Here is a 56193-nt window from a genome sequence, read left to right as displayed (position 1 = left end):
TGTTACGTGACCAAGACGCGATGCCGTGCTCACTGTACAGAGTGCTGAACATGCTTCTTTCCCACAGTTCCTCCCTCCCTCTGCAATGCCATTCACTTAGCCCTGACTGTCCCAGGGCTAACTTCCCCAGGCATTCACCCCTGGCAAACACCACCTGTCAGTCCTCCAGACTCTGACCTGTGGGGCGTCCCCGGAGGCTTCCTTCTTGGCCTCTCACTTCCTGTTCTCTTGGGGCTTCTCTGTCCTCTTGGTGTGTACCCTGATGCCTGCACCCCAAGCTCCCCTTTTTACTGGTTTACTTGTTTTGGTGGGGGCAAGTCCTTCAGGGTCTCCAGAGAAATCGTCAAGTCACCTAGAAATAGCGGAAGGTTGATTACGTTAAAGCTAACAGTCTCAGAAAGACAAATATCACATGTTCTCTTGTGTGTGGGTTCTAGACTTCAAAGGTTCACAAACTCATCTATGTACAGACGACAGGAAGGCAGAATTGAAACTGTCCAGGGTGGGTGAGGGACTATGGGGGGAGGAAAAAGGAAGAGAGGGCTGTGGGGCAAGTGGGTATGTTACAGACCGGTGTATACTTGCGTGAAAACGGCCTTGGGGGCGTATGATAGGAGAACCAGTTATCTACCACTTTGCACTTGGAAAGGAATCCGTCTGGCCATACAAATTTAAGTTGAAAACAGTTTCTCACCAGGACTCCAAAGGCCTTGCCCCCCCCTGCCCCTGCTGCTGTCCTTGTGAAGTCTAACACCAATCTGCTGCTCCAGCCCCTGTCTGTGCTGTCCCAGCCCCCACTGCCAGCACGCGCCATTTCCTCCTGATGTGCCCTGAGCGGCTTAGATTCTTTCTCTTCCCATCTCTCAGTTGCTAACTTCCTAGTATTATTTCTCTACAGATGTCTGTCCACCTCTCTCTTCTCTGTTCTTGCCTTCCACAATTCCAGCTAGTAGGACTTCAGCCAGCTGACCCTGCATTTGCCCTGTGTCTCTTATTGACAGTTCCTGTCTTTTTCCTGGGCCTGTTCATGCCCCTGCCTCTGTCTACAGGTGTCTCCTTGCTCTGCCTTGATGGCTCCTTCCTCCCCTTTCCTCACGCCTCTGGAGTGTCCGTGGGATCATGGCGTCACTCTGAGCTGGCTGTGGCTCCCTTCTGACTTCCGTGAGCCTTTGCGGCCTGCTGCTCCTCCCGGGCAGCTCTGGTGCCTGCCCCGACACCTCCACACCCTGTGCACGTCCCAGGACATAGCGCTCCAGGGCTCCCTGGACACTTGGCAGAGCAGTGGCTTTAGACTGGCATCCAAAACAGAGTCACTTGTTGGGTGACCTTTATATGTAAATGTTTTCAAGTCTTACACCTGGACACAAGGCTGCTGATTTCCTGGGGGTTCAGTGAGGGAAAGGTTTGGGGGACTCTTCCTGGTGTGGGGGAAGTCTTTCTCCCCACGTCTCAATCTACTTTTTTGCTCAGACTCCTCTCACACCGATCTTCTGTTGTTCCTGAAGTCCTTGGGCACAGACTCACTCTTCCTCTCTGTGGGGGAGCAGTGGGGAGAGCTGGGTCCATGGTTCTCTCCACAGGGTGTGGTCAGCCCTGCGGCTCCTCTCCACTCCCCTGCCACACGCCTTCTGTAAGGCCAACTGCTCACACTACCCAGGCTTCTAATTCAGATGAGGGAATGGACCCTCAGTCTCTCCCTGCCGACTGCTCTACCCTCTACCACCTCGCTCACACCTCTGTCCATCCGTCATAGTCCTCATGTCCTGGGGCCGCTGTGAGGACTAGTGAGTTCCTCGCCGTGCTGCATTCTCACGGTGGACCGATTGAGGCGGCCCTCTCACAAGCTCTGGCCCCCCAAGTTCAGGCCCTACTTTGCCAACATAGGCCCAGGGAGAGGGGCAGTGCCTGGTGAAGCTGTGCCAGACCAAGGCTGTACGCATAGCCACAGAAATCCCCACACCCTGAGCCGCTGCCAATCGCCTGTGATCCAGCTACCAGCCAAGCATGGCGCCAGGGAATGGAACATGGCCTCCCCATGCTTTGCTCCGCTGTCCCTTCACAGCCACAGTGAGAGATGCCTTCAGCTTCGAAACAGCAACAACGATGGCATGAGACAGCAGCAGAGAGCTGTGTGGCTGCTGATAGGCTCTCTGCCTGCCCCTTGCGGCCTGCCCAACAGCTGTCCCAGCTACTGCTATCTACCTTTGAAACAGTGTCTGTCGTTCATAAGACTGAGTACTGGTGTGGTGCTGATACAGATGTGCATTGCTGCAGAGCAGTCGGGGCGGGGGGCGGGGGCGGGCGCAGTTTCTAGGGTTGACCTTCACTTCTGCTGCTGCAGGTTCCCAGGGAGGCAGCACAGGTGATCACGGCATGTATCACCATGGAGACTAAGCCCGTTGCTGTGATCCAGGTTCAGCTACCTTCTGCTTCTGCCAGGGGCTCTCTGAGCATGACGCTTTGCCCTGGAGCCTCAGGTGCCTGGAAACCTGGCCAACATCAGACAATGTGATTGGATGCCAGACCCAGCCACTTCCCATGTCCTTGTCCTTGGCAGATTACACAGCACGGTATCGTGGTCACCCAGCTGGGTATCAGGGAAGCCAGTAAGCTTGGGCATCTTGCTTGCTAATCAGGACATTATCCAGTGCTTACTTAGAAAAATATACAGTTAGCTCTAAGTCAGATGGTGGGAAAATATGTTAGACCCAAGCTCCTCTTGCTCCTGGAGTATGGAAGACTTCAGCTCCTTTGTTTCCCAAGGGAGAGAGGAGAGAGGTGTGGGATGCTGAAGGGCTGAGAGGACCTGACATTACTGAGACCCTGCCAGGGATGAAGGGACGGACAGATAATGGGTGACACATGAGCTCCACCCACATTCAGGAGTGTCCTCGGAACAGTTTGAACTGACATCTCTTGGGTGTATCACTAGCCCCCTGCTCTGCTGACCACTGGCCCCGGGGTTTACCATCACCTGGGGACACCAGCAAGGCCTGGGTAGTTGCTCACTGTTAGAGAACATGAAAGAATGGCAGTCCATCGCCAAAGTGGTAGGAATTCCTGCTGCACGGCCTGGCTGTCTCACAGACCTCAGCTCAGGATGGCCTGGGACTGGTGGGGCACTGGCTGTGCTAGGATTGGCTTCCCAGGGCCAGCAGTGTAGACCCAAGATGAGGAGGAGTTGGCCGACCTTCAGTCCCTGTGGCTTCTCAAAGGCCCCAAGTTGACTGTTTAAAGAACTGAAAGTACACTTTGTGCTTAGGCTGAACCATTGCAACAGAACAAGAGAAGAGGCAAGGGGAGTGTTCTCCTCTAGGCGCCTCCCACCCCTTCCTCTGAAGCCTCAGTCAGCGAGGGCTTGTAACAATGGGCACAGACTTCTTATGGTTCTGTCGCGCTTTGGTTTGTATGTAGAATGTCTCTCATAGGCTTGTGTGTTCAACCACTTGGTCCCAACCTGGTGTGATGTTCTGGAAGGTTGTGGACCTTTGGTAGCAGGAATGGAATGCCGGAGTGGGCCTTGAAGCGTTGGTTTCTGGTTCCGGTTTGGAGCTCTCTGCTCATCCGCTAACCTGTGAGGAGCTGCTCCACCCCACACTCCTGCTACCATGGCGACAGAAGAAGCTGCTCATCTCAGGGCAGCCAGGAAGCAACACAGAAAGAACCGATCTCAGGTCCGTATGTCCCACTCCAGGGCATGCCCCCAGATGATCTACCACTCCCACATCAGTCCGCATCTGGGAGGTTTCAGCACCTTCCCACAGTGCTCAAGGTTAGGGACCAGATGCTGCCTGCCCTTCCACAGCAGCTACCAACTCGGTGGCTGGAAGGTAGGATCTCACTGATGTCTTATTTCGCATTTTTATTATTATTATTATTTTTATTGTAATTAGAGTGAGCATATTTTTGAAAGTGCAGAGGTATTTTCCTTTCAGGCAAGGGTTTTTATCCACTGCCTATTTTCCAGTTCCACTTTTCGGATTTCTGTCCTATCGATTTGCAGTGATGACATCAGCCACAGACATTTTTATGCCGAGGACACTATTGTCAGTCACGGGCACACATGTGTCTTGCCCTTCCTAACGCTGCATGGTGACTCCATCCTAGTGCTGTGTTGTCTGTTTGCTTGTTTTTCTTGTTCGCAACTTGTCTTTTAACCTTAATCAGGACACTTTTGGTCCTGCACTAATATCTGGCTTTTACCTGATAGAATCAATCCATGATGCTATTTATGGCTTTGAGATAACATAATCAAAAACTTCAAGCTCCAATATTATACAGTAAAAAAATTGCTTTCATTATTTTATGGCTTCTGTCTTTTTCCATTTAAATCTTTGATCCATTGGGATCTCTCTGGGATTTGTTTTGGCTCACAAGAGGTATCTACTCCCTTGCGGTTTTCCCCAGTGGTGGGCTGGTTGTTCAGCACTGTGTTGACTAACCTGCCTTTCTGTGCAGGGTGAGATCTCATCCTCCTCTCCTTTTACTGCCCCCCATTTCCACCACCGTACCCCCCCCCACCCCCGGCATCTGTTGTGACTGCCTATCTGACCATCCACTGACTGGGCCAGCAAGAAGGCATTCTGCCTAGCTACAGCAGCCCTCTCCCAGCTGTGAACAGAACACTTCATTTTCTCACTTACAAATGGGATAACGCTGTAGCAGCCCCTGACATTCACAGAGTCCTTGAGACCCACACCAGTCTTCAAATCAGTGCTCACCATTTACCACCAGGGACAGCCATTCACACCCATCTCCTGTTTTCTAAGTATAGCCAGCCTCCAGTTCCCCATGCACAGGTCTAGCGGGGAACTGTACCTGTATTGAACGGCCCTCCAGGGTAAACAGAGCTGTTTATGTGGCCAACATATCTTTGTGGGTATTGTGTCATCTTGAGCTTTTAAAGTGTACAGTAGGCCGTGTCTAGGTTCTATGAGAATGTGATGTTGTTTTCCAGAAGAAACTCGAGTCTCTGTGGGTTCGGGTATCTGGGGGCCTGGATATTGTGCCCTGTGGATACGGAGGGACTGCTGGTTTATGAACTTAGTCTCCCCCAATACTTTTTATGTCATTTCCTGTCACAGATCTGAGCACATCCTGTGCCTCTAAGATGTGGGGCAAAGTGCACAGCTAAGCCCTGAAAGGTGAGTCCCACGAGGGGATGACTGGTAGATGTAAGGTCCTCTACCAACGCGAGCTCTCCCCTAAGCCCTAAGGCCTGCCCATCTGTGCAGCCACATCAGGTCTCCAGCACAGTGACAATCCTGTCCACGGGGCCAAGGAGGGCCCTGGAGGGCAGGGCCCAGGCTGCGCCTCAGGTGTCTGAGCATTCCCTCTGTGGCCCCAGCCAGGGCTCTCATCTCAGAAGGTCAGGAAGTGGTTGTCTCTTGCAGGGCTGTCTTAAATTATTTCAGCTGCACCGAGGTATTTCAAAGTCAGACCAAATAAACATTTGCATCTAAAAAAGGAGAGACAGGGTCATTTGAAATGGAGAAGAAAGCCTTTCCCATGTCCCATGTCCGGAGGGTGTGGCCACACTTTCCAGAGAAGTGGGTTTGCTCTTTAAACTCGTGCCAGGGCAAGTAGCTCAGCGGCTGTTTCTGGAGGAAAGAGTTTGCTTTTAAGTAAAATGTGAGGAGACCTGTGCTTCCTTACCCCGTCTGCTCCAGAGTCACCCTAGGGCCCCTCTGCTGTCTCGATACCATCTTTTGAGTCTTGTCTGCTTTTCATGTGAAAACAACTGTGATATTATCAGGTCAAGGAGGGAGGGCAGCGGTCCCCAAGCAGAAAGAACCCCCTGCAGCATCCTCCACGTGGTCTCTGCTGTTGTGTGAACGAGGGCTTCTCCCATAGGTTCTTGTGTGAACAATTGGTCCTCAGCTGTGGGCACTCTCTTAGAACAGAACCTGTAGGGGGACACGCCTTCAGGTTTCACGGCCTGGCCCTACTTCCTGTCTGCAAAAACAACGTGACCAGTTCCTCACACTCCATCTGTCACGACTTCCTGAGGGCCGTGTCCCCTCCAACTTCGAGCCAAAATGAACTCTGCCTGTAAGCAGCCTTTTGCAATTGATCGTAACAACAAGGACAGTGACTAGCACAGTCCCTACGCCCCCACCTCCTACTAGCGACCTACGTGAAGATGTCTGGCCGGCGTCTGAGAAGCATGAGCTGTGTGTCTTTCTGAAACGTCAGGGCGGGCATGCAGGGAGGGAATGCATTCTTTCCTTCTAGAATTATACTCCGCAGCCTTAACTTCCCAAAATGAAATTAAGCCCAAAGAGAGGAACGTCGGATGCACCGCACAATGTGTTTGTGTTTATACTCAGTGCTGAAGTCCTCTGTGGTAACTACGGTGACAGTCCTCACACAGATGTCACCCAACTTAAGATGAGCGCACACAGGCAGGTGTCGGGGTCTTTTTTTCCCCCAATTTTTAAAAATCAAGCATTTATTTATTTATTTATTTATTTATTTATTTATTTATCTCTCTCTTTCTCTCTCTCTCTCTCTCTCTCTCTCTCTCTCTCTCTGTGGTGATGGGGGCAGAGGGAGACATGGACACGCTGTGGCATATGTGTGGAGGTCAGAGGACAACTTGCAGGAGTTGGTTCTGTCCCTCCATCCTGTGGATCCCGGGCATTGAACTCAGATCATCAGACTTAGTGACAAGTGCCGCTACCCACTGATCCACCTTGCTGTCTATGTGACCTTCCCCTTTTGAGACATGTCTGACTTCAAACTCAGGTGTATTTCCTTCCCAACCAACCCCTCCCTCACCTTTCTAGTCAGTGGATGAATAAATTAAAAATTAAATCCTCAGGCACCTTTGAGATTTAGGAGACTTGTCCCTTAAAGGGACAATGGAGGATTTCATGAAGGAGCCGGGCAGGTGAGGGAGGCCGGATAATTGTTTACCATTATCTGACCTCACCATCTAGGCAGTCTAGAGCCCAGTGCTCATCTCTTAAAGCTCCTGAAGTTAGGACCTGGGGGGATTCCAGAGGAGAGGGCCATGGGCCATGGAACACAGATAGGACCTTCTAGTGGCCCAGAGGGTATCCTGTTTGCTCTCGATGGATGTAGAGTTAGTGTTCACACTGAGAGACCTCCAGAGCCGACACTGGCTCCACCCATTCCATTGTCAGGTCACTATCGGCCAAAATGAGAGGCAAGGTGCTGAAGACCAGAGACTCAGTGAAACTACTCTTTCTCTCACCTACTCCTCCTTGTCCCATAAGCACCCCGGGGTGCAGAGGTCTTCAAACAGCACAGGCCACAAGGGAGGCTTACCGGTTCCCCAGAACTGCCACAGGTAGCAGAAGCGATCGGTCAAAATCAGCAGTTCCCAAGCCCACTGTACTCGGGAACCCTTTGCCCGCTTTGAACATTAAATTTCTTCCGAAGGTCTGTTTGGCAAAGGTTGTCCCTGGGGTGGCACTGATGGGAGATGGTAGGGCATAGTGGGATATCTCCAGGTTGTTGGATATCTTCACCCAGACCCTTCCTTTCCATTTAGTTGTACCTTGGCTGTAAGGTGAGTGTTTTTGGTCTGCTCTGTGCTCCCTGAAGGGATGTGCTTCTCACCATAGCTGTGCTGGGTAGTTATGACAACTTGACATGAGCCAGAGAGTCATCTGGGAAGGGAGACCCTCAACTGAGAAAAGACCCCCAATCAGATTGCCTGGGGCAAGTTTGTGTGGCATTTTCTTGATGGGTTATTGATGTGGGAGGGTCCAGATCACTGTGGGTGGTGCCATCCCTGGGCTGGCGGTCCTGGGTGCTATAAGAAAGCAGGCTGAGCAAGCCATGGGGAGCAAGCCTGGAAGCATTCTTCTTCCACACCCTCTGCATCAACTGTGGTCTCCAGGTCTCTGCCCAGCTCGAGTTCCTCCTGCCTTAGCTTCCCTTCCTGATGGACTATATAGGCTGAAATAAACCCTTTCTTTCCAAGATGCTCTGGGTCCTGGTGTTTGTCGCAGCAACAGAAAGCTAATTAGGATAAAAGTCCAAAGGCAACCGGGCTAACTAGAGACGGAAAACTCTGAAGCCGTGAGCTGATGTCAACCTTTTCTTCTCTCTCAAAACAAAACACCCCACAAAACTGTATATAAAAACCTTGAAAACAAATAAAAATAATCACACACCAAAATTAACCAGACCCAGAGTCTAAAGAACTCCGTCAACTTCTGCACAGTTAGAGTTGGCATTCGGAACGGAAACTGTGAAGCTTCACATTAAAATGTACACTTTCAGTATCGAATATATTGTATGCACACATGTACACCTAAACAAAAAAAAATCCATGACGTAATTTCGTCTAGAGAAACAATTCGCTTTATATGCACTTTTTCTCCTGTGTGTGCATGGGTGCATGTGTGCGTGAGCACCTCTGCATGGATGCTGGGAATCCAAATTCAAGTCTGAGAAGCATTTTACCAACAAGACCATCTCCCTGAGCCCAGCCTTTTCTCTTCATAGGTTGTTATCTTAGAACTTTGATATAGCTATGGAAACTGACTGACACAGAAAACTGGGAAAACTGACGAGCCCACTTTTTTAGAAATGATGCATGGTTCCAGAGTGCTTTATTTAAACCTTTTAACATTCACAAATGAAGAAGAAAAAAACCCAATATCCATCTATTTTTAAATAGTAGTAACAATGACATTAATTAGAATATTATTTATGAAAAATAGCCATTTTAATAAAAAGAGTGACAATGTTTTATATTTTTGAAGAACTTCCCAGTGTCTGGCTTAGCAGACAGCTGGATTTCCATATCTGAATTCGCCGGCAAGCTGTTGTGATATTACACATCGTGCAGGCTTTGGAAAACTCCTCTCAACACCCATGAGAACAAGTCTTTGTGCTCACACTGAATCTTCTTGACTTTGCAGATGCCCTTGAAAGAGTCTCAGGAACCCATCGGGTGGACTTGGGATCCACTGTTTGGGAACTCAAAAATGGGATGAGACAATCCAGATGCACAAGGAAGGAACTCAACACAGCGAAGAAACAGAATCCAGGAGAACACAGGCTAATGCAAGAGCTAGAAGATGACATCAATATTAGTGTAATTAATCCACAAGAGGCCCAATGGGCTCTCAGAGTCCGTGGTAATCAGACACAACAAACAGAAATCAATACTGCCCTTGCATACCAAGGAGGAGAGGAAATGTGCAATGGGAACACAAATCAGAAACAATCAAACAATCCAAGATCTAATCAAAACTTTCAGAGACTTAGGCAAGGAAAAAATTTAATTTCATTTAAGGACATCAGCTGAAAGATGTATTGCTTCATAATACATATACATATGTGAATATGATCCTAGTCACATGAGTTTCTTGGTAAAGCCCTCTGCATTATATTGTACTGAGCCTGATTTCTGTCACAGGCATTAAGATTGTAACTAGGAGCCGGTGACAGTGCTCAGAGAGTGAAGGCCCTTGCTGCCAAGCCCTAACTGGAACTTACATGGTGGAGGGAGAGAATCAAATCCCACGAGCTGTCCTGTGACCTACACAGATGCGACGGCACTGTTCCTCTCATACAGGCATGAGGTAAACAAGCAAACATAAAAAAAAAAAGTATTCTAGGACGGAAGCTACCTCCAAACAAAACAGAAACACATGGTCTCCAGCAAGAAAATACAGCACACGGAATAGACAAAGGTTAACAACGCCCTTGTCCAGAAAAATTCTGGAGGGTCGTGTGAAGAAGGCAAGGATCCTTCACATACAGAAGTGTCCCGGATGCCACAGCTAGAAGTGGCTGCTTGCATGGAAAACCACCAGCCTCCAGTTCTGTCATGGAGAGGTCCTGTTCTCATATCAAAGAAACCCAGCAGTCTAGAGGTTAGAACCTATAGGGCTTTGTCTCTTAGGTTCTCTGGAGCAGAGCCAATAAGCTACACTACACTACACACACACACACACACACACACACACACACACACACACACACACACACAGGTCCCAGTTTCATGGTGCCTGGACCTACAGTTGCCCAACTCTATCATGGTGCCAAAGGGACCCTTGTTCGGTCAAAGCCATCCTTTGGCATTTCAGTTTTGATCTCTTCCAGGGCTGGTGATATTCAGCAGGATTCTCAGTGACACTGATGTGCCAACGAACCACTGCTCCAGTCGGTTCTGGCAGGAGGAGAAAGGGATGCACCTCTGTGTCGTTCTGGATGCTGTGAGAGTCACCGCTGTCTTAGTTACGTTCCTTGTTGCTGTAATGGAATGCTGGACCAAAGAGGCACAAGGAGGGGTCTATTCCGCCTCACAGTCCACGGGAGAGTCTAAGATGGAGTCTGAGACACCGTAACAGAAACACAAGGCGACTGGTCACGTTGTACTCCGTCGGGCAGCAGAGAGAGGAATGCTGATGCCAGGCTTGCCTTCTCATTTTTATTCAGTCCAGGACTCCACCTCACGCAATGGACTGTCTGCAGTGATGGTGGGTCTTCCCTCCACTGTGACCATAATCTGGAAACTCCCTCAGGGCTTTGCCCAGAGATTTGTCTCTAGGTGATTTTAGACCCCTTAAGTTGACAATAAAAAACCACACTGGTTAGATGAGCCCAGGTCACTTTCTCTTTAAACTGTTTTCAATTTGTGGTGGGTTTACTGAAGTACAACTTTATTGTAAACCAAGAAGCATCCTCTTTAAAAGATAAAGAATTCTCCTCCTTAATCGTTTTTTATGCCTTTTGCTGACTGTTGTGTGTGACGTGTGTGTGTGTGTGTGTGTGTGTGTGTGTGTGTGTGTGTGTGTTGCCAGTGTCATACTGTACACGTGAAAGTTTAGAGGTCAACATTGTTAAATGGTTCTCTCATTATCCCTGCTGTGGGTTCCGGGGATTGAACTCAGGTGAGGAGGCTTGCTCAGCAAGTGCTTGACCTACTGGACCGTCTCGCTGACCCCTGTCGTTTGTAATACTCTGTGAAATGTTTGATGATCAAAACCACAAACCAAGACGAGATCTTTGAGGATGAGCATAATAAACAAGTCTGGAATCTTCAGCCCACCCATAGGGTCCTAGACAGTGTGGAACCACACACCGACTCTAGGTCCCTGTCACTACCGGGCAGGATACCACATCTGGACAAAGCCACACTCAGGCCACACTTTGTTCTGCTTCCCATTGGGACATCCAGCACATATGGGAGTGGGTGTGTCTCAGCCCAAAGTTCAGCTAGCCCATTTCCCAGGTCTGTGTGGGTGTCTGCCCTTGGCTCTTCCCCACCTGACCCAAGGGGTTTGTGGGGAGGGTCAAGTATGGAGCAGGCTGGCCACAGGACACTCCCCCCCCACCCCCCTCTTCTTAAAAACCTATAAACCCTTCGGATGTACTAGGCTGCTGCGTCTTCTCTAGGTGTCTTAGGAAGGTGGCGGAAAGCAGCACTCTTAGTGTGAAAACAATTCGTATCACATACGCACAGAAAGGCCGGGTCTTTGTCTTACGGACTCTGGAGACAGATTCCAATCCTGGCTGTCTTACCTGTGTGAGCCAGGCAGGCGATTCACTCTCTCCGTGCCTCAGGCTCCTCCTATGAAAAATTCGGAGGACCGGAATGAACCTTTATGAAGTATATGAGGCTAAAGCCGGGGGTGCCAAGACTCAGACCATGGCTTGGCATTTGGTGAATACTTTATTGCCCTCAGCTCTAGAACATTCTGCTTCAGTTTCTGTGGAGAGTGTACTAACATACGTCCCTGCCTGTGGTGGTCTTTTTAGGAGAGTAGATTTGTAAACTCACATCCTTGGACGTGCGTTAACACTCATAGAGCCCTCGAAACCAGACAGAGAACTTTCTTGGGTGTCACGTCAGGCAGCTAGGCCCCGCAAAGTGCCTTCCAGCATCCTCTGAGGACAGAGAAGGAGGCCTCAGGACCAGTGCTTCCCAGTGCCAGGCTGATGTCATCTTCTGCACATGGGCCCATCTCTCCCCAAGTTTACAGTCAATGAATAAGTGGTCTTGTCTATAAATGTCCAAGCCCGGGGAAGACTGACCCAGAAGATGAGTGTGCAGAAAGAATCTGGAGCTTCTTAGGGCATGAGCTTGAGGGTTGGGGTTCTGGAATCCTTAGCTTGGGGCTGTCACGCACTTCAGGTTTCAAGGTTTCCTCAGTAGCTGTCAGCCTGCACAGGCAGCAGGCGACCTCCCTCCCCCTCCCTCCCCTCCTCTCCTTCCTCCTTCTGGCTTCCCTCCCCCCTCCCTCTTCCCTCAGCCTCCTTTCACTCCCTTCTCCAGCTTCTCACGCGAGGGGGGGGGCGTGGGGGCAGGGAGGGCGGTGGGTACCCACCCTGCTGTGTGGCTGCGTTTATTCTAGGCTCGGGCTGGGGAGGTAGGAGGGAAAGTGGGTCAGCGCCGGCCGCGACAGGACTGTGGCTCGGGCGACAGGGCTCCTGTTCGCTGATGCCTCCCAAGCAGACAGTAGGTGGCATCCGCGCGTGACACGCAGGCACGGGTGGGCGGGGACGCCCACAGCGGGAAGGGGGGCTTGAGCAGCGAGCGGGAGGACCCCCGAGGCTTCGGCACACGGGTGGCTGGGCCCCGCAGGTTGACTTCGGAGATGTCACATGTCTGGCGGCACTGCTCTGGGAACTTAGAGCAGAGGCCGGGTGTGCAGGATGCCCGAGTGACGCCCCCATGATCCCTCAGTCGCCGGCCGGTTCTCCTGGCTTCCTCTGGGCAGCTCTCATTCAGGGTGCCATCATCCGCCCTGCCCCCTGGTGTCAGCCACACGCCTCCGCACCCTGAGCCGGCTTCCTGGGGTGGGGTGGGGTAGGTTGCAGGGAGTCCCATCCCCCACCTCCAGGGACTGACGATGTCTAGATGGCTCTGACTCCAGAGGCCCTGGCAGCGGCCACTCCTAAGGCCACCTTGCACCCGTGACTACGTTTTGCCCTAGCAGTACTGAGATGTCTGCCTCTGTAGGATGGCTTGGAGCAAGAACTGGCCACCAAAGCAGTATGGGTGCTGAGGCTTTTGGTAGTCCAGCGACCTATGGGACTGGGGGTCTGGGCTAGTCCTTGTACTTACTACTCAACTAGTCGGTGTACCCGTGATGGCGGACAATGTCCCAAGCGCTCTGAACTCTCCCGCTTGGGGCCTCCGTAGAATAAGTGAGTCTCTCACTGAATATTTCCCTGCCCCCCTGGTTCCCTCAAACAGTCTGTAGCCTTTGGTAACTATGCCTGCCATGGTGAGCCTTGCTAGTTGTGGGAGGCTGGCCTCAGCCAACGCTTTGGCTGGCTGAGCCTCTCTGAAAATGGAGACCAGGGGGGCTCGGGGTTGGCCCAGTCTCCCTGCAGGACTGCCAGGTTGGAGAAGGTATTTCCTGGCCAAGTGAAGTCTGAGTTTACAGCACCATGGCACACACACCCTTTTGTGTATTCAGCTCGGAGCCCCCCCCCCCCATTAGTACGGTTGCACTGGCAACCCCCCGCCCCCCACCCCCTTTTGCCTGTATCTAGGTTGGCCCCACCGCTTGGCAAACATTAGTAGTCCCCAGGACTGCCATTAGCTTTTGAGCTTTCCTCTTGTGTGTGCAAGCAGCAGCATCAGGACAGTGGAATGCCCCAAGGGGCAGGACAGGGAAGTGGAACAGGAAGAAGAGGAGAGAGAGGAAATGGGTGAAAAGTGACATTTGTCAGTGCCGGGGGCTGCAGAGGCTCTGGGAAAGTAACAGGCTGAGCTCTCTTGGGCAGCAGGCTGCAGTGGGACAGAAATGCTGAGGAGGGAGATACCCTGTCTCTCTTCAGGCCTCCCCCCCCCTCCGTGTGGGAGGGAGGAAGGTTCCCCACCTGCCGTTCCTGGGGGCACCCAGTCGCCTAAGCCGAGGTGTCACAGAGTCAAAGAAACCTTAACCCCACCCTGAGCCTTGAACTCTCAACTTCCCCATTATCTCCACCCAGTGGTCCCTTTATGGCGAAACTTTTCTCTTGCTAAGAAAATGGCGAATGGGACAAGGTAATATGACTTTTGAGTGTGACCCACAGATAATCAGAACCTTCTAAGGTTCAGGTTCGGGTTCTGCAGGCCTCGGAGGAGGGAGAACTGGGGCCCAGCTCTGCCCACCCAGGATTTCTTCGCCTATTACAGTGACCTGTAGAACTGGGTTGAGCACTGGCCAGCACTGCTGACTCTGCCCTTGGCCACACATGGGTCACACCAGGCTCTGCCAGCTGGCTCCAAGGCTCTAGGATTTCAGACCAGTCATCAAACATAAAAACAGAGCCCTGTGGGCCTCTTGAATACCACTCCCAAGAAAAGCAAGGCAGGGGCCCTGCCAATTCAGTTATGAGAAACACAGCAATTTGGTTTAACCTTGTTGGATTTGGCTTTTTAGTCTAGTTATCACCTTCTAGAATCTTCCTTCCTCTCCCTAAACTCCAGCCGAGTTCTAAGGTTCAGAAGTTCTCAGGGAAACCAACCCTGGGTATAAAGACCTGGAAGTATCTTTTTTTTTTTTGTTTTTATTTTATTTTTTATGAAGTAACTCTCTTTAATGTCTGTTTATGGTCAGAAGCAGTCTGCAGCCTCTCATAGCAACGCCTGATTAAACGGTGCCCAAGCTATCCCGGGGCAATAGACAGATAATTGCACTGCTTAATTTCCCCATTTGATGAATAATGAAAGCCTTGCTCATTTTGAATGTGTGGGAAAGAGACAACTTCAATATATTTGGACTTGCAGATGAATTTTTAGTACTGCTATCCTGGCACAAGGCACTGTAGCCCTGCTTATCTCTGTCATAGTTATTACACACGTTTGAAAACAGAACACGCTGTTGGTGCCAAACAGCGGCGGAGCAGGGTGTGGAAGGGAGCATCTTTGATGATCTTTTATGAAATACAACGCGTACACACATGGCAGACCATGTCTTTCCTCAAAGAATAGGGGGAAAGAAACCATTTGTCATCGACAGTCTCGCCATTTCCTGTTGTCTTTGAGCGGTTACACGTTTTTCTCAAGCAATAAGTGATTATCCCTATGTGTACCTCTTCTGTGTACTTGCTGGTAAGAGAGCCAGCAACCAGCTCTGGTTGGACTTGGCTGTGGTACTGTAAAATTTTTCTTGGCTTCTTTGTGTCTTGATTTTATCTGTTAATAGATTGAAGGCTCATTTTCCTCTCCTTCCCCTCCAATCTTTCATTTTTTTTTTTGTATGTGTGTGTGAAAGCCTGCATGTGTATAGCATTCGTGTGGAGGTCAGAGGATAACCTCGAGGGTTGGCACTTGTCTCCCACTTGTACATACGCCAGACCTGCTGGCTTATGAGCTTCTGGGAATTCTGTGTGTTCCTCCCATTTCTCTGTAGGAGTGCTGGAGTTACAGGTGTGTGTGTGTGTGTGTGTGTGTGTGTGTGTGTGTGTGTGTGTGTGACCACACCCAGATTTACTTTGGTTCTGGGGATCTGAACTCAGAGGCTCACCCTTGCACAGTAAGCACCTTACTCACTGAACCATCTCCCCAACCCCTTCCTCTTTTAATTTTTCCTTCTTTCTCTTTTCCCAGGAATTGCAATTTCAAATATTACCAAAGGTGTAACAAGAAGAAACCCTCACCAGCTTCACTGCCAGCACAGAACAAGCCTCCTTTCACCCACATCTGTATTTACCCACCCTCAGGAGCAAATCCCCGGACATCTGTAAGTTCATCCACGCATTGGGACTGTGGAACTATTGAATCATGACAGTGGAGTCAGATGACTTGAGCTATCTAATGGATGGTTCCTCTGTCGCTTTTGTGTAAGCTCTTAGACATGGATTGCAGAGCCTTTGATAGTCTCCCTCACTGGTCTGGCCATCAGGCAGGGTGGCTCAGTTCTCCACATAGCCTCAGCAGCAGGCTAGCTTGGGCTTGCTCCAGAAGTGGCGGCATTCCAAGAGTTGCCCGCGGCAAGAGAAGGCAAGCCCCAGAATGCAAGGACTTTACAAGCCCCTGCTTGCATCATGTTGGCTAATGTCTCATTAGCCAAAACAAGTCATGCCGCCTATGCCAGATTTCATGTAGGAGAGGATATGCAAATAACCTTGAAACAGGGAGCCTTGGAGGCCATTATTGTAGCCAGTTGTATGGCAAGAACATAGTTCTAAAAGATACCGACTCTTCCCACTTTTCACATAACTCAGGTCCATTATCACAGCCTCCAAGATTAACTCCAAATCTTTGCAACTGACATCCCCTCAGTACTTAGAGTTCCCTAATTGTCACACAAAATCATTTTTTAAAAGATTAGTGCTGTGGTTTCATGTTCACGTGTTAAACGCTAACCTCTGGTCCTAGCTGGTGACACTATTTTGGGAAGCTCTGGAAACTTTAGGATGTGGAAACTTCTGGAGGAACTACGTCTAAGAGAGTGTGCCTTTGAAGGTTATGCCAGGTCTCTTGCCCCTTCCTTTTCTCTGCTTCTTACTCCATGAGGTGAATAGGCAGCCTCTTCCTCCACACGTTCCCACCACCATGATGCTCTGTTCTTATGCATGAGGCCAGGCAAACCCGGATGGAGATCTCTGAAGAGGGATCCCAGAAAAGCTGTCCTCCCTGAAGTTGTTTATGTCTGGTATTTTGTCATAATGTTGAGTAAAGTAACTAACGTAAGCTGACGGAAGTTGAAGGAGTCCACATGAATGCCCACTGCATTTGTGTGTATCCCGTGAGTCTCGCCAGCACCATGGAGATGCAGTGGGAAGGCAGAGCTAGGACTCAGCTTCCGCTGGTACACTCCCACAATGCAGATTGCCTCTGACGCTAGCCACCTGCTTACTTTCTCTCCATCAGCCATTACTGTGGCAGACTCCAACTGGGTGTCCTTTAACCTCGTTTAATTATGACACTACCAAGATAAAGGTTCACTTTCCACGGCTTGAGGGCTGTCTCTGTCTTCCCACTTGTCTTAGTTAGGGTCACCACTACTGCAGTGAAACACCATGACCAAAAAGCAAGTTGGAGAGGAAAGGGTTTATTGAGTTTACACCTCCAGTCCATCATTAGAGGAAGTCAGGACAGGAACTCAAACAGGGCAGGAACCTGGAGGCAGGAGCTGATGCAGAGGCCATGAAGGGGTGCTGCTTACTGGCTTGCTTCCCATGGCCTGCTCAGCCTGCTTTCTTATAGAACCAGGACCAGCTGCCCAGGGATGGCACCACCCACCATGGGCTGGGCCCTCCCCCATCAATCACGAACTAAAGACATGTCCTACAAGCTTTCCTACAGCCAGATATTACAGAGGCATTTTCTTAATTGCGGCTTCCTCCTCTCAAATGACTTTAGCTCAAGTGTCAGTTGACATAAAACTCTCCAGCACACCACTTTAGATGCCTGTTGAAATCCCCGGGCTGTTCCATCAGTGCGGCTGATCTCTGTGGGGTTCCACAAACCCCTCAGGCTCTGGTAGTCTGCAAGAAATATTATTCATGGAGCATGGGGAAACACTTTCTCAAGCTCACTACCCAGAAGATAGGGATGAAGCGGGGCATGTGGAGAGGTGTGAAGGAAGGGCATAGACCCTCTCCCAGCCCACACTCTCCCGGACCTTCCACATGCTCAGCTCTCAGGATGCTCCGTGAACCCTGTCCTGTCTTTTCATGGAAAGCTTTACTACAAAGGCACAGGATTAACTCAAGACCACTGATGACCAACCCAACTCCGAACCTTCTCCCACCTGCCTCAAGGTCAGGGGCTGAGGCTGAAAGCCAGGTGACTTCCTCAATTGCGTTCTGTCTTGAGTAGGGTCTCTCACTGAACTTGGAGCTCACATGTTAGCTAGACTAGCTAGCCAGGAAGCTCCAAAGACCTGATTGTCTACCTCCCCAGGGCTGGGACCACAGAAGTATCACTTCACCGGGCTTTGACGTAGGTGCTGGGGATTCGAATTCAGGTCCCCATGCTTGCACTACAGGCACTTTACCAACTGAGCCGTCTCCAAGCTCGTAGGCCAAATTTACTGTACCGCTATTTAAAGGATAACTGAAAATGTATTTGGTACAGGAGTCAGCAAGCATGTCTGTAAAGGCTCATATAACCAACAGCTTGGTCTCTGTTACTGCTCACCTGTCCCTGGAGGGAAGGCTCCGTGGTCATCGGGGAGGTATGGCATCAAACAGATTTCAGTGGCGTAGAAAGCTCTCAGCTTCACAATTCATTGATAGTAGTATCACATACATTTCTAAAACCCCAACTTGGGGACCCTCTAGTAGGGTTTCTTCTCAGTATTAACTATATAACGTTTTGGAGTTTTTCAAGTTTTTCTTGTTCCGTTTTGTCTTGCACACTCTTCAGAGTGATATCACCCATTTTTTTTTTTTTTTTTTTTTTGTCTTTTTGAGACAGTTTTTCTCCATGTTGTTTTGGTGCCTGGATCTCGATCAGTAGACTGGGCTGGCCTCGAACTCACAGAGATCCGCCTGGCTCTGCCTCCCAAGTGCTGGGATTAAAGGCGTGCGCCACCACCGCCTGGCTTGATATCACCTGTTTTTAACAGCCAGCTTTCCCTGTCTCTAAACTTCAGCGCTCTGATGGGATTTCTGCGCGCCGCTTCAACTGGAGTCATTAGGTACTGTCGGGGTGTGACCCATCTGACAGTGAAACTGTACTCAGATGTGACTTAGTTGTGCATGTCTGGCATGCGACATTTGTGGTCATGCTACAAGTTTCAGCCCATGGACACAAATTCTGACAACTGCAGGCCTATTGGGAAGGTGGCTGGGAAGACACGGGAGCCAATGTGGCCTCTACCCGCTGTGACCAGGACTCTTCTCTGCTTATTCCCTCTGGCCTGGGGCTTGGGCAGGAAGTGAGCAAACAGCACTTGCTCAGGGTTCACAACTTCAACCTTGGACACGTGTCACACACACCTCCTCCCGCCCTGTACACCTCCCCCCATCTGTCCTGGAATGGTAGGACAGACATTTTCAGCCACAACTGCTGGTTCCCGTGTCCCACGTCTTCGCTCAGAGGGTAGATAAGAAAGAGATGCCACCACAGTGAATCTCCATACGCTGACCCATGGGGGTTAATAGGCCCTCCCCTGCCTCTTGGTCAGTTCTGATCTACACTAGGGTTTATTTAGCCTTCTTAGTGGATGACCATGACCATGACAGATGACCATGAACAAGCATCCAGACACTGCCAGGGTGAGGCCACATCACCTTGGGCAAGTTTGGTTCTCTAAAGACAGATGATGAGGTCAGGGAGCCCATGTCCCATATGGACTTTGCCTCTGTTTTTCATAGCACCGTGGAGTGGCCTCGGTGTCTCCTGCTCTCTGGATCTGAGTGTCCTGCATCCTTGCAAGGTTCTTCTGGCCTCTAGCAGAGACCCTTGGGAAGTTCCTGGTCACCACATCCACTGAATCCCACTGCATCAACTGATGTTCTGCCCTTTGGTGAATGGAGAGAGGAGACAGACTGCTGCTTCTCCCACCCAAGGCTAGCAGGTATTTCGGAGGCAGGTGTGGGGCCTAGTTTCATTTCTGTCGTTGTGATAAAGTATCTCAACCCAAAGCAACCTAGGGAGAGAAGGGTTTATTTGACTTACAATCTCAGGTTACAGTCTCTCGATCAAGGGGAAGTCGAGGCAGGGACTCAGAGCAGCTAGCCAGTCAAGAGTAGAGAGAAATGAACACATCTCTGCTGCTTGCTAGGTTGCCTGTGCTCAGCTAGCTTTTCTCACTTATACACTTCAGGATTGCCTGCCCAGGGAATGGTGCTACCCATAGTGGACTGGGTGCATCATTAACAAGGAAGACCACCCCCCCCATCCACACATACACCAGACATGCCTACAGGCTAACCTGATCTAGGCTATTCCTCAAGGGCCTCTTTCCAAATGATCCTAGGCTATAGTGAGTAGACATGTAAACTGACTTGGCAAAGTTGGGCTCATCTCTCAGCGTGTATTTTGGAGGAAGGTGGGGCTCATCTTCTTATGTTCAGACACAGGACCCAGCACATAGTCTCAGTCTGGGGTACAAGTGGCTACTGTCCTCGGGAAGCAGTGTTAGCACCAGTGTGAACTGCTGAATAATTCCCAGCTGGTTTCACATCTGTCAGGCACAGAGTGGCGTTTGCCACACCAAACATGACTGTAAACCTGGCACGACTCGGACAGATCAGCAGGTGGAGAACATCCCTGCTTCCGGACGAGGCTAATATCCCAATTTCAGAATGTCAGATCTGAGCCACATGCCAGGTGGTGGCTTTGGGAGACAGTGAGGGAGAGAAGTGTATCTCCCAGCCACCCTTCTAGAATGTTCAATCTTACATCGCCAAGGAGCATCTGTGAGGTCACACTCAGCCTCAGTCACTGTAACTTCTGGTCTACTCATGTCTAGCCAGTCACTTGGAAAGTTTACTGGCAGCTGGCTTGGCCTGATAACTCATCTACCTCCAGATTGGCAGATCGAACAAGTCAAGGCCTGGCTGCTGGAGGATCCCAGGAGCTCAGAGGGAATAAATAGTCCAGAGAGCATCACACTCCAAACCTGTGTAGGTAAGGGAGAACCACCAAAAATAGGGGAGAGGTGAGAGAAAGTCAGGGCCCAGACGGGGGTGGCGGAGTCGCTGTGAGGGGAGAGGCAGTTCCTCCAACCACTTTGAATCACTGAATCCCCCAGCAGGCAGATTCTCTTTGCCTTCCCACCTCCTAGAGACAAGCAGCCCTGGCTCTGTAGAAGAAGCTGCAGGCAGCCAGAGCAGCCAAGCCTGGGCTGAGTGCTTCCGGGACACAGCAGAGTCGGATGGCAGGAAGGGCTGACAGGCCTCAGAGCAGGCTTCCAGCCAGACTCTGGGACCTTCTGCTCCTGGTGATAAGGCCTAGGGTAGGTCCTGAAGTCTGAAGGTGCAGGCCACACTCCAGCAACTAGAAGCCGGGGCAGAAGGGCCCAGTGAGGCAGAATCGCAGGACTGGGCCAGGGCTGGGGCACTCCTGTGTGTATGGGCTTGGGCTCTCTCCCACAGAGAGCAGGTTCTTAGTTCTGTTCCCAATAGGCTCTGGGCAGAAGTTTCTCAGGACAAACACTGGCTTCTTCAAGGCAAGAAATTCCCAGCACTAGCCGGGCGGTGGTGGCACACGCCTTTAATCCCAGCACTCGGGAGGTAGAGCCAGGCGGATCTCTGTGAGTTCGAGACCAGCCTGGGCTACCAAGTGAGTTCCAGGAAAGGCGCAAAGCTACACAGAGAAACCCTGTCTCGAAAAACAAAAACAAACAAACAAAAAGAAAAAAAGAAATTCCCAGCACTGGTTTGCTGATGTTTGACAGAAAGTCGCTGAAGTCCCCACCTGCTGGTGATGCGGTCACAAGGATGGCCCGTTTGCTGGTGACAGTGTGGACAAGGATGGCCCACCTGCTGGGGATGGCTTGGGGAGGTGAGAAGCCCTCTGTCAGGAAGGCTTTGCCCAGCACCCTTGTTGCCCTCTCTTCCAGAGTTATAGGGCGCTCATTTCCAGTTCTCCCTTAACTTCAGAGACAGACACAGACAGACAGACAGACAGACAGACACACACACACACACACACACACACACACACACACACACACACACGTAAAAATGAAAGTGATGCAATCTGTCCGGTTTTAACTGCTGAGCCCCACACTAAGCTCGATCTTAGGATTTTCTCCACACGCCAAGGGCCAGGGCTGGTGGCTGGTACAGGGAGGTAGCTCTGCTGCTGCGGTACCTCAGGGTCCCTGAGATAACTGTGGGGTTGGTCAGGTGGGGAGGGCTCTCTGTGCCAGACACTGAGAACCTTCCAGTGGAGCTTGCTCCACCATTAATGCACCCCCTCTCCTCCTCTTTTCCCCCCTCCCCCTCTCCCCGTCTCCATTTCTGAGTCAAACTCTTTAAGTTTGGTCCCAGGAGGCCATTGAAGGGCAGCTCCAGGAGAGGTGAATTCAGGCACTCACTCCAAGAAGACTGAGGAAATCAGGGCTGAGAGGGAGGAGAAGCAGGGGTGCAGGAGAGGGTCAGGAGGGCTGGGAGGAGTGAGGCAGAAGAGGTACAAGAGGTATGGGCTGGGTGTTGGTGGGGGGGGGATGCAGAGGAGAGTCAGGAGGGGAGGACCAAGAAGGGTGGGGCAGGAAGGGGTGGAGAAGGTCAGACCTGGGAAGACCGTAGTAGACTGCGGAGCTTCCGGGCAAGACTGAGTAGCTTTAGGTCTTTCACTTCATTTTTTATCTTCAAAAATGTTCATGAATAAGAGTTTAACGATTTCTCAAACAATAACAGAGAGTTTGTCTGGACACAAAAGAACGCCCTTGGCTCTTGTCCTTACTGAAAGCTGCAGCGTCTTTGCTCACAGGTGGGGCTATCTGTAAGGACACAGCAGTCGAGTTGTGTGTCGGAGGACGTTCTTGAGGGAGGCCAGGAGCAGGGACATCGGTGACGGGGCAGTGAGGGCTGAGTGCCCCACAGCAAGGACACGTGTCAGCCCCAGGTCTTCCGTGGCCCTGTCAACTCAAGATGCAGGGCCGTCAGGTGCCAGACACAAGACAAAAGTGAAGTTAGGAGCCCCTGGCAAAGGAGGGGAACCCCGGGGCAGCAGCACTCTGAGGGTCTCTTGGGGACTGTCATCCTGACTCTCTACCTTGACCCATCGGTACTCAGCAGTTACCTGGCAGGAGACAAGGGCGAGGAGGGAAGAAGAGGAAGGGGGGGCGGGGAGAAGGGGAGAGTGAGGAAGAGGGAAGGAGAGGGAGAGAAGGAGCTTGAGGAGGAGAAAAGCTGTACTGTCCAGCCCTTACCAAGTGCGGGCCAAACTTGGATCAGAGTCCCTGTGACATCCAAGTTGCCTGAGTTTCCCATGAGAAAACAGGCTTGGGCTACTCAGAACTGTGTGCAAAATCTCACAGTCTGAACCAGCACTCCAGCTCAGGCCTGGTCCAGATCCTAGAGCTCAGCCTCTCCTACCTATTCCCTGCTGTACATACACGCACACAAAGCTTTTCTTTGTATGATTTCAGCCAGTACAAATGGCTCCACAAACCCAAGGCTGTAAACTATACACTAAAGCCCATCACTCAGGGATTGACCTGTCCTAAAAATAGAAATGATTTTTTTTTTTTTTTAGTAGTTCCCCTTTCTCTGAATTCTCAAACCATCCCAGGGACCAAAATGTCAGAATTTCCTCCTTGAGGGGAGAATATCTTCCTGCCATCTCACTCATCAGCCACACGGTGGTGCCATTGAGGGCCTGTCCAACAGAATCCAGTGATTTGTGGCTTGCTGGTAGCCAGCCTGGCCGAGAGGCACCTTTTTTCTTTTTCTATTTGTGGTACTAGGATTGCGCCTAGCACATAGTAGGCAAACTTCTATCCCCAAGCAAATCCCCTAACCCCAGCTACCCAACACCTTCCAAAAGCAGCAGCAGCCAGGCCCTTTGGACTTCGAATCTAAGTATGCAAAAGTCATACAACAAGTGAGATGTGTCAAACTATAGTATTTTTAATGTGACTAAAACCCGGCAAAAAAAATATCACAGATGGCCGAGTTTAATTACTGTGTGTGCCTGGGTGTGCTGCTGGTGCCATTGTCTGCATGGTTAATAAGGTCATAATTCATAAGCTTGCTATTGCTCCCACAAAATTTATTTTCCCTGCCATTATTCACCAAGTCACTAATTCCAGTCTATTAAGATCTTCACAGATTCATGCTCAACCTGTAGCAGAGACAAGCCAGACAAGCTTTCTTGAACCCAAATCACACACACACACACACACACACACATCTTTTTTTTTTTTTTTTTTGGTTTTTCAAGACAGGGTTTCTCTGTGTAGCTATATCTTAAACTTAGTATGGAGCACTTCCTTCCGCTGAGGCAACAGTAACTGGAATTCCCTAAAATTTCAAAGCAATGCTTAGTTTTGGAAATTAACCACAAATTGAATGCATCATGATCTAATACTAGAGTCCGTCATAAAAATAGGTGAGTGGGTTTTTGTCACTGCAGAAGATATTACAAAATATTTTAATGCTTGAATTTCATAACAAAAATTCCAAAATGTAGCTCATTGTGGTTTTCAGCCATTCTTATTGTTCTAAAGTGATTTGTGGATTGAACAGCTCAGCACACACTAATTCATTGGGGCAGTCTTCTACTGGGCACAAACTCTCTGTTCTCACTTACCCTTTGCTGACTGTGATTCCAAACTGTTGAATGGAAAACCCAGAAACTATCCAACACTCTTAAGTAACCTCTGTTATAGTTAATGGTTACATTGTATTTCATCATTAGTTACTACGAATCTTATTGTGCCCAATTTATAACTTCCACTTTCTCAAACACATGTATGTGTAGGAAAAAACAGTGTGTGCAGGTTGCAGTGTTATCTGTGAGTCCAGGCATCAGCTGATGCCCCGGGATACTTCTGCTATGGATGAAAGAGGATGACTATACATATATGTATTATGTTGGTTTGTCTTTGGTCAACTTGACACAAGCTAGGGTCATCTGAGAAGAGGGAACCTCAGCTCAGAAAAATGCACCCATAGGATTGTCTTGTGAATAGGTGTGTGCTGCATTTTTTGGGCTGATGATTGATGTGGAAAGGCCCAGCCCACTGTGGGCATTGCAGCCCCTGGGCAGGTGGTCCTGGGTTGTTTAAGAAAGCAAACGGAGCAAGCCAGGAGGAGAATCACTCCTCCACGGCGTCTGCTTCAGTTCCCACCTCTTTGTTCCTTCCTCAAGTTCCTGTCCTGTCTTCCTTAGATGATGGACTATGGTGTGGAAATGCAAGCCAAATAAGTCCTTTCTTCCTCATGGATCTTTTGATCTTGGTGTTTTGTCAAAGTATTAGAAACCCTAACTAAGTCACCAGTGAAGAAACTTGGGTTTGCCCTGTGGCAGCTGGGTGTTGTGATGCTAACCCTGTGTGTTGCCTTCTGACTTTCTTTTACAGTGGATTCTTTTCCTGTACTCTTGATTGGATTCTTAAAATGTGGTGTCTTCAGTGATGACTCAGCACTATCCTTCCTGAGAGAAGTTTTTCTTTTTAAAATTTATTTTTTAGTTTTTTGAGACGGGGCCTCACTATGTAACTCTGGCTGGCCTGAAACTCACTATATAAACCAGGCTGGCCTCAAACTCACAGAGATCTACCTAGCTCTGCCTCCAGGGTGATGGGATTAAAGGCGTGCACCACCAAGCCTAGCTCATGCAAAAAATTTTCATCTACCGTTCACACGTACTACAAAGACACCAGTGGCCGGGGAGAACTCTGTGTCATCTTTAGAAATTTCTACAACAAAAAGTAGGCATAAATGCGGTCTCTAAGCCCAGATATGGTGAACAGAATTCTAATATGTCTCAAGATTCCCATTCTAGAGCACGAACGATCTCTACATAATGCCTTCTTCCTGAGTGTAGAACTGGGCTCTACCACAGGTGTCCCTCATGAGTAGGCACATGGCAGTCAACTTTGAGATCACCAAGAGGGAGACTGTTTGGGTTATTCTGGGCGTGCCTGATCCAGTCAGAGGAGCCTATAAAAGAAGAGTCCAGACAGACCTGGCTTGGAAGTTTCCAGACTGCTGTGTTGCTAACTGCCTGTGGGGTCTGGCTGGCAGAAGAGCGGCCTCAAGCAATACATAAGTTGCTAGCTGACCGGGTGCTTACCAAGGAAGTGGAGGATCCTAGTCTTGTACTACAAGATCGGAGAGAGTCAGGTGGCGAGCTCCCCCTAAGGGATGACAGCAGAGCCTGGCAAATCCCCAAGTAGAGGTTCTACTTGGCCGTGTGTGAACTCCTGATCCACAAACCTCTGAAGTAACAGAACCAAGAGCACTTCAGTCAGCGATGTCTTTTGGTGTGGTCTGCCCTCTGAAGGCTCCTGTGTGGGATGTTCAGTGTTCCCTGCAGCCCATGTTGAGATGTTGAGACCTTTAAGAGTTAGGGCTTAATTGGAGGGGAGTGTGTTTTGGGGTTCTAACCTCATGAATGACTAACGCTATATCATGGGAATGGATCAGACCCTATGGGACTGGGTAAGTCACCACAAGAACATTGTCGTAAGCCCGACACATCCCTGAATCCCTCTTTTAAACATGGCTCCCACCATTGTGACATCCTCCACGTGGTTTCCCATCAGAGTCCCACCAATAGCAGAGCCACACTCTTGAGTCTCCAGAACTGTAGGCTAAATTAGCCTCCTCTATCATTAAAATACCCAACCTCTGGTATTCTAAGGAAAGGGGGAATCTCCATCTTGTCACTACAAGGTTGAGGAGAGTCATGTGGCTTGCAAATGGAATTTGCTAGTAACCCTCATCAGCTTGGAAGAGGATGAATCTCCACAGAGCAGAGGAATGCAAAACATACTAGAAGAGCTATGAAATTATAACATGTGGCTCAGATCACCACTGTATTTTGTTTACGCCCCTCCCCACAACAGACTCCTTTCATGGCCACGTCTTGCATTTCCATTGCCCTGTCTCCCAAGGCTGCGACCCTCAATCAGGGGCCTCAGGGAGGACCCCCTGTGTTCTAGGGTCCCATGGTCACCTCCCTCTGAGCACCAGATTCACTAGTGTATTTCAGTCCCACCTGCTCCTCCCTGGCGTGTTTCGGAGGCTTCCTCCTGGAGCCACGGTGCTGCACTGCTTTGGGAGAACTTGGTCAGGGATGATACTTCACAACATTGCCAATAACAATATTCACTCTTGCAGAGTCTCTGCTGTCTCCACTAAGAAGAGGGTTCCAGTCCCTCCCCTTGCATCTGAGTGAGCTGGTGACTGTAGATTTGCTGGACAGCCTGTCCCAGAGGTGGGACAGAGGGAGCGAAAGGAAAGAACCATGTGTCATTCACTTCTGGATAATGACATTTTCCAGGGTCATTTCCCTGAGAGAAAAGGAGGTTGAAGAGGGTGTCCTTGCGTCTCCTCCCTTTGAAAAGACCTCAGGTAGGTCTTACTCCTGCACAATGTCCTACCTCTGGGCTACTCTGGTGGTGCCACCTCCGTGGGTTCTAGAACACAGTCTGGAGTGATTGCCAACGTCACCCATCACTGCTGAAGCATTGGTCTGCACCCCCAACTTCTCCTGTCTGTGTGTTGTTACATGGGATTGTGACCAGCACACCACATGCTGTGTCAAGAATGAGCATAAGCAGGGCCGTGAGCTGCCTAGAGCCACTGCCCTCTCCTTGGCTCCATGGAAATGTCCTCTGAGAATTTCTTCATATTCCTGTCTCCTTCATACTCCATTCTCCATCTCTTCTCCTAGGTCGTGGGACCCAGAGTGTGGTTCATAGAAGAGCTGAGGTTCTGGAACCTCTGGGCCTTGGGAGATGTTTGTGGAGGATGCCACTTTCAAAACTGCCCACAACAACTTGAGCATCCTAGTCCCTTACACTGTACATGGTGAGATTTTAGGACCTGGTCCTGGTGGGTGACTTTGTTGGGTGACTGCTGAGGCGCAGACACCTTCCTTTTCTGTTTTTCTTGGGCCGTTTCCCCCTGATCCCAGACACCACGGTGTGAGGAAGTCCAGGCAACATAGAGAAGCCATGAGTCAGTGTTCTGGCGGACAGCCCAGCTCAAGTCCTCATCACCAACAGTGTTTGAGTGCCACATATGTGAGGGAAGAGCCTTCTGCTGGTCCCAGACAGAGAGGAGAAAGCCCACAGAAGCCACAGAGGATAATAACCGATTAGTGCCCTTTTAAAGTTAAACTTTTTGTTTTGAGATAGCTGTAGCAGGAGTCAACAAGGCTGGGGAGAGTCCCCTATACCCTCCACCAGTTCTGCCAAGGCTAACATCCTGCAAAACTACAGGACAGCCAAGAAGTAGTCACCCCCACCCCCACAGCTTCTTCCTGGTACGCTTTTATGTGACGCCCATCCTGCCACCCTGCCCGTCCTCCCGCCCCTCACACCTTTTCTTTAACTCCTGATGACCACGACACTATGTGGGTTTTTTTTTTTTTTTTGGATTTTTTTTTTTTTTTTTTTTTTTAAATTTTCCATTTTAAAAGTGGTACCTGAGCAGAATCACAGTGTGTGGCTATTTGGAGTTGGCTTCTTTTACTCAGAGTGACTCCCTAGAGACTCATCCAAATTACACGTGCATTAGCTTGTTCTGTTGTGTGGCTTATCCTTAAGCCTTCACTTGTTGATTATCTGGGCTGTTTCCACCAAGAATCTCTTATAAACCAAGCTGTTCTGAGCTCTCATGTGCAGACGCTCGTGTGAACAATACAGTCTTTGGCTTTCTGGGATGAGCGCCACAGTGCAATTGCTGGGTCATATAGTAGTCACGCTCTTCATTTTATAAGATGCCAAACTGTCTCCCAGAGTGCCTGTGCCGTGTCATATTTCCTCAGCTCTGTACGCGTCATCCATTTCTAGTCCTCTTAGTCAGTGTTTGTTGTTTTTAATTGTGGTGAAATATGTGGGACAGAAATAATTTACCGTCTTAGTCACTTCTGAATGGAGAGCCAGGGTGGCCTGACTCTAGAAGTCTTCCCATCCTGCCAGTCTGAAACTGTTCTTATCAAACACAAACTCCTCATCCTCCCTCCCACCACTGTCTGGCCAACCTCCACCCTACTTCCTGTTGCTATCAGTTTGACTTCCCCAGGGCCCTCCAATGAGTGCCATCCGATACATGTTCTTTTATGACGGGCCTATTGCACTGAGTACAATGTCTTCAAGGTTCATCCCCGTGGTAGTATGTGTCTGAATTTCTTTCCTGTTTAGGGTTAAATAACATTCCACTGTATGACTATACCACAGTTTTTTAATGGGGCTATCCACCAATGGACACTTGTGTTTCTTCCTCATTTGAGTTATTGTGGGTAACACTGTTGTGAGCACAGGTATAAAAACAGTTACTCAAGATCCTGCTTTCGGTCTCTAGAAGTACCATGTTGTGGTTTGACTAAAAATGTCCCCCAGAGGCCCATAGGAGTGGCATTATTAGGAGTTATGGCCTTGTTGGAGTCAACATGGCTTTGTTGAAGGAAGTGCGTCACTAGGGGTAGGCTTTGAGGCCTCAGACGCTCAAGTCAGTTCACTTCCTGCTGCCTGTCAATCCGGATATAGGACTCTCAGCTCCTTCTCTAGCACCATGTCTGCCTGCACGCCGCCATGCTTCCCACTGTAACGACAGTGCACTAAATCTCTGAAGCTGTAAACCAGCCCCAGTTAAATGTTTTCCTTATCAAAGCTGCCATGGTCATGGTGTCTCTTCATAGCAATAAACACTCTAAACTAAGACGCTAGTCCAGAAGTGGGATTGCTGATCACGATACATCTTTCAGTTCCTTTTTTTATGTATGTATATGTGTAGGAACATGTTCATGTGTGTGCAAGTGTATGTGTGCTTGAAAAGCGACATTTTAACTATGGAGCCGTCTCCCCACAGAGCAGTCTTGGTGAGTTTTGAAGAACTGAGTTATTTTGTTGCACCTATTGAGTGGTCGGAGGTGTTCTCTTGCTGTGATTCTGACTGTTCTTTAAGTGCTCGATGATGTCAAGCTTTCCCTGGGCTTGTCACCGTTTGTGTATGTTTGGTGAGACTTGTAAGCAAGTCCTTTCCCTGCTTCTCAGTTGCTATGTTGTAGTGATTCTTTCTGAAATTTATATAATAACCCTTTATCAACCATGTGACTTGCAGACAACACCCCCAACCCCCACCGCATCCCGCCCTGGCCTCGGCTCCGTGGGTCTCCTCGTCATTGCACTGGTCGCATCCTTTGATACACGAGCTTTCAGTTTCTGTGTGGTCTGACTGCCTCAGTTTTACGTTATTGCCTTTGCTTTTAGTGTCATGCTCAAAATGTTATCGTCAAACCCAAGCTCGTGGAACACTTTCCCCTCATTCTCTTCTAAGAGATTTATGTTTTTAGCCCCTGGAGTTTGGCCTCTGACACATTCGAGCTCATTGGCCTATATTTTATAAGGTTCACTATAAAAAAAAACCCTCCACCTTTCTTTCTTTCTTCCTTCCTTTCTTCCTTCCTTCCTTCCTTCCTTCCTTTCTTCCTTCCTTCCTTCCTTCCTTCCTTCCTTCCTCCCTCCCTCCCTCCCTCCCTCCCTCCCTCCCTCCCTCCCTCTCCCTCCCTCCTTCCCCTGCCTCTCTCCTTTTCTCTTTTTTTCTGTTTATGACTATTAGCTTTCTGGCCATGGTTTATTAAAGGCCTATCTTTCCCCATTGAAGAGTCTTCACACTATTCCTCATACACTCTACTGTCTGGAAAGAAATGTTGCCCCATGGTAGAACTGAAACTAAAGCCAATTTTAAAAAGAAAATTATTTGACTCAATATGGGAGAGTTCTGGGCTTTCTATTTTATTCAGGTGGTCCATGTGTCTGCCTCTCCACCAGCGACACACCGTTTGAATGCTGTAGCTTTGTAATGAACTTTCTAAACAGGAAGCACAAGGCCTCTCTCTGGCTTTCTTCTTTTTCAAGAGTGTTTTGGCTACTTGGGGCCTTTTGAGACTCCATGTGAATTTTAGGATGAGCTTTTCTACTTTTGAAGAAACCATAATTGGGATTCTGTAGGATTAATTGTATCCATGGACTACTTTGTATATTTGAACAGGCTCTTGGGAATGGCTTGTTCTAAACACCATGGACTGCTCACTGGGGCTACAAGGTAACTGAGGAATGAGGATAAAGGCTTGATGTCTTTGCCTTCACTTTGGTCCTGTTGCCTTTGCTTTCAGTCACCCCCCCCCCCCCACCTCTGCAAGCACTTTAATCACTCAAGGAATGTCCATACAGAAGCCAGGATTACCTGGACTTTCTCATGCTTCTTTGAGGTGGAAGGATCAAAGGTCACTGTCCTAACCCCACAGGCACCCAGAGTTCCTGGAATAGCAAGGCCCCCAAAGCAGGGCAGAGTCTCCCGAGATGGAGACAGCTGTATTCCCCGATGGGAGAGTTAACCCTCCCCATGCCTCAATGCGATTGGCAGATGAGCAGTGTGTCAGGCCATTTTGTAGGTCAGGAGTTGAGACAATGATCAACACAGTCACACTTCAAGCAGGTCTGCTTACTTGTATATACCCCTTCACCTTGCCAGATGCTTCCTCTGTTTAAAACTGAAGCTCACCTGCCTTTAATCCCAGCACTTGGGAGGCAGAGGCAGGCAGATCTCTGAGTCTGAGGCCAGCCTGGTCTACGGAGCGAGTTCCAGGACAGCCAGGGCTACACAGAGAAACCCTGTCTTGAAAGCAAACAGAAAAACACCCCCTAAAAAGCAAACAAACACAACTCCAAACTTGAAGCTCTTCTTGGTACAAACCTGGGGTCCCCAGACTTCTTTAAATCTAAATCTCCCTTTTCTGCATCCACCATGACACCTCTCCTTAACTGATGCACACTGCTGGTGGCTGAGCCTAGACTGATGGAGCTGCCAGAGCCAGGGCTTCTGCCACAGCACTCCAGTTACGGCACTGACATTTGAACAAATATTTTCTTTCAATCCATTTTTTTGGTGTCATCTTTAATTTCTTTCAACAACATTTTGTAGTTTTCCTTCATCTTGATTAAAATTGTGAAGAATTTTATTCATTTTGCTCTCTTATTTTTCATCAATTTTCATCTAGTTGTTCTGTTCCTGAAGGTAGATATTAAAACCCTCTGCCATTTACTGTAGAGTTATCTATTTCTCCCTTCAATTCTGTCAATATTTTCTTCAGGTGTCTAGAAGCTCTGCTGTTTGGTGCCCATATATTCATAATTTTTACATCTTCTTGGAAAATTGTGTGTGTGTGTGTGTGTGTGTGTGTGTGTGCCTTTGTGGTGCTATGAACACATGCATGCAGGTGTGACTGCAGGTGTGTGTGTGTGTGTGTGTGTATGCCTTTGTGGTGCTATGAACACATGCATGCAGGTGTGACTGCAGGTGTGTGTGTGTGTGTGCATGTGTGTGGAGGTCTGATGTTGAAGCTGATGCCAAGTGTTTTTCCTGGATGGCTCTCCACCTTTACAAGCCTGAAACTCATCAATTGGCTGACTGGCCAATTGACTTTAGAGATCTGCCTGGCCCCTTCACAACACTGGGATTACAGACATGTAATACCATGCTTACCTTAAAAAAAAAAAAAAAAAAAGCAAATCAGGTACTCAGGCTGGCATGTAAGACTTTTAACAACTGGTCTCTGATCTTTTTGAATCAATGTGTAATTTCCTATGCCTAGTGTTTGTGGTGTGTGTGTGTGTGTGTGTGTGTGTGTGTGTGTGTGTGTGTTTGATCAATTTTTTTTTCCCTAGCATGGTGAGCGCAGATCCTTTTTAATTACTGTTCCTATGGATCACCTTTTTCTATCCTTCCTTTAAAAAGCAGAATATCTTTTATTTGCTCTTTAACAATATCATGCATGTAAACAACGAGCTTTGATCATATCCACTACCAGCTTCTCCCTTCCACTGCCTCAGATACTCCCAACACGTTCCTCTCCCAACTTCGCGTCTACCACCCCATAACCCACTAAGTCCAATTACTGCTGCCCCTCAGAATGCTAACGGAGCTTGCCGGCTTGATCTTCGGGGAACAACAGCTGCCTTGAGTTCATGAGTACAATAGCTCTGTCCTGTCCTGAAAGCAGAACCTCACTGCCTCCTTCCTCATCTGCTGGCTCTTTTGTTTTTTCTACCCTCTCTCCTCCACCTTTCTTGACCATTGTGGGGAGTAAAGTTAATTAAAATGTCCCGTTTTGGACTGAGAATTCAATAGTCACTGGTTCTCAGCACTTGGACCAGTTGGGAATCTCTGAATTAATTGGTCTCCACTGCACAACCCTCCTTCTCAACCTGTTATTTCCTTAGATTTTAATAAAAACAAGCCTCTCATAGGTCATAGAGTTCAACTCCGCTTTTCTTTCTTTTCTAGACATTCTGCCCATTGATGACTTTCAGTTGTGGAGTTTAATCCATGTATGTCTAAATTTCTTTCTGAAAAAGAAGATCATGCTATTGTGTTCTTAAAAAATTATTTTATGAATATCAAAACTTTCTTTTGGTGTCTTGAATTCTCATGATTGTTTCCCCCCCCCTATTTAACTGACTTTTATGATGCAACACTTGGATTCATTTCTCATTTTTGGTGATATATATCCTATGGACTTTTTTTTATTGTTACTATGGTGACTACAGCAGATATTCTAAAGTTAAAAAAAATTCATCTATTCTCAGAAGTGCATGAAATCTTCTCTAAAACTGACTGTATTGTAGGCCACAAGGCAAGACTTAAGAAACGCAAAAATGAAAACAATCCCCAATGCATCCCACAGTGGAATAAAACTAGAAATTGACAGCTAACCTCAGAAAATACACAGACACCTTGAAACTGAACAACATACTGCTGAATTAAAAGTGGGTCAAAGAAATCAGATGGAGAATTTAAAAACTGCCAGTAGTCAAAGGAAAATGAGACCCAAACCAAACCTTCCAGAACCTGAGACACAGCCAAGGTGGACTTAAGAGGAATGTTTACAAGTACGCATATAAAAAGTCAGAGATCTCCAGTAACCCAGTGATGTACCTCAAAGCTCTAGAAAAGCCAGAAGAGGCAAACCCAAGGGCAGCAGGTGGCCAGAAACAGTAATGAGCAGGGCAGAAATTAGTAAAACGGAGACTGAGAACAGCACAGAATTAATCAGACAAAGAGCTGGTTGTTTGAAAGGATTGTCAAGGCTGGCCATCCCAAGCCAAACTAACTGATAGACAGATTCAAAATTAATAAAATTAGAGATGGAGAAAGGAGTTGTTACAATAGATCCCAGTGAAATCTAGAAGGCCAGGGAACACTATGAACATTCACATCACAACAAACTGGAAAATCTAGAAGAAATAGCAGTGTAACTCTGACATCATAGCTGGGTAAAGACACAGCCATCAAGAGAATACCGCAGATGAATGTGGACGCAGAAATCCTCAACAAAATACCTTCAAAGTGAAGGGCATATTAAGAAGATGGATAGTACACCACTACCAAACTGGCTTCCTACCAGGGACACAAGGTTTGTTGAAAAAATATTAATAAATGTAATCCACCACAGCAATAGAGTTATAGACAGAAATTACATGATCAGATGAAAAAAGGGCATTTGATAAAGTTAATACATCTTTAAAAATACTTTTATTTATTTCTTTGGAATTTCATACAATATATTTTGATCACATTCACCCTCCTCCCCAACTCCTCCTAATCTGCCCTCTCACCCCTCCCTCCTTACCCATCCCTGCACCTTTTCTTCTTCTTTTCATCCCTTCATCATGTCCAGTTTGTGTTGTCCAACTAGTCTTTGAGAATGGTCCAACTGGTGTGTGGTCCAGCTCACATCAATAGGCTCTGCCTCTCCCCAAAGCTATCCAATGCCAACAGCTCCTCAGCCAGTGGTGGGATTTGGGGTTCACTTTTATACCTTTATGCTGGGATTTTTATCTGTCTCGAGCTTACACAGGTCTTGTTCATTCAACACATTTTTTATGGTAACAATCCTGAAGAAACTAGGGATAAAGGGAACATACCTCAACACAATAAAACTCTATCCCTCAAACACAGAGAGGATTGTGACATCACAATGCTACACTGTGTGCTCACCGGGTTCCTTTGTGCTATTACAATGTGGCATCACAGTGTTCCATTCTTCCCCTGTGATGCTGAATTATGATGTCATAATGCTTTAGTGTATCCTTAGAAGATTGCTTTGCACCATCACAACACCCCACTGTGGGATCAGAGTGCTTTATTGTGCCATTAAAATAGTAGATTATATTATTGCAGTGCTCTGTTCTCCCATAACAATACTTCATTTTCCCACCAAATGCTTTACCGGTATTACAATGCTGTATCACGTCACCATCATAATGATACTTTGTGACATTATAGTACTTTGTTGTGTCATAAGAGGCTATATTATGACATCACATGCTTAATTGTGCCACCAAATGTTCCATTTTAGCATCACAATCTACATTGTTATTGAAAATACTGTATTGTGTCAACATAATACTTCATTGTATAATCATATTGCTGAATTGCGACATCAAAATATGACATTATGTACTCATACTGGTTTATTGTGACATTACAATCTTAAATTTTTGTGACATCATAATCTCAGTGCTCTGTGAGATTTGCTGTGCAATGTTTCATTACAATAGTATAGGGAATATCATTACAGTGCTGAACTATGATATCAGAGTGCTTCATTTTGTAATAATAATGGTCCGTTGTAATATCACAATGCTCTATTTTATCACCACAAAATATATTGTGCCATCACATGTGTCATAAAAATGGTCCACTTTGATGTCACAGTATTACACTGTGACATCATCATGCTCCATTGTTTTATCACAGTGCCCCAGCGTCACCATGATGATATATGGTGATTGTGATGTCACAATGCTTCATTGTGTCCAAATAATTTTGCATCGTGCCACCATAATCCTCCATTTTACCACAACAAGCTACATCTCAATGTCACAATGCTACCATGTACCGTCACAGTTCTCCATCATGTCATCACAGTTCAAAACTGTGGCGTCACAGTGTTGCCCTGTTTCATCATAAGGCTGCATTGTGTCTTCACGAGGCCCCATTTTACCATCACAATCTACATTGTGACATCACAGTGGTCCATTGTTTCACCACAGTTCTCCATTGAGCTAGCCCAGTCACATATTGTGGCATCACAACGCTCCATTTTGGCAACCAAGTGCTCCGCAGTACTATCACGATGCTGCAGTTTCATATCACAACAGTTTCAAGTGGTCCATTTGCACATCACAGTGTTACACAGCAAATACTTTGATGTCACTGTCCTCCATCATGCCAAAAAACAGTATACTTTGTCATCAGTTGTGCCATTGCAATGTTCAACTATGACATCACCATGCTTTATTATCTCACACTACGTTGCGCCGTCAGAATGCTCTAGTTTATCACAGCAAGCTACACTGGGACATCACATTGCTCTACTGCGTCATTATAATGCTGTATTACGATACTGCAATACTGAACTGATATCACAATGCTTTATTGTATCATAATAATGCTGCACCATGATGCCACAATTCTCTATTTTTAACGTCACAAGCTCTGCTGTGACAACACAACTCCATATTGTGCTGACCCAATGCTTTATTGTTTCATTATGATGCTGATCGTGCTGGATTATGACATCACCATGCTTCATGTGATAGTACAGTGCTCCATTCTCTCATGACAATCCTGTATTGTGCTGTCCCAGTACTGAACTGTGACATCACAATGCTCCATTTTTTTCTACTATAGGAGTACATTGTGCCATTACAATGTAGCATTACTATGCTGAACAGTGACATCACAATACTTCTTGTGTCATAACAATTCTGCATTGTGTCATTACAATATTGAACTCCGGCATCGCCATGCTCCATTTTTCCACCACAGTAATTCATTTGTCATCACAGTATAGCATCATGACTTTACTATGCTGAACTGTGACATCACAGCTTTTCTTGTGTCATAACAATGCTATATTGTGTCATCACAGTACTCTATTGTGCTGTTAGATTGCTGAATATTAATTACCATCACAGTGCTGCACTGGGACATCATAATCTTAAATACTACCACTACAATTCTCTATGGTACCATCACAATGCTTAATTGTCACATCACAATACTCAGAATGCTCCATTGTGCCATCACAATGCTGTGCTGTGACATCACAATCTTTAATTTTGCCCTCACAGTGCTTCATTGTGCCACAGATATGCTGAATTGTGACTTTATAATGCTCCATTGTGCTGTCATATTGCTCCACAATGTCGGCACATGCTGCAGTGTGCCATCACTATTGACATTACAGTAACACATTGTGACGTGATAAGGAGCCATTGTTTCATCCCAATGGTTAGTGTTTCATCAGAGTGCTCCATTATGCCATCACAATGCAGCATTTTGACATCACAATGAACTGTGACATTGCAGTGTTTTATTGGATCATGACAATGTTGCATTGTGCAATCACAAGCTCCATTTCAACAGCCCAAACCACATTGTATCATCACAGTCTTCTACTGTGTCATCACATTGGTCCATCACAAACGTACTTTGTGACACCATAATACTCCACTGTGTCACCATACTGCTGGACTGTCAGATCACAATGCTCCACAATTTCACAATACACCATTCTTTGATGACTGTTCTGCATTGTATCATCACAATGATGCATTTCCTATGCCATCACAATGTTCCATTGTCTCATTCTATGTTCAATATGTTCATTCTCGTTCAAATTCTATGTTATGACATCACAGTGCTGCATTGTACATTCACAATGACCCACTGTTTCATCAGAATATTTCACTGTGCCAACACAACATAGATCTGTGACAACAAAATGCTGAATTTTGATGTCACATTGGTGAATTGTCCACAATACTCCCTTGTGACATAATGCCCCACTGTTTTCTTTTTCATTGTTTATTTTCTTTCATTTTGTACCTTTGATAGAGTGATTAGGCAATATATATGAATCCTACGGAAAAAGACTCACTGACAAGCCAATTCTAAGAACTAGTTTTAAGGAGAAGGTAAGTACACAGAGATGTGTCCTGCAGAGACTTGTTGATACTCAGTGCATTCTGCCCATGAAATACATACACCAGTAATAACCTAAACATTCACTGATACAGAAGCTTGTTGTTATAGTCCCAGAGTTCAGCATAGTTTTGGCTACATGGCAGAAACAAAAAAATAAAAAATAAAATTTGATGAATGAACAGCATCAGCAATAAATTACTGAGATACAATTATGCAACTGAATTTAAAATTTTTTAAATGTGAGAGTCCAGATGATGATTGAGAAGCTAATTAAAAAAAATGGTTCCAGTTACCACAATAGTAACAGAAATTTGCTGTTTTCTGGGATTTTGTTTTTTACTTTTTAAAAAATGGAGTATGCTGGACATTTCTACAATTTTGGTCAAATGATTGCAGAACCTGGAAAAGCAATAGTTATTATTGATGCATAATATAGTGCATATATGTATATCCCAATATATGTATGTATAATCTGAATATTTGGGCCTACCTTTAAGTGTGGCTTGTGTATTCCCTCCCCAAACAACCCACTTCCCTTCCCCTTCTTTGTTTATTCCTCTCATTCCAGCTACCATCATCCACCCATAAATATATATTCTATTTCCCCTTCTTAGGGAAATCCATCCCTCCCCCACTCATCCCTTACGTTATACCTAAATTCTGTGGTTATATGGATTCTAGCATGCTTATCAAAGACTTAATAGCTAACAACCACATACTTGTGAATGTACACCATATTTGTGTTTTTGGGTCTGGATTACCTCACTCAGGATGATTATTTTTTCTCCAACCATTTACCTGTAAATTTCATGGTTTCATGTTTTTGTTTTTTAACAGCTGAGTAATATTCCATTGTGTAGATGTGACACATTTTCTTTATCCATTCATCTGTTGATAGACATCTCAGCTGTAGTTTGTTTCTTTTTTTTTAACCTTAGCCCCACGTTGGGTGCCAAAATGTTGTCACGGCTATTGGCCATCCAGCTCTTTATTAGACCATCAGGTGTTTTAGACAGGCAAAGTAACACAGCTTCACAGAGTTAAACAAATACAACATAAACAAAAGCAACACACCTCAAAATAATATTCTACAATACCCAGCTATACCACTCCTGGGCATATACTCAAAGGACACTCCATCACAAGAACAGTTATTTGACTACATTTGTAGAAGCTTTATTCATAATATCCAGAAACTGAAAACAACCTGAATGTCTCTCAATTGAAGAATGGATAAAGAAATTTTACATTTACACAATGGAGTGTTACTCCAGTTATTAAAAACAATGACTTCTGTAGGGCCCTGGCCCCCCAATTTGAGTAGCTGCCACCTTGCTTGCTGACCTTGACCAGATGTCCTCCTTATGCTGATTGCCAGCTGGTTTCCTTCTTACTGACTGCTCACCAGAGGTTCTTTGTTTGTGTAGCCTGCATTTGGTGTAAACAGCTTAGATGCAAGAATGTAGAACATTGGGTAGCAAACTTCTGCTCTCCAGGGATCCTCCATTGTGCTGTAAGCCTGTATTTAAGGTTTCCTCCCTCCTTCAATAAATAGCATTCTGCATTCTGCTGGGGTGAATGACGATGCTGTTTCTTGTCTCTATTTTTTAATCCACAGCCCCTTGCTCGGACATGGTGAACAGGTGGTGGTAGCGTGGGTGCTACCGCAACAGACATCATGAAATTTGAAGGCGAATGGATAGAACTAGAAAAGATTATCCTGAAGGAGGTAACCCAGACCCAGAAAGACAAATATAATATGTACTCACTCTCACTTGTAAGTGGATATTAGCTGTCAAGTGAAGGATAACTGTGCTACAATCCACAGACCCAGAGATGCTAAGTAACAAGGAGAGCTCAAGGGGGTGAACATGAATCTCCCTGGGAAGAGGAAATAGAATGGACATTATGGGTGGAGGGGAGGGATGGGAACAGGAGGGATCAGATTGAGGGAAGATGGAGGGAGAGAGTACTGGGAGAGACCATTGGGATTGGGGGATATCTCTGGGAAGAGCTAGAAAACTAGTGCAATGGAAATTCCCAGGAATCTATGAAGATCTAAGACTCCCTAAGACTCCTAACAATGGGAGATGCACAGCCTGAATTGGCCATCTCCTGTAACCAGGCAAGACTTCCAGTGGAGGGGTTGGGACACCAGCCACATAGCCTTCAATTTGTCCTGCCTATAAGATGTGCTGGGGTAAAGGTGGTGCAGAAATTGTGGGAGTGGCCAACCAATGACTGATCTGGCTAGAGACAGACCCATGACACAAGAGGCAGCCACCCTGACACTGCCTGGAAAGCCAGGACCCTGAGGCTGGATAGCCCAGAGATCTAGGATAGAACCAAACATAACTGGCAAAGAAAAAATCAATGAAATGAAATGATTCCTAATGATATTATGCTATACTCATAGATTAGTGACTAGCCCAATTGTCATCAGAGAGGCTTCATCCAGCAACTGATGGAAACAGATGCAGAGACCCACAGCTAAACATTAAGTGGACCTCAGCGAATCCTGCAGAAGATGGGGGAAGAAGGATTGTAGGAACCAGAGGGGTCAAGGGCACCATAAGAAAACCCGCAGAATCAACTAACCTGGTCTCATAAGGGCTCACAGAGACTGAACTGACAACCAAGGAGCCTGCATGGGACTGACCTGAGACACTCTGCATATGTGTTACAGTTGTGTAGCTTGATCTTCTTGTGGGGCTCCTAACAGTGGGAGCAGGGGTTGTCTCTGACTCTTTTGCCAGCTTTTGGGACCCTTTCTTCCTACTGGGTTACCTTGTCTAGGCTTCAACTTGATATGTCATGTATGGTTGATACCCATGAGAGGCCTGCCCTCTTCTGAATAGAAATAGAGGAGGAATGGATGAGGGGAGAGAGAGGGAGAGGAGAGAGAGAGAGAGAAGAGAGAGAGAGAGAGAGATCTCATATTACCAACTTAACAGCACACCCTAAAGCTCTAGAACAAAAGAGGAAATCATACCCAAAAGGAATAGACATCAAGAAATAATAAAACTCTGGGCTGAAATCAATAAAATAGAAACACACAAAAACAATACAAAGAATCCAGTGAAATGAAGAGTTGGTTCTTGAAGAAAATCAATAAGATTGATAAACCCTAACCCAAATTAGCTAAAAGACAGAAAGAGAAGATCCAAATTAATAAAATTAGAGATGAAAGGTGGTACATAAGAACCAAGGAAATCCAGAAAATCATAAGGACATTAAAAACTTCTACTCCACCAAATTGGAAAACCTAAAAGAAATGGATACATTTCTCGATATATACCACCTACCAAAGAAAAATTAAAATCAGATAAGCAACTTAAACAGACCCCAAAACACATAGTAAAATAGAATCAGCAATTAAGTCTCCCAAGAAAAAAAATCACAGGACCAGATGTATTTAGTGAAGAATTCTACCAGACATTCGAAGAAAAATTGACACCAATACTTCTTAAATTATTCCATAAATAGAAACAGAAGGATCATTGGATATTCATTTTACACAGCCACACTACCCTGTTAACTAAATCACACAAAGTCCCAACAAAGAAAGAAAATTACAGACCAATTTCCCTTATGAATATAGATGCAAAAATCCTCAATAAAATACTTGCAAACTGAAAATAAGAACACATTAAAAAGATTATCTGCCGTGGTCAGGTAGGCTTCATCCCAGAGATGCAGGAATGGTTCAATATGTGTAAATCAATAAAAGTAATCCACCACTTAAACAGATGGAAAGACAAGAACCACATGATCATCTCGCTAGACGCAAAAAAGGCCTTTGACAAAATCCAACACCCCTTCATAATAAAAGTCCTGAGGGACAAACCTCAGTATAACAAAGATGATTTATAGAAATCCCACAACTCACACCAACCTTTTAAACATAGAGAGACTGAAAGCATTTTCGCTAAAATCAGGAACAAGACAAGGCTGTCCACTCTCTCCATACTTATTTGATACAGTACTTGAAGTCTTAGCTAAAGCAGTAAGACAACTGAAGGAGATCAAGGGGTACAAATAGGAAGGGGAGAAGTCAAAATACCTTTATGTATATATGATGTGATAGTATACCCAGATGACCCTAAAAACTTCACTGGGAAACTTGACAGCTGATAAACACTTTCAAAAAAGTATCAGGATACAAAATTAACTCACAAAAATCAGTATCCTTCCTATATATAAATGACAAATAGACAGAGAAAGAGGTCAGGAAAACAATACCTGTCACAATAGCCTCAAAAAAAAATCTTGGTGTAACTCTAACCAAGCAAGTGAAAGACCTGTATAATAAAAATTTTAGGACACTGAAGAAAGAAATTGAAGATGATATCAGAAGATGGGAAAATATCCCATGGTCATGGATACGTATGATTAATATTGTGAAAATGGTCATCCTACTAAAAGTAATCTACAATAAAATTCCCATCAAACTTCCAACACAATGCTTCACAGAAATTGAAAGGACAATTTTCAACTATATATGAAAACACACACACACACACACACACACACACACACACACACACACACAGAGGACAGCTTTAAAAAAAAGGAAAGAAAGAAAGAAAATTGAATAATAAAAGAACTGCTAGAAGTATCACCATCCCCGACCTCAAACTGTACTACAGTAATAAAAATTAAAAAGCATGGTTTAACATAAAAACAGCCATGTTGATTCAAATATAAATCCACACACCTTTGGACACCTGATTTTTTTTTATAAAGAAGGCAGAAACACACAGTGGAAAAAAGACAACATCTTCAGCAAATGATGCTGGTCATATTGGATGGCTGCATGTAGAAAAATGTAAGTAGATCCATGCTTATCACCCTGCACAAAACGCAACTCCAAATGGTCCAAGGACCTCAACATAAGGCTGGATACACTGAATCTGATAGAAGAGAAAGTGAGGACTAATCCTGAACTCATTGGCACAGGAGTCAACTTCCTGAACATAACACCACAGCACAGGCACTAAGATCAACAATAAATGGGACCTCATGAAACTGGAAAGCTTCTGAATGGCAAAGGACACCCATTTGGACAAAGCAGCAGGCTACATAATGGGAAAAGATTTTTACTAACTACACATCCAATAGATGACTAATATCTAAAATATACAAAGAACCAAAAAAAAAAAAACCCTACAAATTACCAATTTTAAAAAACAGGGTACTTGGGGAGTGGAGAGATGGCTCAATGGTTAAGAGCATTGGCTGCCCTCCCAGAGGACCCAGGTTCAATTCCCAGCACCCACATGGAAGCTCACACCTGTCTATAACTCCAGTTCCAGGCAATCTGACATCTTCACAGAGACATACATGCAGGCAAAACATCAATGATCATAAAATAAAATTTAAAACAGAGTACTTATATAAACAGAGTTCTCAAAGGATGAAACACAAATGGCTGAGAAACAATGTTCAACATCCTTAGTCATCAGGGAAATGCAAGTCAAAACTACTTTGAGATTTCATCTTACACCAGTCACAATTGCCAAGATCAATAAAACAAATGACAGCTCAAGCTGGTGAGGATGTGGGGTAAGGGAAACACTCATCCATTGCTGGTGAGAGTGTAAACTTGTACATCCACTATAGAAATCAATATGGCTATTCCTCAGGAAGCTGGGAGTAGATCTACCTCAAGATCCAGCTGTACCACTCTTGGACATACATCCAAAAGACTCTGCATCCTACTGCAGAGACACTTGCTCAGCCATGTTCATTGCTGCTCTATTCATAATAACCAGAAACTGGAAACAGCTGAGTGTTGGAGAATATTATTTTAAGATATTTTACATTTGTTTATGGTGTGGAATATTTGTTTTAATGATGCAAAGATATGTTGCATTCTTTTATGTTGCATTTGTTTAATTCTGTGAAGCTATGTCGCTTTGCCTGATGGTCTAATAAAGAGCTGAATGGCCAGCAGTGAGGCAGGAGAAAGGATAGGCAGGGGTGGCAGGCAGAGAGAATAAATAGAAGGAGAAATCTGGGAGAAAAGAGAGGAAGAAAAAAATCAAGGAATGAGAGAGGAAGGAGGAGGACTTCACGGGCCAGCCACTCAACCACCCAGCTACACAGCCAGCCGTGGAATAAGAGTAATATATATATATATACACACACACACACACACACACACACATTAGCCGGGTGGTGGTGCACGCCTTTAATCCCAGCACTCGGAGCAAGAGGTGGATCTTGTGAGTTTGAGGCCAGCCTGGTCTACCAAGTGAGTTCCAGGAAAGGCGCAAAGCTACACAAAGAAACCCTGTCTCGAAAAACATATATATATGTTTTCTGTGTATATATATATATACAGAAAAAGGTAAAAGCCCAAAGGCAAAAGGTAGGTGGGATAACTTAAGAAAAGCTGGCTAGAAACAAGCCAAGCTAAGGCCCAGCATTTATAATTAAGAATAAACCTCCATGTGTGATTTATTTGGGAACTGGATGGTGGGCCCCCCAAAAGAGCAAAAACAAACACCAACAGCTGGATCTTGAGGTAGACTGATTCCCAATTTTCTGAAAAACTGCCATATTGATTTCCAAAGTGGCTGTACAAGTTTGCACTCCCACCAGCAATGGAGGGGTGTTCCTCTTGTTTAGAATTATCATCAAGCTCTCTTTCTCTTTCGGTCCCAGGCTCTTTGGGAGCTGCCGGTTACCGTTCTGAAATGGCCAAGTCCAAGAACCACACCACACATAACCAATCTCAAAAATGGCACAGAAGTGGTATCAAGAAACCCTGGTCACAAAGATACGAATCTCTTAAGGGGGTGGACCCCAAGTTCCTGAGGAACATGCGCTTTGCCAAGAAGCACAACAAGAAAGGCCTGAAGAAGATGCAGGCCAACAATGCAAACGCAGTGAGCGCTCGTGCAGAGGCCACCAAGGCCTTTGTGAAGCCCAAGGCGGTGAAGCCCAAGATGCCAAAGGGCCCCAGCCACAAGCTCAGCCGTCTTGCTTTCATCGCTCACCCCAAGCTCGGGAAGCGGATTAGAAGCTACATGGCCAAGAGTCGTAGGCTCTACCAACCAAAGCCCAAGGCTCAAACCAAGGCAGAGGCCTCAGCTCCAGCTCAGGCTCCCAAAGGTGCCCAGGCCCCTGTGAAGGCCCCATAGAAAAGGTTCCTGTCTGCCAGACAGATGGACTGGTGTGACACACCTACACACTATTTGCAGATGATCAGGACCCCATGCTGTTTTTACAAATAAACTTGAGGCAGGATTTGTTTAAAAAAAAAAAAAGAATTATCATCAAACAGTTAAATAAACAAACAAACAAAAAAAAATGTTTCTTTAGGGACATTTGTCCCTTCAAATAGTTCCTGTTTCTTGGTATGCCTCATAGCTTTTCTGTTGATATGCACTTATTTCAAAAGCAGCCAATTCTCCCAGGCTTTGTAGTCTGGCTCTGAGGAAGAGCACCTTTACTAGTCGGCCTCATTGCAGTTCAGGTTCCTCTTCAATCTTCATGGGGATTCTCTCTCTCTCTCTCTCTCTCTCTCTCTCTCTCTCTTCTCTCTCTCTCTCTCTCTCTCTCCCTCTCTCTCTCTCTCTCTCCCTCCTCCCTCTTTCTCTCTCTCCCTCCCTCCCTCCCTCTTTCTCTCTCTCTCTCTCTGTCTATGACTCTGTGTGTCTGTTTGCTCTTTTGTGGCACATGCATGTGTGTGCACACACGTGTACAAAGGCCAGCGGTCAGCCTCAGCTGCCATTCCTCAGATACCATCCCCCTTGTTTTCTCTCACTGGCCTGGAACTTGCCAACAGTCTAGACTGGCTGCCTAGTGAGCTCCGGGGACCCTCCTGACTCTGCCTTGCTGGGCTGGGACTACAAGCCCTCATCTCCACTCCTGGCTTTTTAAATGTGGGTCCTGGAGCTGGGACTCCCATCTTCATGCCAGCTCAGCTGTCGCCCAAGAAGACCGTGCTGGGTCTTTTGTTTTATTCCTACAAGTTCCTGAGACTCTGTTCATCTTCCCAGGCCTTTTTCCCCTTGGTTGCTCAAACTGAGTATGTTTCATCAGTCCACTCGCCATCTTCAGTTTTATAATTAGCATTTGGTTATTTTCATAACTTCTGTTTCTTTGTTGAGGTTTTTCTATTTTTCCATTTATTTCAAGGAAGTTTGCAATTAACTACTGAATCATTTTGAGCATGCTTGTTTAAAATGTTTCTCTTAAATAATTCCAAGATCAGATTCTTTTCAGTGTTAGGGTCAATTACTCTTTGAGATGTCAGTGTTCTTGGCTCTTGGTATGCTGTGTGTCACGTTCTATTGTGGCGTGAAATGCTGACTCTTCCATAAGAAGAGCCCAGTCGTACCTAGCCCGTTTCCGTTAGCAGTCAGTCACCGTGTTTAAGTTCAGGAGTGCAGGTATGATATACTCTGTGGGCTGTGGTTGCATGACATCTGATGTTCAGAGTCTTTGCTGTGCTGTTTCAGTTTGCCTGGTTTTTCTCGTGTGGCTGAGTCTCCAGTGGGTCCCTTTGGGTGGTGCTTGAAGAGACAGAAGGACCTAATTCATCCCCAGCCGTTGCTTCTAGAAGGAAGAAGCTCTCCAGTCCTAGGAGGCCGTGTTCTTCCTGGGCTCAGCGCTTGTGCAGGGACCGAGCACTTGCTTTGTGGCTGCATTCGTCTTTGATCGTGCTGTCCACTGTCTGGTGCCATAGTCTTCGAGGGATAAAGAAGTTTCCTGGATGAGCTCTTGATGTGGTGTGTAGCTAGAGTTTTCCTGCCTGGCCCACAGTCAGGACAAATCTCTCTCACCCGCCAGTCCCACAGTCCGCTCAGACCCAACCAAGTAAACACAGAGACTTATATTGCTTACAAACTGTATGGCCATGGCAGGCTTCTTGCTAACTGTTCTTATAGCTTAAATTAACCCGTTTCTATAAATCTATACCTTGCCACATGGCTCGTGGCTTACCAGTATCTTCACATGCTGTTTGTCATGGTGGCGGCTGGCAGTGTCTCTGACTCAGCCTTCCACTTCTCAGAATTCTTCTCCTCCTTGTCCCGCCTATACTTCCTCCTGCCTGACTACTGGCCAATCAGTGTTTTATTTACTAACCAATCAGAGCAACACATTTGCCATACAGAACATCCCACAGCAGTGGTGGGATCCCCTGTTGATTCAGGTCACCTCTGCCCCTTCACGGTATCTCCCATGCCATGTAATGAAAGTGGGGACGGGTCTTGGACCTGCTGGGGAAGGGAAGCCTTTCACAGGATGGGTATCATCAGTGGGGGATCTTCCTCAGCAGGCACCCCAGTTTGCTAACGTGTCCAACATCCAAGACTCTTAAATGAAATTCAGGCTTCATCTTCACTCCTTTTCCCATCACTTACTTAAGAGCTCAGACAAATGAAGGAGATCTGACCAGACTGCATGTTGCCCATTCCCACAGGCTTTCCGTTCCCTAGAATCTTGGTGCAAACCCCCACCACCCCATAACTCTTGCATCCTACTTGGCTGATACCAGGTACTGCTGCTCACTCAAGAAGTGCCACCTCTCCTGTGACCTCGGTTGTACTGGATCTAGTGCTTGCATGGTGAGCTGGGAAAGATGCTGTCCTATGTGGCAGCTTTCCAGCGGGGCATCCTGGAGACTTTCTACTGAAATGTTCTCAAATGAGTTTACATTTGCACACCCGGTGGCCCGAAGAATGTGGCTTCTGTTTAGTGCACTCATCTCTTTAACAATTGCAGAGGATTCGCCCGCATTCACCTTGAGCCAGTTGTAAATGTGCTTATGCGCCTTCCTTCACTAACTTACGCCTATCTTTCTGTTCTGGTCTCCAGCCTGCTCCTGCCGGATTCTCACTGTGAATCTGACTAAAAGCAATGTGCAATAACAACACCACAGCCCCGATACAATGTCTTGAAAGTTCTTTTGCCAAATAAATTAATCCATTGCTTTTTAAGTGAGCTTCACTCAGATTTTCTGGGGCAAACAGCCAGACGTTTTCATCTGCAGAATGTAACACAAATGGCCCCTTGTCTGTTTCCTGACAGAATTCTTGCCCCCACTCAAAGCCTTAGGAGCAATCTTTATGGCTTGCACTTCTATCAGCGTTCTGATCTTCTGAATCCCCCCCCCCCGCATTTTCCATTAAGCTCTGTTTATAACATTCTAGAGCCTCCTAGTCCACATCTCCAAACCCTTTACATTCCCTCCATAAACCTCCATATTACATTCCCTCCATAAACCAGCTCCAAAAGCTCTAAAAGGGCTAAGGAAATCATAGCGATGCCCCACCTCACTGGGAACCAATTTTCTGTATTACTTACTATTCTTACCACTGCGATGAAATATCTCGTGGAAATAGCTTCAGGGCGGAAACGATTATTTCGGTGCGTGGTCTCAGAGGTGTTTCAGTTTGTCATAGTGGGGAAGAGGAGGAGGAGAATTCACCCATGGTGGCTGGCGTGTCCGTCTTCAAAAGGCAGCAGGGAGAGCAGTTCAGAGCCGGAAGCTGGTATCGCCTTCAAAGACCCACCCCTAGAGAATGACGTCCACCAGGCCAGCCCTGCCTCCCAAGGCCCCACGGCCTTCCCAGCAGTGCCACACGTGTGGGACTAAACAGTCACAGCCCAATGATGGACTGCAGAGGGGGACATTTAGATTTAAACAATGAAAGTTGTTGCTATGACAACACCGGAAAGGAAAATTTCAGGAGGAAAGGTCTGTGTGGGCCTGCAGTTCCGGAGGACTTCAGTCATCTCCCAGGGGAGGGGATGATGATATTTCAGTTGGTGGCAGGAGGACTCTGTGGGGGAGCCTGTTCTCATCTCAACAGACCAAGAGGCAGAAATCCAGGGAGGACCCAGGTTGGGTACAACCCGGAAAGGCCCACCCCCCAATAACCTACTTCTATCAGCTACATTATCCCTTTTCATGTTTCCACAGACTCCCCAAATGGCACCAGCAGTTCAGGAACACGTGTTCAAACCTTGGGTCTGCGAGAGACATTGAAAACCCTAACCATAATAGGGGTGGAACTCAGGCATCAGCTGGAGGGGGGGGTCTGCCCCCACCACCTTATACTGACCTCAGGAAGCCCTGGGCCGAGGTCTTCTGATGGGGGGCCCTAACCAGTTTGCTTTCACTGAATACCTTTCTGAGTTCTTCTTTTGTTGTCTTTGTTGTTCCCAGGATGTCTAATTGGACTTCTCGGGGAGAAGGGGAAGGACAAGTCTAAAGTGTCTAATGTAAACAGAAAGTCACGTTTAGTTATGATCAAGACGCAGTAGAACAACTCTTTCTTATGAATATAGTAAAGAAGACAATTCCATCACGATGCCTGTGTCCTTCCCAGAGTTGTGGGAAGGTCTGGGCATCCTGGAGCCCCGAAAGGAAGGGAAGCACCCCTGTTTTCCTGGTGGACTGGGTCCTACTTGGGAGGCACCAGACTCAGTAGGACCTGCCCTTCTTCTTTTTTTTTTTTAATTTATTTTTTCCAAATGTGCTGCTTAAGTCTCTCAGTTGTAATCCACGGAGTGCATTTCGTTCCTCTCAAGTAATCCCTGTTTTCATTAAGTCCCAAATGAAGTTCGATCAGCATCGCTGAGTGCGAAGACTCAGGCTCATTGGCAGTCAATGGTGCGTGCTTCCAATGCACCCTGCATCCTATTAGAGTGGTCTCTTCTGAGACATTTCCCTTTAATGGGCCAAGAAACTCCCAAGTGGGGATCCTTGATTAAAATCTCTCCTGATGGAGTGTGAAGAAACCTGCAAAACAGTCAAGTAGCCAAGTGAGGTCTGCCTGCCTGCCTGTCTTCCTCCCTCCCTCCCTTCCCAAGGTCTGCGACACCCTCAGGACTTAAGCTCCTATAGTTCTCTGTCTAGTGAATGATTTTTGTCCTCACACTTGAAAAGCAGCACCCCCACCTGCAGAACCCAGGGTGTGCTTAGGCAGAGAGGGGAGATGAAGGAAGCAGCAGAGAGGAAGAAGAGCATCCTCCCAGAAGACCCCCCCCCACACACACACACACATCTGGCAAATTTTACTTTTCATTGGCCAAGAAGGACACATTTTCCCAGGGCACAATGCGTAGCCAAATGGAAATGCTTCCCTGAAGGAAAGCTCCGGGGGCTACGGCAAGAGACAAGCTGAAGAGTTCCTGCAGCTGACCTTGACAGCAGCCCTGGAGCACACGCAGTGACTCAGTCCTGCCTCTTCATGGGCACAGCTGTTCAGGCTCCTGCTAGCCAAAGCAGGGTTCAGGCTGGGCATGGTGGCTCATGGTTCAGGCTGGGCACGGTGGCTCATGGTTCAGGCTGGGCACGGTGGCTCATGGTTCAGGCTGGGCACGGTGGCTCATGGTTCAGTCTGGGCATGCTGGCACATGCCTTTAATTTCCTGCACTTGGAAGCGAGAGGCAGGAGGACCTCCACGGGTTTGAGGCCAGCTTAATCTGCACAGCTAGTGTCATGCCAGCCATGGCTACATAAGGAACCTTGTCTAAAAAAACAAAACAGAACAATGCATGGTCTGGGGACAGCAGTGTTGCTAAGAAATGGAGCGCTAATAAGATCTTCTGGAGATCACGTGCGTACTACTGAGATGGCGGCCCATCTTAGAGGAGGGCATGTCCCAGGAGATCGAGACGGAGGCTTGAAGATTAAAGACTGACCACCTTGGGGGTGGCTGACCTGCTCTTTAGGAGGCCGCACTAATTCTGAGGGTTGGTAGAATCCTGTTAGAACCGGCCTTCATTGAGCAGGATGGTGAGGACATCAGGGTGCGGGAAGCACAGACAGGTTTACACAGGATTAGCGCAGGGTTGGGGTATAGACAGTAGGGTGGGGTGCAGGCAGTTGGTATAGACAGTAGGGTGCCGGTTGTAGAGTGTAGGTGTTTGATGTAAGCAGTGCAGATGTGGGGTGCAGGCCTTTGGTCAGGTAGTGTATAGATGATGGGGTGCAGGGGCTAGAAAGTATGGGATATGGAAACAGCGGGGTACAGATTGTGGGACACGGGTGTCCCTCACTGTCCCTGGGCAGGGGTTCAGAGGCCTCTGTGGACATTCACAGAAGACAACAACTGTCTGGGCCTCCCAAGTCACGGCCCTGCCTATGGTCTGGGTCCTCTCCCGCTCTCTCAGGGGTTTGGTGCTTCAAACATGTCCTGACATTTCTGTAGCTGAGCCTTGGAGGCTCGGGAGCTCTCCAGTGCTCTGAATGAAGCGATGTGCTGCAGTCATCTCTGCTCTGAAATGCTCGTCTTCAGAACCCGCTGCAATTTCACTTTCAATCTGACGAAGGGCGGTGAGCCGTGTGTCAGCATCCAGGGTTTTCAGGAGTGCATCTGAATGACGTCGTGCCTTCAGCATGAGCGCGCCCACTGGCTCTCTTCTTAATGGAGAGAGAACAATGGCTAGATTCTGTCACAGCCAAAGGTGGGCGGGTTGTAGATCTGTGCACAAAAGCGTGGTTTCATTTTAACTATGCGAGCCTTTCAAAGGAGCCAACGCAGATAGATGACAGAGCAGCCAGCCCTTGGTTACCGCAAGTGTCACTGCGCAACAGGGTGACCCAGCACTTCTCCTTTCCTACATGGCCTTCCAGGGGCCTCTGCCCACTTCACAATATACATTGTATGTCAGCAAACGACAGACACTCAGTACTGCTTCAGTGGTGGGAGTGAGTGGTGGTTACTGCTTGCAGAAAACAAAACTGGGGGTGGGGGTGGGGGGTTGGGGGGTGAGGTGGGGGTGGGGCGCTAGGAAACAGCTCACTCAGTAAAGTGCTTGCTTCATGAACATGAGGACCTAGTTAATCTCCGGGACCCACATACAAATGGCAGACATAGTAACTGCCATCAACCATAAGAAGAAGCTTCTCTGATGAGTGTAGACAGCTGCCCTAATCTGGATTCAGTGGGTTTAAAAGAGGGTCCATGAGGTTGGGAGAGGAAAGTGATGAAGGGGTGTGAGAGAAGTTGGAGGGAAGGGAGTGTGGTGGATCTGATCAAAACACATATACATGTATCAAATTCTCAACTTTTTAAAGAACATTTTTGAAGTTGGATATGGTGGGCTGTTCTTATAATCCAGCAATGGGGTCTGTAAGGCTCTCTGGCCAGCCATCCAGCCCAGCTAGAGCTCTAGGCCACGACAGACCCTGTTTCAAAAGAGATGGGCAGTATTTCTGAGGATAAAACCAGAGCTTATTCTCTAGCCAACACACACACACACACACACCAGAACCAAATATAAGAAAATGAAATTGGTGCAGTATGTGTGTATGGCCAGGGGCCTCTGCAGCCCTGACTCCTATGAGCACACAGAGCAAGGGAAGCTCAGACAGGGCCTCTCCATGTGTGTCCTCTGCCTAGGCCGTGTACGTAATGAGGCATCTGTAAGTTGGTGTGGTGGTGTGAATGAGAGTGGCCCCCATAGACTCATATATTTGAAAACTTGGTCTCTCTCCAGCTGGTGGAACTGTTTGGGAAGGATGAGGAGGTGTGGCTTTGGAGGAGGTATGTCATGGGGGGCAGTCTTTCAGGTTTCAAAAGCTTTCTGCGCTCTCTGCCTCCTGGTTATGGTGTGAGATGTGAGCTCTCAGCTGTTCCTGCTGCCACGCCTTTTCCCCATCATCATGAACTCTAACCCTCAGTATTAGTCAGGGTTCCCTAAGGAAACAGAACTGATAGAATGAATACTCATTAAAAAGAGATTTGTTAGAGTTGCTGACAGGCTGTGGCTAGTCCAACAATGTCTGTCTCTCACGGGAAAGGCCAAGAATGAAGTAATTGTTCAATCTACAAGGCTGGATGTCTCAGGGGGTCTTCAGTCTAGCCTGGATTCCAAAAGAAGTAGGTTCTAATACCAACAAGAGTGTCTTAGTGGCAGGATAGATGAACTTGCCATTGAGAGTGAGGGCAAGCATGCAAAAAGCAAAAGCTGCCTTCTCCTACGTGTTTTTATGTGGGCTGCCGCCAGAAAGTGGGGCTCAGATTTAGAGTGATGTGGTGACATATTGTGTACCCTAATAAGATTTGCCTGAAGATCAGAGATCAGAACAAGCCACTAGATCAAACATAGAGGCCAGGCAGTAGTAGCACACACCTTTAATCCTAGCACTCGGAAGGCAGAGATCTGTCTGGATCTCTGTGAGTTCAAAGCCATTCTGGACCACATGGGATTGGCTCAGTCTAGGAGAGAAAGAGAGCCGGGCAGTGGTGGCACACACCTTTAATTCCAGCACTTGGGACCTCATGCCTTTGGTACCAGTATTTGGGAAGCACACGCCTTTAATCCCAGCACTAGGAAGGAAGTGATGTGGCTGAGTGGAGAAAGGTATATGAGGCGTGAGGAGACAGGAACTGAAGCCTTTTCAGCTAGAGCTTTTTTGCCTGGACTCCTTTCGGCCGAGGACTCAGAGACATTTAGTCAGAGGATTCGTGGAGCTGGCGAGGTGAGACGTGGCAGTGGCTTGTTCCCTTGTTTCTCCTATCTGTCGGCATTTACCCCAATATCTGGCTCCAAGTTTTGTATTAAAAGACCACTTATAATTCGTGCTACAGAGTCAGACTTCCCACTTCAAATGATCCAATCAAGAAAATCCCTTGCAGGTGTGCCCATCTGCTTGGGATTTAATTGCTTCTAGATATAGTCAAGTTGACAACCATAATCAGCCATCACACCTATGTAAGCCCAATTAAACATTTTCTCTTATTAGTGGCCTTGGTCATGGTGTTTTACCCCAGTGATATTTGCTTTCTTTAGAAGGGTCTTCCAGATGGTACAAGCTTTGTGCTTGGCGAATCCTGGGTCTTTCCTTCTGTGTGCACCAGAAACGTAAGAGGTGTGTGATCAGTGGCAGTCCTTGCTAGGGCCCAGACTGAAGAAGGTTTCCTTCCCGCCCATCTTTGGGTAGGAGTAAGGTGATGTGCCGACACACACAGTGAAAGTGATCCATGAAAAAGAGGAGTGAGAAAGGACAGTCCAGAGCACTCAGCAACAGGAAATCAGGCCAAAGCTCCTGCATCCTCAAAGGCCCTGGGAAACTGATCTCAGGAGTAAGATGTTGGACTGGAGAGATGGCACAGGCATTAAGGGCATTGGTTGCTCTTCCAGAGGATCTGAGTTCAATGTCCAGCACCCATGTGGAAGCTAATACTTACCTGAAACTCCAGTTCCAAAAATCCAATGCCCCCTTCTGGCCTCCATAGGCACTGCATGCACATGGCGCACAGACATACACACAGGCAAAATACCCCCCCCCACACACACACACAATAAAAATAAATAACAAGAAGGAGGAGGAGAAGGAGAAGAAAAGGAGAATGAGAACAAGAACAAGAAAAGAGGAGGAGGACAAAGACAAGGACCAGGATGAGGGTAACAACTAAAACACCACGTTACTAGAAAGAGGCCAGACATCAGGAGCCAAAGCCAGGTCTCAGAGGGGCTTTGTTGTAGCAGCAACCAAACCACAGTGTACTCCTTCCCCCTGCAGACTCTTCCCCTCACCAGGCCAGCTCGGGCTTCTAGGAAAGCAGTGTTCTGAATGCCACTCACTAACTCATTCGCTCGATGGTGGTTAGGCCAATACTGGTTCTGTGTGCCCTAAAGCCCAGGACTGGACCAAAGACTCCTGAGCTTTGAAAACATGGTCCTGCCACAGGTCCCTTCGTGCACTCAAGAGAGCAGTGCAGCTAATGGGCAACATGAAGAACTTGGCTGGGGGTTCCTTAGGGCATGTGCCCCAGGGGTTATATGCAGAGAGACTGAAGTTGGGAAGGGACCTCCCTTAGGGGTAAATCCCCCTAATCCCTGTGTTGAAGCCCCAAACCTCCTAGCGGCTCCATTTGGAGACATGGCCTTAAAAGAGGTGACCACACTAAAATGAGACCTGGGACACTGATCCAATATTTCCTTAGAAGAAGACAAAGGCATTATTAAGACAAAGACACTTGCAGAGGAAGACTGTGTCAAGACACAAGGAGAGGACAGCCATCTGCAAGCCGGGATAGACACCTCAGGAGAAACCAGCCCTGCAGACTCGTGGATCTTGGAATTCCAGCAACCAGGACTGCAAGTAAGTTCTGTTGTTTAAGCCCCAGACTGTGGGAGTGTAACAAGTCTTTTTCTGTCCCACCAGCCAGCTCCCAAATAATGACATGGAGATTTCTTATTAATTATGAAAGGTTGGCCTATAGCTTAGGCTTATTCTTTGCTACCTCCCTGCCAAAATGAAATAAAATTTAAGAGAAAAAACAAAAGAGAGAAGGGAAGAAAATCAATCTTGTCATGGAAGCTGTAATGTGACACACTTTTATCCATATATCTTTACTTGCAAGTGTTCATTGCAAAGAGTCATTGGTTATCTTGCTGTTGCCCTGTGTCATGGAAATCCTGCAGCTTTGGGTCTGCAGAACCAGTCCCTTCACATGCTCCAGCAGATCACAGATGGGGTGGATGTTGGGGTGGGTCAACACGTAATCCTGTTCTGGGCCTGGGTAGTTGCAGGGTTGGTCAGCCTGCCAGCTCTCCCTTGTCCTCACCACCAGGGGGAGCTCTCCTGCATTGTCCAGGTGTGTTCACCCCTTGCAGCAATGAGCAAGGGTTGGGGTCAGTTCTCCTGCTTTCATGTCCTCAGGGCCAGCTCTACTGTGCTGCTCAGGCATGGCATAGGGGTCACTCTCCCAAGTGCTGTAGCTGATGAGGGGCAGGGGTAGCTCTCCAGCTCTTATGACCTCAAGGCCAGCTCCTCCACCTGCCTCCAGCATTGATGGGTGTGTGTGTGGGGAGAATCTCTCCCCTGCTCATCATGCTACCACATGACAGCTGAGTAATGGGGACAGCTCTTCCATGCTCACAACTATAGGACCGGCTCCCCCACACCTTTGACAACAGAATTGCCTCTGTTGTGATGCCCAAGTGAGGCGCAGGGTCTCAGCATTCTTTAGGCCTTTGTCTTAGTTAGCTTTGTTAAGTTGACACCACTCAGATAGAGGACAGCCTTGGTTAAGTAATTCAATTGCCTAGATCAGATTGGCCTAGGGCATGTCTGTGGGGGTTATCCTGATGGTTAATTGACAGAGGAGGGCCCATCCCACAGTGGGCAGCATCATTCCTTAGGCAGATGGTTTGGGGCTGTCTAAGAAAACTAGCTCAGCATAAGCGATCAAGCAAACCATCAAAGAGCATCCCTCCATTATTTCTTCTGTAGGTTCCTGCTCCAACTTCCCTCAGTTATGAATTCTCTAGACTGAAATAACCCCTTTTCTAAGTTGCTTTTGGTCATGGTATTTGTCCCAGCAGTGGAGATCAAACCAGGACCAACGTAAATGATGGAATGTTCTATAGTTTATAGGTGACTTCTGCACACATTAGGAGCACTTACCCAAACCAGGGTCTCTGGTAGTTATGAAAAACAAAACTGCACAAAGGTCATAGCTTCCCATGAAGGGACTTGTGCTGGCTCAGTCCTTGACTAGCAGAGCATGCAGGCTCTCTGAGCTTGGCCACCTGTGTCTTGTCCTGTGACACAGAGGGTGGGGGAGATGGGGGGGCAGGTGGACAGCCAGATGTGCCTCAGAGATAAGAACCCGCACCCACCTCCACCCCTAGCCCTGCTGGATAACT

The 56193-nt window shown here is 47.1% G+C and overlaps 1 protein-coding gene and 1 long non-coding RNA gene across 2 annotated transcripts; both read left to right on the top strand.

The window, feature by feature from the left end:
• The first annotated feature begins 14791 nt into the window (after positions 1–14791).
• On the top strand, positions 14792–34143 carry LOC119086622. Its single transcript, XR_005089924.1, has 6 exons — positions 14792–15037; positions 15536–15668; positions 19255–20512; positions 26683–26916; positions 27239–27375; positions 32857–34143. It is a non-coding gene; the product is annotated as an uncharacterized LOC119086622 (long non-coding RNA).
• Positions 34144–44267: 10124 nt separating this feature from the next.
• LOC114695509 (60S ribosomal protein L29-like) lies at positions 44268–44820 on the top strand. Its single transcript, XM_037204307.1, has one exon. The coding sequence runs from the start codon at positions 44268–44270 to the stop codon at positions 44712–44714; it is 447 nt and encodes a 148-aa protein (XP_037060202.1). The 3' UTR covers positions 44715–44820.
• The last annotated feature ends 11373 nt before the right edge of the window (positions 44821–56193 follow it).

Source organism: Peromyscus leucopus, chromosome 1, assembly GCF_004664715.2.
Source record: "Peromyscus leucopus breed LL Stock chromosome 1, UCI_PerLeu_2.1, whole genome shotgun sequence".
NCBI classification, from domain to species: domain Eukaryota; kingdom Metazoa; phylum Chordata; class Mammalia; order Rodentia; family Cricetidae; genus Peromyscus; species Peromyscus leucopus.
This window is presented reverse-complemented; position numbering and strand designations above follow the sequence as displayed.

Bases quoted from the DNA above. Each gene is read 5' to 3' on its own strand.
- LOC114695509 (XM_037204307.1), top strand. From the start codon at position 44,268: ATGGCCAAGTCCAAGAACCACACCACACATAACCAATCTCAAAAATGG.